This window comes from Hibiscus syriacus, unplaced genomic scaffold, assembly GCF_006381635.1.
Source record: "Hibiscus syriacus cultivar Baekdansim isolate YM2019G1 unplaced genomic scaffold, ASM638163v2 tig00110480_pilon, whole genome shotgun sequence".
NCBI classification, from domain to species: domain Eukaryota; kingdom Viridiplantae; phylum Streptophyta; class Magnoliopsida; order Malvales; family Malvaceae; genus Hibiscus; species Hibiscus syriacus.
In genome coordinates this window covers 24736-85683 of record NW_024062756.1, presented here as the reverse complement: position 1 = coordinate 85683, position 60948 = coordinate 24736, and the positions used below count along the sequence as shown (strand labels likewise).

Here is a 60948-nt window from a genome sequence, read left to right as displayed (position 1 = left end):
CGTTGCGATTTACAGATTCTCGTTGCGATTTACGGATTATCGTTGCGATTTACGGATACGCGTTGCGATATACGGATACGCATTGCGATTTACGGATACGCGTTGCGATATACGGATACACGTTGCGATTTACGGATACGCGTTGCGATTTATGTGTTCGCGTTGCGATTTTCATATTCGCGTTGCGATTTTGGAAAATCGCAATGCGAATTTGTACTATCGCATTGCGATTTTCAAGAATCGCGTTGCGATTTTGGAAACTGATTTGCGATTCTGGGGATCGCGTTGCGATTTTTATTTCGCGTTGCGATTTTGTTGGTCATTTTGGCAAATCCAAAAAAAATTGGTTAAAATCGTATATTATAACTTTTTTTTGGTCACTGAGGCGATTTTCTCTAAATACAAGGGTTAATTTACAAGGATTTCGGATTTAAAAATTGATTCATGGGTCTAAATTAAATGTTTTAAAACCTGGAGGACCAAAACGTGAATATCCCTCTTCTTGTTAAAAACACGCGGGTCTAAGGAGTTCGGTGGGTCGGGTCATAAGCTGGATCGGGTCCAGTATAAAAGTAAAAAAATTTGTAAATTCTTCATTTCTCTTCTTCTCAACAAAACGATAGCCCCCCCTTTGCCTTTGTTTTCTCTAATTCGTTCATCCATAAGGATGAACACCACCGTGCTTTCCAGAAAACGGCCACTGCGCCGCAAAGCCGGTCGCCGTTCATCGGCGGTGAAAAACGATTTTTTTTTGTTTTTCGAAAAGCTCTTCTCTTCCTTGTTTTAAAAATCTGAATATTTTTTCGAAAGCACGAGCCTTGGGGGCTAGATCTACAGAAGTAGATCTTGAAAACGTCCCGGTTCATCGACTAAAACTTCCTTTTGGGGTTTGAATCGAGCAAAAATAAACGCAGAAATCACACATGCGAGCCAACAATCGAAATAGGTAAGCCTTTTACCTTTGTTCTTCTCTCGAAATATTGCTAAAAAACAAATGCTTCGAACGTTCTGTTACTTCGGCTATGATTTGCTCAAAACTTTGCTTGTATTTCGTATTTCAATCCGTAGCGTACAATGGGTTCTGATTACATCTATTTATAAGAATAAAAATCATATTTTTAGGTGTTTACAACCGAATAAAACAATACTATTATTGTTGTGTTGGTTGGTGACTCTCCACGCACGCCGGACGTTCGGGGTTGGAGTCCCATACACTCACGATGCTTGCTACCGAGGAGGCGTGGGACATGAAACTCGGGCAGGTTGGGAATACTGCGCGGCGCTGCTAGGGTTCTGGAAACCAACTCGGTTCATGGGTCCATTGCTGCTTCGGGCTGTTTGTTCCTTCTTGGGCCACTGGTTTAGCAATGCAGCACTGTTGGGCCACTTTGGTCTTGTAATGGTATTTTATTGGACCTATACCATGTAATGAAACCCAAATAAATAAATAAACAAATATATATATATATTATATAGTTCGTAAAAAGGATATATATATTATGTTATATAATATAATACTAATGGTCGAAATTTGGTGTCTTCAATATATATATTAAATTATTTAAAAATATTTAAGAAAAGTTTCATAGTGAAAAAAGAAAAAGGAAACATCTTACATCATATCCATATAAGCAATTTCGAGGGGTAATTGTAATAGGAATTAGAATTGAAATTGAAATTGTGGTTATTTTTTGTGGTTCACGTCTTTTGATTTAGACGAAAAATAATGAAGGAGAAATAGAGAATAGATAAGTTGGGATGAATCATCCTTAGAGAGAGAACTCTCTCAAACTCAACCATGATTTGGTATAGATGCAAACCAGATCTAAAGGTGTTTGGTCGTTTGTACCTAGTCTAAGATGGACTAATGACAACTTCGGTCACAAGATGAACTCTTCAAAGACTCAATATATTCAAACCTTGAAGCTCTCATCCATGAAGGCGTAGACCACGTATATGCAAACCAGATCTAAAGGTGTTTGGTCGTTTGTACCAGTCTTTGGCATTGCTTGCAAATGACAATCTTTTTTGGCCAGTCAATACGGGGTGATCAAGTCATTAAGAAGTCAAAATTATACAAAATTGTAGAATTCTTGGCATTGACCAACATTGTAGAAACAGACTTTTTGACAGTCTTGGCATGATTGCAAAAGAAACACATTTCAACGATGATTGTTGACCCGCAAGCTTTCATCCATGAAGGCGTACACCACGTATTTAAATAGTACTTGATATTGCCGCAATCAAAATAAACACACGATAACGGAAAATGAAACGTCAACCGTAATTTAAATCTATTTGTAGGACGTAGAGAATTTTCATCCATGAAGCTGCTATAAAGGCGAGCATATTGAGAGCCCAAAATGTGTAAAGCAGTACAACAAAAGCCAAAATGGTGTTGGAATTGACATTGTCATCTATGGCAGTTCTGGCTGCAACATTTGTCATTTTATTTGGTTTCTTGAAGAAAACAAACGAATGGTACTATGTTAATAGTTGGTCGGAGAAGAAGCAAAACCCTCTCCCGCCTGGCGATATGGGATGGCCTTTCATCGGCAACATGTGGTCTTTCCTCCGAGCTTTCAACTCCCAAAACCCTGATTCTTTCATCCACAACTTGATTAACAAGTATGGACCAACCAGCATTTACAAAACACATTTGTTCGGGAGTCCGAGCATCATAGTTTGTAGTCCGGAGCTTTGCCGAAAGGTATTGACGGATGACAAACACTTCTCGTTCGGCTACCCTTCGTCAGCGATACGATTAGGAGGGAAGAAATCATTGTACGGAGTTCCGAATTCGGAGCACTGGCGTTTGCGTCGGCTTATATCGGATCCTATCAATGGCCATCGTGCGCTAGCTTTGTACATAGGCCATATTGAAGACATTGTGATCCCTTCATTGGAAGAACTTGATACCATGGACCGACCGATCAAGTTCTTCACTGAGATGAAGAGGATTGGTCTCAAGGTTATTGCACAAGTTCTCCTCGGTTCCACCAAGGATTCGATTCTTACGTCGATGGTGGAATATTACACAGAGTTGTTCCCTGGTGTGCTTTCCATGCCTATTGATGTTCCTGGTTTCGTATTCCATAGAGCAATCAAGGTAAAGTTCATTTATATTATCGATTTATTACATTTATGTTATATCCAATTAACCAAACTCGATTATCAATCATTTGTGTTATCAGGCCAGGAAAAAGTTGGTAAAGATGATTGAAGATGAGGTAGATGAAAGAAGAGCGACTACTTCTGTCCCTGCAGGCATGAACAAAGGAATGATGGATTTACTCATGGAAGTAAAAAACGAGACCGGCGAAAAATTGGAAGACGAGCATATCATCGACTTATTGCTGCTCATCTTGTTCGCTGGTCACGAAACCACCGCACACACCGTAATGTGGGCACTCATCTACCTCAATCAGCATCCACAAATGTTGCAGAAAGCCAAGGTGAGATCAAGACGAACTTGTCCAATACAAGTACGATCGATTTTTCAGAATTCGAACTGAACTTTGATTTCTATTCTTCAGGAAGAACAACAGGAGGTCATAGAAAGAAGGTCATCCTCACAGAAAGGCCTGACCCTCACTGAAATCAAGCAAATGGTTATCTACCCAAGGTTTGTTATTTTTCAACCATTTCCCATATGATAAAAGACGAATAAGATTAATATTTGATGAACCGAAAATGTATAATTTTTATATACTATCAGTGAATCGAATAACAATCCATGTTGGTTTGAACTTTTGATTACTTGAAGGTGATTGATGAGACTTTGCGAAGAAGCAATATTGCATTCACATTTTTTCGAAAAGCAGAAGCTGATGTGAACATTAAGGGTTACACCATACCTAAAGGATGGAGAGTTATGGCTTGGCATAGGGCTATTCACATGGATCCCAACATTTATCCAAACCCGAAAGAGTTCATTCCTTCAAGATGGGAGGTCAGTAAAATCAACCCAAAATGCCTTTTTTTCCCTTCAAATTTACTAAGATGAACATAAATAGATGAATGATGTAAATTGCAGAACCAGAGATTGAAGGGAAGAACTTTCATTCCCTTTGGAGCAGGAAGTAGAACCTGCCCTGGAGCTGATCTTGCCAAGATCCAAATCTCTATTTTTCTTCACTATTTTCTTCTCAACTACGAGTGAGCATCTAAATCTCTTCCTTCTTCTTCTCAACCAAATTGATAGAAAAATGCATGCATGGTTAACATCATGTTTTCTTCTTCTTGCAGGCTTGAACAGCTAAATCCAAATGGTCCAATTAGTTACTTACCCTTGCCACGCCCAGCAGACGACTGCCTTGCGAGAATCATTAAGCTCCCATGATTATCACATTTGGTATTAGATTGATGTTACTTGAAACGCATAGTGTTCCTGTACGAGCAACGAAAACGGAAATGTAATTCGATAGGCGTAGTCTTTTTCGGTTCGTTTAGATTTAGTAGGAACAGAATAAGATTTAGGGTAGACTATAAGAATGGTTATTTCGTTTAAGTTTCGATCATATTTTGTCATTAATTTTAGAAAATATTGAATTAATAATTTGATGACACTATATGTTAATAAATTGAGTTTTTTTTTAATTTGGCCGTTGAACTTTAATTAAAATATTAATTTGGCCCCTAAATTTTAAATGAAATATTATTCAGACCCATGCACTTTAGATAAAATATCAATTTGACTTCTTAATTCGATCAAAGGTCTTCTGCTGTCAGCCATCACTCACCACCATCATCAGTCTCCATCGACTGTTTTCGTCGATGACCGTTGGCCACCAAAACTTTCAACGCACTCCTTTTTTATTTCGTAAGTGTGAATTCAATGTATGTTTCACCGAAAATGTCTCGAACTCAACAAATATAACATAGAATCCTTTAACTTACCTTAATTTTTTGTTTTGACAGAAATTGAACCAACTAATTTTATTAAGAAAGAAAAAATATTCAAAATTATAATGAGAGTTTACGATTAGAATCGTAAACTAAACACATAATTACGATATTCTCGTATAACCATAAACACAAAAAACTAGTTAAACAAGAAACGATTTAACAGTTCAATTGTATAGTTGAAATGAAATTCAAAGTTTAGTACTATAACTGACAAAATTGGAAGTTAATCGCCTAAAGTTCGGTGGGTGGTTTATGTGATGTAGTTTACCCTATTTATAAGTTTAAGGTTACGCATTTTTAATATTTAAATGAAGTAAAAACATGGCAATCTACTACCTTCAATTACAACAGAAACAACCTACTATAATTTACACCAAAACAATCCATAATTTGACTGATTCTTGCAAGAAAAATCAGTAAAAAACATAATTAAGTTTGACTAATCTTGTAACACCCTTAACTCATATCCAACCCGAATACAAGTCTGAGGTGTCACGTTGACTTTTCAAACTTTGACTCTTATAGAAAATCCCGGGAATTTTTAAAACTTTCATTAAAACGAAATACATTAATTTACATAAGACCATAAAATACAAAATCGATCTGAGTATTCTTAATTAACACTTATTACATGCCAACATTCTATACATAACCAAGTACATACTTTGTCAATTACTTCTGATATGATCTTCTAGTAATGATACTATCTTTACCACTTCTATTCTTGCTCTTCTCGTTTCTTGGTACCTACATGTAAATCACTTACACGCTAAGTCATAGACTTAGTGAGGCATATAAAACATATAATATTTCATATAACATAAATCATACATAAACATATACCATCATTATCATTAAGAAACACACATAACATCATATGGTTCATGTAACACATTTCAAACCACTTACCTTTGATAACCATTTATAAACCCATCGTATACATATCACATTCAATATGTTTGTTTGATCTCTTTATTAGCCCATGTACACTATTGAGAACTTAAGGTATGTGAGTACATTGAGGTTGTGCACCAATGCTGTCACCACAGCTCATATCAATTCCCTCATGGGGCACCGAACCTTAGTTCAGTATTCGTCCCGAAGGACCAGTCCATAGATCCCGAAAAATCTAGGTAAACAGTCCATATGTCCCGAAGAACATAGGTAAACAGTCCATACGTCCCGAAGAACATAGGTAAACAGTCCATATGTCCCGAAGAACATAGGTAAACTCTCGACCCTTGGCATGCCAACTATACCACTAGCTCTCTTATCACATAACATGGGCATTAACATTCATAACAGTTCAATTTACTTATTCATATCCTTTCTCTTATAAACATATATCTTTTCTTTTCAGTCACGTACCAAATGTACGTGTAATCATTGATCTTATAATCACATGTTCATTCTCTTCGGTCACATACCATATGTATGTGTAAACATATATCTAATATCATATAACATGCATCACAAATGCAGGTATTCACATAAATCATTTCTTATAGCTTTATTCATATCACATATTCATATAAGCTCATATCTCATTTCACATATACTTTCCATATAACATATATATCTCATAATCACACAAATCATAACATTGATCACCAATCAAATAACATTTTAGGAGTTACTTCTTACCATAGTAACTCCATCACTGGCTCATCGCAAGCCAAATGTTTATTCAATAATATAAGTACAAATAAAATTTCACTCACCTTAGCTTTGCTTTGATTCAATTCTAATCCTTTAGTTGATTCGGAACGGGATCACGTTCTATATCTACATAATCATACATAGATCTATATCAGTATCATAACTAATATACTCTAATGGTTCACTCTTTAGACCAAGAGAAAAGTCAATTTCATCTTTTAATGAAGGTATGCATCGATGCACTACTGATGCATCGGTGCATAAAAGGTATTCGATGTAATATTATTGCTGGGATGCATCGATGCACTCCTTATGCATCGATGCACCAATTGCATTCAATGTTTCATTATTAATGGGATGTATCGATGCACTACTTATGCATCGATGCATGAATTGCATTCGATGTATTTATTTTAAAAGAGTGCATCGATACACTCCCTGTGCATCGATACACCTTCAAACGATTTCTGGGTTTTAACCTTGATGCATCGATGCACAATGAATATGCATCGATGCACTCTGCCCAGAATCCTCTTTTTGAACTCGAAAATCATTCATTTTGGATTAAATCCTTCATGTTTCATCCCCTTTTTCATTCTTAACTCTAGTACACATACTTAAACCAATCTATATTCATTTATTTCATCTTAAACCTCAAAATCCTATCTTCCATATGTAATTTAATAATTACATCAATTTTGCAACATGTTTCAAATCCAATTCTATTACTTCATATCTCTTACTTAGATTGATAACAAGTCAAATCCAACTTTCAATTCTTGTTATGAACTCTATTCCAATATTTCATTCAAGAACCTCTAATCTTTAATCTTCTCTATCTCCTTTATCTTTTGATCTTAAGATAACTTAAGTTTTCCTTAAGCTTAGTTATCATCTAATGATCAAAACTCAATCTTAAACTTAACAAATAATTAACTAAGTAGAATACTCACCTTTGAGCTTGGAGATACGGGAGGAGAGGAAGAAGAAGGAGAATAAGTTATGGAGAAATATCTCCCTACATGCTTATCTCTTAATAAAGAGATAAGATAATTATCTTTTAGATAAAAAAACCATTTTGCCTTTTAATTCCTTTAATAATTACTAGATTTATTTCCAGATAAAACATTGAACTAATACATTCTTCTATTTTAATCACCAAATTCTGAAACTTTACAATTAAGTCACTAACCCATAATTTAGGATGTTACAAATCTTGACTAGTTTTCTTAATGCAGATTTGACAGAATTAAGTTTGACAATTCAATCTTCAAACCTTCAATGAAAGCTTCTCCTTCTTTCTTTTTTTTTTTTGTACATAACTGTACTTTCTTTTTCTGCAACAAATACTTCAATGGCTGCCTTAAAATTCAATATTCTAGTTTAACATAACAACTTAAAATTCCAAACCATAATTCATTCAGATAAATAGAAAATAAAAGAGGAAAAATAAAGCGAGTGATCTAGAGGTTTAGACTTTTCTAAATAGTTTATAAATATTATTAATATGGTTTAATTTATATTATAATTTTAAACCCTATAAATGTATAACCTTAAATTTACAGATGTGCAAACTTTATAACATAATAATATTATTAATAAAAAAATTATGAGTCTGATTTTGATATAGATTTAGATTCTTTGTATACTAATTTTTAAAGGATTATTAATGATAAATTTATTATTATAATTTAATTTTAAAGGGAGTCTAAGGATTCTAGGTTAAATTTATTGAGTCATATATATTTTTCGATAAAACGAACATTCGATTCACGCTCATGAGGCTAAAAAGGAGTGCACCAGAAATTCTAGGATCCAACTATCATCTTCGACAATGACCTACAATGAGTGGTGGTTGGCAGAAAGAAACTTTGGTCGGATTCAGGGATCAAACACATATTTTACCTAAAGTTATTGATTCAAAATGATTTTTCGTCTAAGTTTAAGGGTCAAATTAGTATTCTAACTAAAATTTAAAGGCTAAATTAAAAATTAACCAACTTTACTAACGTGTTTTATGTTACACAATTTTAAGGGTTAAATTAGCTACCATTGAAGCAAAACAAAATCCATAATGTGTTTAATGTTTCTATGCCAAGAAGATATATACCATGACAATAACAATAAGCTAATATTTTATTCCTTCATATGAGATGCAAAACAAAATGAAAAATAAAATGATACAACTGCAAGAAAGAAATAGGATTTGGAATTGAAAGGTAACCCAGGAATGAAACTAACACAAACTATCTCTACAATGGCAAGTCAATTAACATTTTAACTCTCATTGCTTTCGGGTCGTTACCCGGATTCTTTCTTTGTTTACAATACTCGAATCTAAAACCTTCTTTCTCTGTTTACAATACTCGAATCTAAAATCCATGTCCAACACATAGAAGGACATGAGCATGAGATATAATCTTCCAAATATATGTAAAAACTCTAAATAAATCGAGCATACCCTAATCTATTTGCATTTTGTGTAATCTGTTCATTTCAAACTTCATTCTATGAAGATCATACAATAGTAGTAACAAATGTTCATTATGGTAAAGACAGCATAATACCACCCCAAGAACTCGATTTACTTCTTACCTGTCGATAGTATCGCGTATCTGCTCATAAATGAAATCCATTTTACTATTGTATCAGCTTAAAACGTTTCTGGGAAATTAGAACTTGTATGGTGTTGTTCTCCCCCGATTTTTGGACAAGCCGGGTATCGTGATTTTAACTAAAACGAACCTGCCATCAAAAAACTAAACAATTTGGAAGTTGAATTATGAGATGTGAGGGAATTATGGAGATGAGTGTTAGTATAATTGCCAGATATATGCTACCTTCCCACTCATCTCGTTCACGGCTAGCTGCGCGGACTCTTCCTTATCGAACCAAACAAAAGCGGATCCTAAAGACTGCTTGGATATTTTTTCCTCACAACATTGACTGCAAAATTATATAAAACGATTAGAAAAAAAAAGCTACAATCAGAACAAGTCCTGCTCTAAATCTTTAGCAATATAAGGAAATTCCGTGTTTCATGACATCTTGGATAAAAATAACAATGCTTAACAAATGGAACCTAACACCCTTGTATTAAATTTACAAAACTAATCTCCATTGCGAAGTCTTTCCGCAGATAGAAAAGTTAGTGTTCACAAGTGAAGCTGAATTAAATAGGGCAACTCTGTTGTAGGCGCTCGTAGTTGCGGATTTACCAACATATTTTACCATATACAATCAGACAGAAGTTAATCATTCTTCTCACCTAACATGGTTGAAATGTACTCCAATTTTGTTTCTTGTTTTATACCCACGGCAACCTCACAACTCTTCATATAGTAAATTCTTTTGCCACTAGTTTTTTTCCATAAATAAAATCCCATTCAAGCACAAATATATGAGAAATATTCTACAAAATATTCCTCTGTTTCTCTGAGTCAATGGCGAGTGTCAGATACGAGTTCGTGTTCAACATGAATACGAGAATCGTACCCCACTGCCCATGTCCAAGTACGAACGGGACATGGGTGTCAAAATAGATACTTCAGTAAAACTAACAATTGGACTAACATAGCAACAAACAATCGTTAAAAACAAATACTATGTCTCCAGGACATGAATAGGGTTGTAACTAAGTCGAGCTGAACTTGAGTAGTGAAAAGCTATAGCTCGAGCCTGATACGAAGTCGTTGCTCGAAGCTCAACCCAATGTTGATCAGATACTATCATCTAAGCTTGAGCTTGGGTCGAAAAAAATCGAACTATTCGACCTCAGCTTGATTAATCTCATTTACACGATTTATTCGAGCTCGTTCCATAACAAATTTCTGATAAAAGGGTAATTTAATATAAAAAAAAAATACATCAATAAATCAACAAGATTTACCATGTTTGACCTCCCCAAACTGTGAAAACGCTTTCTTGAGACGTCCTTCAGCTGTTGACAGAGGCAATCCTATGATGAACAATGTACAAAGACAATTCACAAACACGTGAGCTACAATGTAATTATTAATACCCAAAATCCAAAAACATGCAAATTTCAACCCATTTTTTACCTTTGATGAACACTCCAGTTGAGGTAGAATTAGAAGATTCTGATTGAGAAATTGAGTTAGAACAGCAAATGGGGCGATGGGTCTGAGAAGGAAAGCTTATTCTGGATGACTTAATAAAAACGTTCGAATTATTAGAGGATTTTATAAATTATACATGGCTATGATCAATTCTACACCATCCAAACGACAGACCTCCAAAACTTTTCTTATTCTATTTTCCTTTTGCACTATATATGTTTAGATGGTTTCACTCATCAAAATGAGTACTATGCCACAGATATTGGTGCGCTTGAAGAAAAAAAAATAGATCCTCGACACAAAACACTTGTAGAAAATGCCTACTATTGATACAAACTGCTTGAAAGATCTGCACAAGTCTCTAAAGTTCATTCTTCATTGCATCATATATAATTTACTTTTTTTCAAAGTCACCCAGTTATCGTGACGCTATACAGAAACTGTCCTACACTCCTGATTTCTTCATGAAATCTCTTGAAGGTCCAATCAATTTTTCTTGAACACTGCGAATATTATATTAGTTGAGAAAATAATATTAATCTCAACTATATATATATATATATATATTAATTTAGTTCAAAATATAACAAGTTTTTAAATTTGTTTGTGATTGAATGCTTGCTTTTTCTTTCAATGACTTGGGTTTAAGCCTTTTAGAGAGTATTTAACATTTTTCTCCCAAATTTATTCAATAAAATTATATCATCTTGAGTACTTTTAGACTATAAAACAGTAAGAGAAAAACGATATTGTCGTACCATTGCTGATTTAACGGTTTAATATTATAATTGAAGCAAAAAAATAAAATTCTATAATTAAAATAAGTGAAAGTTTGGGATATAAATAATATATTGTCCAAAATCTAATGATATGTGATGTAATTTATCCAAAAATGGAAGTTGATCCTGGTCAAATTAACCCTAATGTACCTTTTGTTCAAAATCGGAAGAGAAGGAATTCAGTGGCGGCGAATTGCGCTATAAATAAACATTATAACACCTCCTTTGCAACATCACGACCAAGTTCTTCCAAGGAAAACCCCTAGAATCGTCTTAAAATCCCTAATTATTTGCTATAAGTTTATTTGATTTATTCTTCTTCCTTCTTCTTTTTGTGTTTTTCGTCTTTAATTCAATCGATATGTGGCGGAGGATTTAAAAATCCTTATCTATGAAAACGAGGCAAGCTGAAATCGTGTTTGTAAATCTCGAAGATAACGTCATAGAAAAACGCTCGTTGACGTTGACGGTCCTCTCCCTCCGGGGAGCTCCTCCGTTGACGGGCAGTCTCATATTCCATCGCCTTGGGGAGCGGCGTCGCTGCTATTACCTCTTGGGACTGGCCATGAGACAAACATTCAATTCTTTCTCCCTTTTTTTTAAGATTTCGCAATTTTTCTTTCGCTTTTTATTAAAAAAAATTTTTAGAATGAGGTCGATGAGGAAAACAATTACAAAAGAACACCATCTTTCGGGACTGAACGGCTTCATAAAACCTTGCTGTTATTCTGCAATTCCGAGGCACTTTCAAGTGATTATGCTTTTAGCTTTCTGAAAAAATGGTTTACCTTTATCGTGCATTGATTTGCTATGATTTTGCTGATTCGAGTAATGGGTTTTGTGCCTTCAAAATCTTCTTCAATGGGTTCATTCGGTTCTTAAATTGTTTTTGTTCTCTTAAAATTACTGAAGGAATCTGAAAGGCTGAAAGGGGTTTTGTTTGAGGGTTAATCTGATTAAGTACATCCTTTATTTTTACTTTTTAAATATAATCTTTAAATTGTATAATTTTACATTTTCTAAATTTTAATATAATTTATAAATAATATTTATTTTGAAATATTCAATAATTTGACAATAAGATATTTTTCTAGATGTTAAACATTGAAATTGTTTGATTTATACTAAACATGCAAAAATTGAAACCTAATTTATCGAGAAAATGAAAACTTCATTATGGTATCAATTGATCAGTTACCATCTCGTAGAATCTATTGAATACATGTCATCCATCCATTAAAAATCCTTTAACATACAAATCATATATTCGTTCTTTGATTTTCGTTATCACCAAAAGACCTTAATCACTCACATTCCATCAGAATTGATATAAATTAAGTGGTTCATTAAATTATTACAATTCCCTTGTAATATTCTTGTTCAAGGTGGTCTGCAGAAAATACTTACATTACATACCTACACACATATATCTCAAATTTAGGACACAAACTGTTTTATTGCACTAGACTTATGCTGTACACAAGATGAAACTCGAAATCAAAGCTAGATTTAAGAACGGAATAAAAACCACCTAGAAACAAGTTACTCCCATTTATCATACCCTTACACTTGTGCCCATATCTTCAATCACTCACAGAGAAGTTATTAAAACACTGCTGGCTCTTCCACCTGAAATTATATTTACTCAAACAAAAACATCAATATAACGTTTGGGGGTTAAGATTTTAGATTTAGATTTTAAAATAATGTAAATTAAATAATATTTTAGATTTAGATTTAGATAATTCAAATATTATTGCCCAAAAGAATCAAGTTATGCTACAATACAATCACCAACAGAAGTCTATATTCAACTATACAAAAGAAATGATTGGTTAGACAATACCCCAAGAATTACAAAGAGTGAGGTTAATGCTATCTAGTCTATTGATATGTTTCCCTTTTAATTGTATTCCTACGCTTTCCTTAATGACTTTGAGAAGATCCTAGGATGTTCTGGAACTACCTCGAAACATTCTTCGATTTCTTTCCTCCCATAGAGTATATATATGAGCACACCAAGCAAGTTTTAATATTGTTGTGAGAAGCGATTTACCTTTCCAAGCGCTACATGCCCATGTTTCCATGTCTCCCCATGACGAAGTAGATATTCTCAACCCATTAAGGTTCATTATAGAATCCCATAAGGAAGCAGCCATTGAGCAGTGGAAGAACAAATAGTCCCTTGTTTCATTAGCATTAGTGCATAAAACACAATCCCCTTCAGTGGTGATGCCCATTCTTTGAAGTCGGTTTCTTGTAAGTAGACGATCCAAGTGAGCCATCCATGCTATTAAGCTATGCTTGGGGATGTGGAGTGGATACCAAATCAATCTCTGCCATTCAACTTTGTCACCCTTGATACGAACGTCCTCTCATGTCTCTAATATTTTTTTCACCGGTTGAAATAATGGGATATGCTTCGGCCCTTAATTTGAGTTGTAAATATTTCTCTCATCATTAATTTTTGAAATTGTAAATAATTTACTTATCCACATAAATACAAAAATATATTTATATAAATAGATGTGATTCTTAGTTAAATTTATGTAGTATCTATTGTGATAAGACCTTAGTTCTCTCAAGGATATCTATTTAAAAATTCTTAATTTTTTGACAATAAACTTTCATATCCTCGGTGTTCGAATCGGAAATCTCAAAGGATAATAACAAATCCCTTAACTGTTGAAATTGTTTGATATGTACTATAGTAGCATAGCTTGATGAAAAAGTATGGGGACTAATCTAAATTTTTTTAAAAAAACTAGAGGCTTAATTTAAAAATTGGAAGGTTGTAATTTAAATGTTTTGAAAAAAAAGGTTTAACTAAAGTTTAGGGACTAAATACTATTTAAAAAAAAAAAAAATTGGGCCAATGCCCCCCTCTAGTCTCTATAACCGTCTATCGCTATTGGAAGAATTGTCCCGTAATATGATTAAGCAGTTTCTAATTTGAATTAGCAGGTAAATGAGTATTATTCTGAAAAAACAAACTTATGTATCGTGAAATTGTCATTTAAGTACACATTTTAGTGATCTCTTTACTTTTTTATTCATAGGGTCTCTTTCTTCTACTGCTATCCCTAACAGGTAAAGAAGCTTTAAACCAGCTTTTCTTGTGATTGAATTCCAATTGGCATCACATCATATGTATCATGCTTTAGAGGTCTGGTATTTTGAACAGTATTTATAGATGTCTGGTATTTTGAACAGTATTTATAGATGTATGGTATTTTGAACAGTATTTATAGATGTCTGGTATTTTGAACAGTATTTATAGATGTCTGGTATTTTGAACAGTATTTATAGATGTCTGGTATTTTGAACAGTATTGATATTTCTGAATCTTTAGAGGTCATATTAATATATTCATATGTTCGATACGAATATATATCCGATACACATATGATCAGACTTTTCTAAGTTTTATTATATCCATATATAGTCAGGTTACCTTAAATTTAGCTCCCCACATCTCCTCCTCTTCAGCAGGAACAGCAGTGATCTTGTTCTTAGGATTCTCATAGCTCTTAAGTTCTCCAACTGCTGTTGAGAAGAAACAGCCTGTGGGAAAATGAATTCACTGCTTGTCAAATTCATTGTAAAAAAAAACCAATGTTTTAGCAAACTCACCTTGAGGGAAAGAAGCAAGAGATTTGCCACAGGCACCTTTAAGCAAATCAGCATTATCGGCAAAGGCCACGTATCCGTCGGCCGTGATTCCCCAGTAAAAAGGTACCTTACCAGCTTGATCCTGTCAAAATCATTCCATCAAATGTTTGAGTTTTCTTGAGTTACTAGTTCGGGTCATTTCGGGTCTCAAATCTTTTTAAATTTGGATCGTTTTTGGGTGGTGGGACTTACTGAAGCCACAAACAAGGTGGAGGTGGAAATGTCGAAAACAATGAAAGAGAAGCATCCGTCGAGATGGGCAACCATATGGTTGGGAGGGTAAGGTGCTCGGTCACGAAGAGCCTTGTAAGCTTCAATGACAGCATCACCTCATTTGCTGATTTTGCAAGCCCGTATTCCTGCTTCAAGCTCCCCAAGTTATCGAGTGCACCCTCAAACAAGCAGAAGATTTCATCTTTTACAGCGAATGATCTGCCACTAACCAACACGGCCAAAAAAAAAAAAGATTACCACCATGCAAGCTAGGCCATTTACTTCATAATATACACATGTGATAATCATCTAATCCACTTTTTCAAATAATAATAATTACCTATCCAAGTCCAACAACCAACGTTGAGAAAATTTTCTATTAATTGTTATAACAACCAAGACTATACCAGACCAGAAGGTCAATCAAAATCTATGGGTTATTTAATTCGAAAGAAGTAAATTTTTTATTATTAAACTTGATATTAAAATACTTTATTTGACTTATAATTCCATAAACTCAACCCGACTAAAAGAATTTCAAGGAAAGTTTAAGTTATAAAATAAGACTTAAATAACTCGATTTTTTTGTAATTATTGCACTGATTTTTAAGTTCGAGTCGAATCTCTAAACTCTACATGATATATATATAACACATGAAAAAATATGAAGAAATGTATATGTATATCATATATGGTTATAGAAAATTGTTTAATTTACAATCAATTAGTGCAAGGACATTATATATATTTACATTTACATTTGAACATAAATTCAAGTAACTTGACTCGACTTGACTTGAATTCCATAAACTCGATCCGACTAAAAAAATAAAATAAAATTTAAATTATAAAATAAGACTCGTTAATTAGATTAACTTAAAATTTTCTGACTAAATTTGACTAAAATAAATATTCATCCCTGATCCCAAACATCAACATGGGCCCCAATCCAAATGGGCAATCCTTATCCTTTATCTTTTCTTAAAGGATAAATTCAAAGCTCTCGCCCACACGCCACTTACATGCAAATAGGGAGATACCTTCTATTATTATTAGTGGGATATTTTCTCTCACCCCCATATACTAATCCTCTGGCCGTGGAGAAGGATACTAATCCAAACCTTATTCCCAGTGCAAATGAGGCTGTCTACTTTTCAATAGCACTAGGGGAGTGGACTACACTAACAAGTTACAATCAGATGCCTGGATGTTAGACACGTGTATGGTTAAACTGAATCTAGAGATTCCCATATTTGAAAGGAATGGGAACCTTTCCATCTGGATTCAATTAAAATCATGTTCAAATAGCCACACATGCACCAATCACCGGACCCCCCCACTTAAAAAGGATAAAAAGATAACAAGACTTTTACATGAGATGGGTTTATTATCTTGTTTGGTCCCCAAAGAACAAAAATCAAACGTGAATGTGCAATCACAGCCATGTTATCTCCACGCTTCCTAATTCCATTATAAGAATTTAAAACTTCTCAATTCTATTATAAGATATTTCTTAATTTGATCTATTCAATTTTAAAGATATAAGATTACTGAATCCTTATAGTAAAATATGTTGTTTTTAAAATCTTTTTCTAGATTACCTAATAACACTAATTCAATCAAATATTTTATAAATAAGATAAATATATATAAGAATAAAATTATATGATGTCATAAGAGGTAAAGTCAAGATGAAATTTTAAGGGAACAAATATAAATATAAATAAAATAATAATCAGAATTTAAATGATAAATTTTAAAATTAAAAATAAAAGGATTGGGATTTAGTTTAAAGAATCTAAAAAGTATTTAAATAAAAAAATCATAGATCAAAACACAATTCATCTGATTTTAAAATTAATACATTTAAAAACTAATTTATTCATAAATTTTAAAATATATTTTTACATTTTTATTAATGATATATTTAACATAACATGAAGAAGTTAATTTTTTTTTAAAAACCACTAAAAATTAAAAAATAATAAATTTATTAGTACATAAAGTAAATGTTTGAATTTATATAATATTATAGTTTTTTAAATTTTTAAATATAAATAAATAGTTAATCATTGAATATATAATAATATCAATTTAAAAATTATAAATAATTTAATTATTATATAAAAATAATAACAAAATTTTAAAAAATAACTCGTTACACTACATGCAGCTCATAAATCCATTAATCTGATTAAATTAATCACAGTGATTCACTCAGTTCCTTGGTAAAGATCGGACTGAGAAGCTTGAGATTAAGTGAAAACAAAAAGGCTACAAGCTTTTCAATAAGAACAATTTATTTTTCTTTTTAGTAATATATGCTTATAATTTTATCCAAATAGTTGAACAATTTTGATCAAATTAAGAAGACTATAAGCTAGACATGATGATGATGATCAAAGAAATTGAAGTTCAAAATTCGATTCGCTTTCCTCGTAAACTCGTTCGTAAGAAATTAAAACAATACAAATTCTTAACCATTTGATGATCAAATGATCCAGAGATCAAACAGCGAGAAGCCATATTTTCAGAAATCGAAACCTTAAATACTTCCATTTAACTTTAATATTGAAGAATATTTTACCTGGGCTGTAAAGCAGATTCGTTTTGGTGCGAGTAAGCGAACTGGACATGATCTCCGATCTGCATGGACACGGCGGAGGAGTTCGTCCCGAGGAACCGTTTCATAAGCGCGTCCGCTGATATCTTGGGCGACGGAGTCCGGCAACCGGCAGCCACCAGCTCTTCCGGTGGGGACACTATCGTGCTGCTAAACACTCCTAACATTTTTTTTCTCTCCAAACGAAAATTCTCCGAAGAAAAGGATCAGCAATATTTAATTGTATTTTTGGTCGGAACTAGAAGAATCTATAAAGAGCTTGAATATAGGAACGAAAAATAAAAAATGGAAAATTACATCAAACAGACCATCCAATTATTAATAAATATTACAAATCGATCACTACTTTTTAAAAGTTACAAACCAGACATAAATTTGATTAATTATTACAAATAAGTCATCCTATCATTAAATATGCAATGGAGGGTTTTTTTTCTATAAAAAAAATTGAGTGGCCTTCTAAGGGTCAAGTGCATCCGTCCATGCTAATTATTATATGATAAGTAAAATGGTTTGATTGCAACTATAGAGTTAACGTTCATCTCATTTTTAATGCTAAAATAATTTGTTTATAATAATTTAATTAAGTAATTAATTCAAAACTTTTTAAAAATTAATAACATATTTATAATGTTATTAATAAATAAGTTATATAAAATGCAATTTAGCCAAAGCAAAAATACTAAGGAGTTGGGACGCATTCCATATATATATATATATATATAATCAATAATAAAAGTGAATATTATTTTTTAAAAGTTATGATTTTATATAATTTTGTTTATAGGGTGTATAAGTTGACAATAATTAAAAAAAATTATGAAAAGATATTATCTTATAATTATTTAAACCTACTAAAAAGTTATTAATTTTTTAGAATCCATTTGATGATCTTAATAATAAAAAAATATATTATCTGAGTTCGTGTAGATACAATTGTAGGGTATGAACTTTATTAATAATTATTTCTTTTAATAAATATTATATTTGAATCCTCCTACGCTATTAAAAAATTACTACATTTCTTATCTTTTTATTTTTATTGTATTATTAGTTGGCCTAAATTGTTAATTACTTTCATTAAAGAGTTTATCTTTCTACGTTTTATAGTGTTATCGGTTGATTTACAAAATTCCAGATAAAACTAAAAGAAGGTAAATTTGAAAGAGAAAAAGAAGAAAATTAATTTGGCATCTGAATCGATATTTGAGTTCATTGAATAAGTATGAACAACTAAAAATAACTAAAACATTTACTTTTTAAAAAATAAAAATATGTGTCATAAATATATTAAATAATATCTCTTAATGAACATAACAATTGAATTTAAGTACGAACCAACTTATCTAAATAATTAAAGAAATCATTGTTATTCTTAGAGATCATATGTAGGGCTGAATCCATAAATTTATTAAGGCGGGGTTAAAATATTTTTTTATTTTTCATAAATACAATTTTTTTTAATTGTGGAGATCAGGTAAAATTTTCTTTCTTTATTTTTTAAATATATATATATATATATATATTAATATTAATATTAATTAATATTTAAAAAATTGATGGGGGCAAAGACTGAAGTTTCACCTATGATCATGGGTTCGTGTAGTTTGATGAGTGAAAATAGATAATTAAAATTAATAATAAAAAATAAAAAAATATTCATAAAAAAAATTAATCACAACTATCTATTTTCACTAATAAAATTATATAAATTCAAAGTTTATTAAATAAAATAAAAAAAATATTTCAATAAGAAATGATGTTATTTACCCATATATATATATAAAAGAAAGAAATGAAGGGCAAGAAAGTGAGAAAGAAACCTAAAGCCAAACTGAAAGTCAAACTAGGTTGTAAGTGGAGAGATTGTGAAAGTTGTGCTCACTTTTAATAATATAATAACAGAGTTTTTCACTTTCAGCTTCTCCACCAATCCACCAAATTATTTCCTCCCTTTTCCCCTTCGTCTAGGGTTCCAATTTCTGAAGAAAATCAACTGATCCAAAGCCAAACAACAAGCACCAGCACAAGGTATAATTTCCCCTCTTTTCATGTTTTTACTTTTGTAGCTCAGTTTATTCCTTCGATCATCGTTTAATTTGTCATTATTTTGATGATTTCTCTTAGCTATTTTCTTAAATATAGAATTCGAGGAAGCAATTTGACTTTGCTTCGTAATTGACGCGGTAAGATGACCTATGAAGCAAGATGTTGTATTAGGCGTGTTTATATTGTGGTATTTTATACGGTTCTCTATGCCTATATATGTATTTTTGTATGCTTACATATGGGAAATGAATTGTAATTTATGTGCTTGTTTTTGTTTTGGAGTTTTTATTCTTGAACGATTCAAATTGAATTTTATGTTATTTTAGAATTTTTGTATTGGTTTCATGCTTTGGATTATGAATTATGATGATTCCTTGGCTGTCATGTTTGTGGAATTTACAATCTAACAACAGTTATATAACTCTACCATCAATATTGCTTCATTTATTGTCAAATGTATTGAGCCATTTTGTCCGAGTTTAATCTGTTATCATAGCTATAACCAGCAAACGCTTAATTGAAGTTGGAAAAGTTTTCTGTAGTAATTATTGTTTGTTACAAAGGATAGCTTGATGCCACCTTGTAGAGGTGGCTATATGAACCAATTGAACTAAATCCTTTCTGAACAACTTGACGATTGGCGATGTAGGGAGTCCTTTTGCAAATCATTCATTAGCTAGGGTTTTTTACGGTCGAGTTTTTACTGGTTAAATACTGGAAATATCTTGATTGTCCACTTTTCTTACCATTTTTTTCCACTGTTGAGTATGATTTAGTTCAATAAAGAAAAATACATTTGGGTAATTTGATTTCCTAAAAGATGAAGGGCGATTCATATTCCCGTTTTCCTCGTTCTGGAAATCCATTTTTCTATACTTTTTTTTATTTCCTTTTAGGATATTAGTTTATGGTGATGCAGTTGTTGAAACAATCTTTTGCCATCATTGTTTCCAGGTTCTGGAAATCAATCTATTTATTTTCTGTTATAAATGCGTAATGGTTTATTAATTATTGCTTGGTACCTCCTAGTCAATCTAGACCAACCAATATGGATCAGCAAGGGCATGGGCAGACCTCTGCAACGGGCATAGTTGGTAGTTCAGCAGCGGTTCCGTATGGTATAACAAGTTATCAACCTAATCAAATGATGGGAACCTCGGCTCCCGGACCGGGTGGTTCAATCCAATACCCTACTCAGCCTGCAGGCAACTCTGCACCGTCAACTCAGCTGGCACAACACCAACTTGCTTATCAGCACATACACCAACAACAGCAGCTGCAATTGCAGCAACACCTCCAGCGCTTTTGGTCAAACCAGTATCAAGAAATCGAGCAGGCTACTGATTTTAGAAACCATAGCCTACCATTGGCCAGGATCAAGAAGATTATGAAGGCAGATGAGGATGTTAGGATGATATCCGCTGAAGCTCCGGTAGTATTTGCTAGGGCCTGTGAAATGTTCATTCTAGAGTTGACACTGAGGTCATGGAATCACACCGAGGAAAATAAGAGGAGGACCCTTCAGAAAAACGACATCGGAGCAGCAATTACAAGGACCGATATATTTGATTTTCTGGTCGATATCATCCCAAGAGAGGATATAAAAGAGGAGGTTCTTGCATCTGTTCCAAGAGTTGAAGGTCCAGTCGATGGTCTTCCTTACTATTACATGCCACCTCAACTTGCTCCCCAGGCTGGTGCTCCGGGTATGACTGTTGGTAAGCCACTGATGGACCATGCCTTCTATGGCCAAAACCCTCCCCCTTATGCTGGTCAGCCGGTATGGCCGCCACAACAGCAGCAACCACCTTCGGATTCGTAAATGTAAACGCAAGATCTACTTAAGAGCTTCAAGGACTGCAAGTGAATTGATCATCATACCCATAGTATTATTAGTATGTGATTGAATTCTACGACATATTAGTGCATTGCTATGCTATATTGCATTACAATTTAGTTACTCCCTATATATATTGTGTAATATTTCAAAGATGCTTGTTTTTAATGTAAAGAAGTTCTAACTTCTAAGTATAACACAATATTTATCTTTTGGTCTGCCAAAACATACTTATTTGATTTATTCACAATAAATGCCAAATCCGAATCCACCTAATGCTAACGACAATTCTAAAATGGGGTGCACAATTAATTCAGGACTATAGCTTTTTAGAACTGTGGCAGGGCAGCACCTTATGTACAGAAAACATGCGACAAATCCGCTCCCTGCGCATTCAATTAATCTCCAGGGTTGTTTGTAGATACGAAAGCAGGCTCATCATTAGTATCTCTAAAACAGAATATACAATGTTACAAATGGAACCAGATAGAAGATGAAGGCCATCAAACACTATGTATTTTTGGTGAATTCAATCCTTTTATAGTAATTTTATTATTTCTACTCCGGATTATCAAACATCCTCAAATTTGATCTATACTTTTTAAATATGTTCTGCATCAAATCTAAACTGTCATTTAACGCCCAAATGGCATCTATGCCAACGAAACGAAATGACATGATTGGAATAAATTTTTTAGAATTTGAGGATTTAATTAGAATATTTTGAAGTTAGAGGATCAATTTGAAATACAATCCATAGTTTAGGAAGACTGGTGCAATTAACTAAAAAATAGCCAATGTAATTACTAAAGGGACTAAAATCTAACAAATGCATACTACATACACTTTCTACAAATTTGACCCAATGTTAACCTATAAGAATAAAAATCAGGAACAGAGGCGGAGGAGAAGGGAGTGGGAGAAGAAGAAGAAAATGAAGGGAACTGCAAAGTCCAACGCGGTGAGATCAGCCGTAGTCGTAATCGGATCCTTAGCGTTCGGGTACTTGACCCTACAGCTCGGGTTCAAACCCTTTCTCGAAAAAGCTCAAGAAATTGAAGCTCTTCAACAACCTTCTCCAGAAAAGGAACCCCCAAATCAGCAGCATTCATAAAACCCAGGTTTTTTCTTCTTCTTCAGATTCTGAACAGATAAATTGGGCTTTTGTTGCAATTGATCACTGTTTGTTCATACTTGTTTAGAATGGTGATTGTTCAAGTTCTTTGTTCTGTACTTTACTGTGTTTCTATGAATTGATCGGGTTACAATTATGGTTTGAAAACCCTAGTTAAAAACCAGTCAATAATGGAGTTTTTCGAGCTTTGGAAGCAAGCTTTTGAATACAATGATTGGGTTAATTGCATTGGTCGTCTTGGAACTATGGTTTTGAATCTAAATCAGTTTTCAAACTTCAAAATGCTCTAATTGAGTCTTCAGATCATCATAATCATATCAATTAAGTCCTTCTCTTAGCATTTCATTAGCTTCAACATTAAATATATGTTCAAATCTAATACGTGGATTAAACTGTAAAGACGTGTATACTTTGTGCATTAACAGATGTGATATTTCGAGGGCTGCAAGTATGTCTACAATTCAATCCATATGTTGTTGGTCATTGCTCTATTCTTAAAAGAGTGTTTTATAGGATATTAGATATATAATGTCACCATTGTTTCTAAATTCTATCAATTTTTGTGAGATTAATATATTCTATCAGTTTTAAGGATGATAATTTGACTTGAATGTTACATTTTCCGACCTGACATGATAGGATTGTTTTCCTAAAAGAAATTGAGTTTGGATCTTTTTATATTTTATAAAGGCTGAGGTTGAGTTCGGCTTTAGGTGAAAAATCTTCTGGACTCAATCTAAGGTAATAGTATATTTTTCTTATATAAATTTAAAAATAATTGCTATAATACCCTTCTCTCTCTATATATATATATATATATTCAAATGTGTTTTTATTTTATGGAATAAAAATAAGAATTTTATATATATTTATATTTGTGTCGGATTGTGTCAAATGTATGTTATTACTCTCAAAATTTGAGTGGAGTGAAATATCTTTAAACTCAAACCGAGTTCAGGTAAAAGAACTAAAATTTTCAATTTGACTAAAAATCCGACCTGACTCTACCTATTACCATCCCTAATCGAGATCCCTTTGGAGAGCAAGGCGTGATATTCTCACCCTCCCTTTCGTCTTGGAATTATAGTTTTAAACTGATAGTTAAATAACATTTAAATTAACAATTAGGTTAACAAAAAATCGATTAATGTAATATTGATACTTTAATGACTAAGTTTAAATGTTTTAGAACTTAGAAATTAATTTATAATATCTACAATAATTTAAGAATATTGGATGCAATTAACCTTAAAATGAATTTTTTTATAAAGTACACAAATGGTCTTCTGGTTATTGGGTACTCTGTTTTGTTGAGTACTTTAATTGTTAAAAGTTACAAAATAATTTCTCAACTATTCATATGTTTCAAACTTGTCATTTTTTGTTAAAAAATTAACGTCCATTTGAGTTGGAATTTAATTTGTTGGTTGAAATATGATAAAATCAGTTTTTAATGATGTCTACTGACACCATCTTTGTTTTTAAGCTCAGCCTTGACTCAATGACATAATGTAAACGAGAATATTTTTCTAAAATACAACTCAAACGGTTCTGAGATCAGATGTTATCATATCTCAATTAACAAGTTTACGTCTAGTTTAGACGATCACAATTTTTTTAACGAAAAATGATGAATTTAGAATATATGAATAGTCAAGTGATTATTTTGTAATTTTAATAAATGAAGAACTTAATAAAAAACATTCCATAATCGGAAGATTATTTTGTAACATTTAATAGATAGAGATTCAATAAAATAGTTTTATATAGTCGGAACCATTTATATACTTTACCATTTTTTATTTTCTTTTTAACTCTTGAAATGCTTTGATAGCCTTTTTTAAGTAGAAAAGTGAAAAGAAGTGCTGCCATGACCGTCCGTTGCGTATGTAATCTACAGTTTGATGATAAATGTGGGCATGCCATCCTTCTCTTGCCCAGACCTTTGTTTCTTTCTTTTGTCTGGAACATGAATCCGGTTGCCAATGATTTTCGTCAGTTTGATTTTGTGAAGGCAAAGCATAAATTGTGGAGTCTGCTCCATCTTTTGGTGATACATTGCCCATACGCCATCTCTTTGTTTCGTAGATGGACAACGATTTTATCCATTATCAATGTATCTAATGATTTTTTAAAAAATAAAATTCAATAGTTTTATTAAAAAATGAAATATCTATAATTATAATTAAGGTTTATAAATATAATATTAAAGTAATGCATAATTAAGATTTTTCTTATATTCATTTACATAAAAAAAAAACTAATTATTTAAGATCACTCAATGACCACACCAAAAAAAAGTTAAAGAATTAATCCAAAAACTTAAATAAAAGCTAAATATGAATATATGTGATTATATCGATAAAAATCACAAAAGAGATCAAATTATTGAAAGATCACTAATAAAAATTAAAAATGATAGTGAGAAAGATATACCAAATGACTAAACGATAAAAAAATTAAAATAATGACCGAAAACCTACTAAATGATAGAGGAACACATATGGTAAAGATATAGAAAATATGTCACAAAGTCGAGTTACTAAAAATTAAAAAAAAATAAGATATGATATAAGAGAACAAAAACAACATTAAAAAAATTAAGATATGATATAAGAGAACAAAAACAAAATATTAATGACAACGACCAATACTAAAATCAGTGTTGCTGCCTATTAATCAAGAATAAAAAAAGAAATGGACGACTTTAAAGTTTTTTTCTAAGAACTTTGCTAATTAACTAATTTATGATATTTTTTAAATTGACTTTAATATATTTACATAATTAATTTGAATGTGATTTGCAATAATAAATTTTGATTGTAGTTTGTTTGGTAAAGTATTACTTGCACTTATAAATGTACTTAGGGATAGTTATGAGTTAAATAGGGTTAGATTTTCGGACGAATTGAATTTGATATAAGTGTTATAATCTTTATTTATAATCTGATTTAATTTTTAAGGGTAAATACTGGTACACACAATTCTTATTTTATATAGTAAAATGATGATCTAATTTAAAAATATATAAAGAGAATAATATTTTTGTAATTATTTTAAAATTATAAAAAAATATACTATTATTTCATATCAAAGATTTTTCTTTGTAAATTTTAACTCATCCGACTTTATTTTTAAAAAAATTATATCCTAATTCTTTTTAAAAAAAATCTTATAAAATCGAATAGATTCAATAATCAATACTCGTCATATTCAAATCAAATATTTTTCCTCGATTGTACTTATAAATTTAAAAAATTAAAATACAAATAAAAAAGTGCATGACACCAAAAGGCATCAAATTATATTAGAAGGATTAAATCCAAAAGGTTCAAATTATATAAATTAAAAAGGATCAAATTATAGTTGTAATTAATTCTATCCTATCCGTTACCTCCCCCTCTCCCCCACTAATTTACTTCAAAAAAGAAACTGCAACTCAAAACCTTGGCCACCCCATGTTTTTCATCCCATAAATCCTCTCTTCTTGTTTCTAAACTCCCTAAATTTCCTGTGATTTCTCTTCTTGTTTTTGAGTCTTGAACTCGAAATTAATCCATTTTACCAGTAGTTTATATAATATTTTTAATTCTTTAACTCCACCATGAACGCTCCCTTGCTTCCTTGACACCTTTTCCTCTGTTTTGTGTTACCCGTTTTTCTCTCTCTCTTCCTCTTTCTTGTTGCCCATCATTTATAACTTTAAACAAAACTGCCCCACCAAGCAAAGGAAAAGCACAGAAACATGGTTCACCACCGTTATTTTGCTTGAAAAGCACACCTTTAGCCCCCTTTTTTCTCTTAAGTTTTTGAAAATAAACACAACCCGGATTTCAGTTCCCTCTTAATGATCCAAATGTGTAAAGTTCCGGTTCAACAAGACCATGAAACCATGCCAAGTTTCGATCTTTGCACAAGGTTCAAACATTTCAAACTCTTCGAATCATCTGTGGGTGTTCTAGGCTTCTTCCTCGTTGCCGTTTGTGTGATTTGTTGCTTCTTCTACTTGGATTATAGAGCTGTGGCTAAAGGGTATATGGTTCCTAATCAGGGTGAAAGATTCATGTGGCTTAAACTAGATGAGTCTTCTTCTTCATCGATAAGTGAGATTAAAATAGATGATTTCTTGAGCACTGAAGGTGAAGGGTGTGACGTGTTCGATGGTGATTGGGTCTGGGATGAAAGGTACCCTCTTTATGAATCCGAAGATTGCAGCTTTCTTGATGAAGGGTTTAGGTGTACTGAAAATGGACGGCCAGATTTGTTCTACACCAAGTGGAGATGGCAGCCTAAGCATTGTAACCTCCCCAGGTTCCTATTTTCCTCTTTGAATTTGATATTTGTTTGTATTACTGTTGTTGGTTTAGTTACTAGTCATAGACCTTACATGCGTAGTATTAAATAATAGATGTGATTACGGTATTAGGATGATTTTGAAAATCGTTATAATGTGGCAAATTACGAGACCTTCCATCGATTTAGTACCATCCCTATATGTCCAATGAAAATGACTGCCTTTTTTGTTAAGGTTTTTGTCTTGTTACTTTCTTGCCAATTTCATCAATTGTTCATTTCGGTTCTTTTTCAAGCTCCTAGTTAACCGAGTGACTGAATTGTCTGTCACATTCAACTTATCTTCCATCAATACTCGATTTATGTGTTGTTTGCATTGATCAAACAGATTTGATGGGAAGGTGATGTTGGAGAAGTTGCGGAACAAGCGCTTGGTGTTCATCGGTGATTCGATCGGAAGAAACCAATGGGAATCACTCCTCTGCATGCTTGCTTCCGCTGTCGATAATAAAGATTCGATATACGAAGTGAATGGCAATCCGATCACGAAGCATAAAGGGTTCTTGGTGTTCAAGTTCAAGGATTATAATTGCACCGTGGAGTACTACCGATCCCCTTTCCTCGTCTTACAGAGCAGGCCGCCTCCCGGGTCTCCACAATACATCAAGACAACCCTCAAGTTGGATCAAATGGATTGGAATTCTATTAGGTGGAAAGATGCGGATTTCTTGGTCTTCAACACCGCTCATTGGTGGAACCATGAGAAGACCATTAGAATGTAAGCTATATTGTTATATAATGGAGATAAGTTGCTGTAGTACTTGCAAGTATGAACTCTGCTTCTATCATAGTAGGGCTATTACGGCCGTAGTCGCAGCTAACATAGAAGGAGGGAACAGTTCGAAACAAGAGTCGGTGCTTGTAATAATCATATACATTCATGTTTGCTTGATGTAATAGATGAAAGGAACTGCCATAATCTGATCTTAAACATTTTTATTTGTGTGCGTCAGGGGATGTTTCTTTCAAGAAAGGAAGAAAATCGAAACCGAGATGACCGTAGAACATGCATATCGGAGGTCTTTAGAGACTGTGATGCGGTGGATACGTAATGAGGTGAACACAAGTAAGACCAAGGTCTACTTCCGCACATTCGCTCCCGTGCATTTCAGGTTCGTTTTAGTTTTACTAATTTGTACGCTTGCTTGTTTCGACCTCTGCATATCCGTATTTTGACATCCTTGTTTTGAACAATCGAACATTTGAGGTTGAAAATCGACCGTAAAGTTTGCGGCATGATTTTGCTTTCCCATTTGGTCTCTGTTCATCATGAACACTCATATGCAAAACTGAAATGGTGACTTTTGCAGAGGAGATTGGAAAACCGGGGGAAGCTGCCACCTAGAGACGCTGCCAGAGCTGGGAACGCCGTCAGTTCCAACAGAAACTTGGGAATTTCTCGAAACCGTGAAGGACGTGTTATCAGTTCACTCGAATTCATCTAATGGAATAAAACTCGACATATTAAACGTCACTCAAATGACAGCACCGAGGAAAGATGGTCATGCATCGCTATATTACTTAGGTCCCAAGGAAAGTCCCGCTCCGATTCATCGGCAGGACTGCAGTCATTGGTGCCTTCCCGGAGTACCCGACTCGTGGAACGAGCTATTCTATGCAGTGTTCCTCAAGCATTCTATTAATAGCACATTCGACTCATCGACATACGAAGCAAAGTTGTGATCCATTGTTGAAGATTCTAATTTATACACCACCTATACGGAACATAGAGCAAGTTAACAGTGTTTTTTGGCATAAGATCTCAAGTTGGTCTATCATTTTGCAGTGTTAGATTATGAAGGAAAACCCCCTTTTTCAGATGGTTGATATTGATTGAAGAACCCTAATTTTGGGAACCAAGTTGTAGGACAAATTATACCTTTGGTTGGGTATCCTTGGGGGATAAATATGTAATTATCATTCTTTTAAGATAGTTTCTTGTGTATAATTACACTGAATTGAAGTCCATGTATCAAATTGCACATTAGATCAAAGTTTGTGTGTAGATTTGATATTTATTCCTAATATAATTATACAATCTTTAAAAGTTATTTCTAACGCACTATTATGACTTAGTATGAGGTTTATTAGAGAATTAAAGTTGCTTAAATGGTAATTAAGTTTGGTCGTAAGGTAAGATCAGAGGATTGGTTTGGGTACTAAAGTATATGATTAGGTTAAGATTATTTTCGGTAGGTTTTGAGATGTGATATATACGAGTAAGTATTTAATTGAGTTGAGTTGAGTTAAAAAATTTTGAATTAGTTTTTATATTATGATTTAAATTTTATAATTTTATTTCAAAATTTTCAAGTCAAATTTATAAAATTTGAGTTGAATTGTTGGGGCTTCTCTTCAAAATTGTTTGTAATTATTTATAATAGTATGATACATGTTGATTGTAATTTAAATGATCTTCTCTAATCGTATAAATTATATTATTTAATAAATCAAATATTATTTAAAAATATAAAATATATTTATAATATTATCTTTAGGGATGGAAAAAATCTGAATCAGACGGGGAAAATCGAAAACTAAATTAAATAGGGACGGGAAAAGCCGTTTATGCTAAACGGGGACGGGTTTGGTAATCTCCGCCCCGATTACCCGATTACCCGGCCCAATAAATATTAAAAATAATTATTATATATATATATATATATATATAATATTAATAAATTTAATTTAAATTAATATATATATATATATATACCTGGCCCGATACCCGTTTAAATAACCGTTTATGCTAAACGGGAATACCCGTTTTCCCGCAATTTTCTCCGATTACCCGATGGGGATCCCCGTTTAAATCTCCGCTATTTTTTAAGCGGGGACGAGTACGGGTTTTTTAAATAGGGACGAATACGGGGACCAATGCCCGGCCCGAATCCGGCCTGTTGCCATCCCTAATTATTTTTAAAAAAAAAGTTTTTAAAAATAAAATATTTACAAGTATATCGATAAAGTGATTTGTTTATTATCATCGTAAATAGAGTGATGTTTTTGTATTTTTTAAAATTTAATAGTTCATTTATAATTTTAATAATAATTAACGACATATGACGAAAATTATTCAAAAAAAAATAGTACTACTTAACCAAACCACGTGACACATAACTGTTAATTAAATTTTAAAATATAAATAAAATTAAAATATTATTTGATATAATTAATTAATATTTAGTATAATGAGATGATATTTTAAGTCTTTAAATAAAATTAAAGATTTGAATTTTAAACTAAAACAAATGAAAAAATTGAATTAAAAATTTATTCATCTAATGAATATATAATTAGTATCTATCAAATTGGATCTTAATAATTTAATAAAAGGTAAATTATATGTTTAGTATTTCAATTATTATTTTTGTTTCATTTTAATCATTCAACTATTTTTTGTTTTAAAAGCATATCAATGTTAGGTTTTGATTTTATTGTAGTTACCTATTGTTAAAAAAATAATGATGATGCTGATGTGTCACCATAAGATAATGCTACATCATCATTGAAAAATTTAAAAATGCCACGTTAATAATTATGTTATTTTTTTTTACGACAGATGATGAAAATGAAACTAAAATATAATGTTATACATGATTTTGAAATAGAAAATAGTTAAATGATAAACATGAAACAAAAATGATAGTTGAAATACTAAAAGTGTAGTTTACCCTTTAATAAAACATAAAATTAAAGTACTGCATGTGCTCTTTCAAGGTAAGATAAATAAATAAATATTAAATTTTGTTTAGTACCAAAAGAAAAAATTGAATGGGCGCGGTTTGAAAAACCCTGTTGTGATCTGTGTCGGTCCCTCTTGGTCTCCCCCTCTCCTTTCAGACAAAACTCCCCATCTCAATATCTCATCAGAATCGAGCAATGGCATCTTCAAAGATTTCATTTTTATTCCCATTGTTCCTTTCCATTCTCTTCATCAGTTCCCCTTTCTTCTGTGAAGCTGGTAAACATTTCTTTTTAATTTCCTGATCTGGGTTTTTGCTTTGTTGCTCAAGCACTGTTTTTTTTCTCTTTTTATCATTGACCTTGTTGATTTCTCTGAAATTTGTGTTATCTTTCCTTGTTAAGTGATTTTTCAGTTGTTAATCCATATTCATGAACCCAATTTAGAACTCATTTGGATGCATCTTGTAGAATTATATGTATGTATGTATGTATGTGTTTTTGTGTGTGTGTGTGTTATTTGTCTAATTATAAATCTAAATGTGTTTCAAGTGATGTTCTGTTATAGCATTTTGGTTTTTCTTTTCTGAATATCATGGATGGTTGCAGTTCATCCTGCTTGTCATCATTCCTTGTTTCTTGTTCTTTGATTGGATTAAAACGTAAAACTAGATGACAACTTGATCTAACTGATATCGAATAGATCCGGTGTTAATGCTAGTTGGAAATGTATATTAGTCTGGCAACTCATGGAAGTTCACAATTAGGGTTATCTTAGTCACTTGAAGAAAATCGAGGTAATAGGTTCCACTCTCGACTTTCGAAACTTTGTTCGAAGGCCATGCCAATGATCCAGAAAACAGCCCATACTAAGAAAATTTTAGGTAGAACACTGTTTTGGTTTCTTCTGTTGATGAGAAAATCGAGCATAACTAATTAGAACAACCGTGGGTAGTTATAGACAACATCGTAATAGCTTTTCCATTTTGTTTCTAACCAAAGTAGCAATGTGTAGTCATGGATGGATAGATTGTACCGCATGATAATTTGCGCGCGTGTGTGTTCAAATATATTGCTTGAGATCACCAATTGGAATTAGGCTCGCATGAGCTAACATGAGGGTTCATTTAGGCCCTAATTGATCAAACTTGTTATCATTTTGACATATTTGGTACGTGAGAGTCTTTAGAAGGTCGACTGTGCTATTGTTTTTCTCTCGATTCTTGTAAAAGTACACTGTGCTGCTCTGTGTTACTCGAACTCAGATGTGAGTGTCCGATAAGAGAATGTATCGGATACTTTAAGAAAAATGAAGAGTTCCAAGCTGCATTAGTGCTGCCACATCCCCAGAATCTGGTTTTGAGATTTTCAGTCCTACACTTTCCTCTTGGAACTAGAAGCTTTTGTGCTGCTATCTGACTGCAGAAAACAGTACTGGTTCCTGTATTCTGAAATGTCATTCATGACATTAGTGTATGTCAAGTTGAATGACTTGTATTGAATAAGAAATGTTGTTCTCCGATACGGTAAGATTACTGATGAGGTTTGTCTAGTTAAGCAAGAATCTGGAACAATCTGGCCTTGTTATGGATTAACTGGTTCGACTTTGAGTTGCAATGTCTGTCTTTTGTTTAGTTTTTCAGAAATTTGATCTTACTTTGTTAGCAACTCCAATACGTATCTAATCACCGGATTTCTTGTTGACAATCAACAGATAAGGAGGATGATCTTCTTAAAAGCATCAATGCTTATCGTGCTTCATTAAACTTGATGACCCTAACGAAAAACGAGAACGCTGATTGCCTTGCTGATGAACTAGCCGATGAATTCAAGAACCAACCTTGCACAAACTCCACTGGTGCCAACACAGTTCCAGGCACCGAACCACAGTTTCCCAACTATGCAAACCTTTTAGCCAAATGCCATTTGAACGTCTCAGTCACAAGGGATGGAGCAGTAATGCCTGCTTGCGTCCCGAATCTAGTTCCAAGCGTTGTGCTCACTAACTTTACGCAGTCTCAATACTCCGACAATCTCAACGAAACCAAGTATACAGGAATCGGGATCGGTTCAGACGGAGACTGGATCGTCGTTGTTCTGACAACCAGCACAGCTGAAGGAAACTATGCTACCGCTACTTCTACCACCAGTGCGGCTAGTCTGGTTTCCAAGATGAGTGTAAGTTATCACATGCTATTCCTCGTCGTGACTGCTTCATACTTTTTATGAGCAGCATCGACTTTTTGTTATTGATTTACAGAGGGTTACAAATAAGTACAGTTTCTTTGGTGTTTATTATGTGATGGCATTCATATTTCCATTTTAGGAAGGACTACACAATGATCATATCACTTTTTTTCTGATGTTGTATTGTTCTAATAAGCTTGAAAACGGTTTACCCCTTTCTATCTCTATTGTAGCAGAGACAAGAGTATTATAAATGATGGTTAAAATCAGCAATGTTGTCCCTCTATCATTATAGGGGATAGGGGATCGATCCTTTTCTGCAAGAGATCGATCCCAGATTCATCATTGGCTTATGATCGATCCCTAAATGTTAATTTAGCTACCGCTAACTTGATCGATGTAGAGGATTAATGATGGACCGATTTTAAGAGCGGTTGCATCCTTGACAATTTTAAATTCTCGAATAGTTTAGATTTTTTTTGTATTTTTTTTATTGATACTCTAACTTCGCATCTTTATAATTTTATAATCTTGTATCTCCTAAATTTATAAAATAACTTTTTAAAAATTCATAATGGACATAAAATTTTATGTTGGTCCTAGAGACTTACAAATCCTGTCAAACTTGTTTTAAATATATCCAAATTATTTTATTTAAATTCAAGAAATTTAATATAATAAATTCATTTTAAAACATATTTTTTGTGTTTAGATATTTTTTTTTAAATTATTTTAAATTTAAATTATTATTTTCTTAAATTTTTTGTCACATACTCACATGCATTTTACATATTCTATTAATGAATAAATATATATATTTATGAGAAATTATTAACTACCATATGTGATAGCTATCAACAAAATATTTATTTCAAAGTACAAAAAGTAGGTTAATGTATTTCACCACTTTTTGAAATTTAGTTCTTATTGGAAGCATTGAATCCTTATACCATTTCGATTAAAGTCCAACCATTAATAATGTTAATTTTTTCCCGTCAAATAGTATAAAATAATGTTTTTATTTTTAGTATAACCATCGATATCCCATCTATTGATCGACTAATCTAGATCAGATACTGTAAAGGCTATGGTAACCCTCCCAACTCAATTTACTTCATTCGCAAAACATCATGATTCGAACCCTTGATCTTACTTAAGGGAACTGGTTGTTGGTAAAATAATATTTTTATTAATAAAATACAATTTAGTTTTTAGTTAATATAAACATTTTAAAACAATTTCACTGCTATAAAATAACATTTAATTCATTATATAATAAAATATCATATTAGGGGTTAATTGGATCAAACATCCATAAATTATGACTCATATTTTAATTTAATTCTTAAACTTTAATATTTTAATTGATTCATTAAAGTATTAATATCATATTAATTAGATTTTTCTTCCGATTTAATTTTTATCGTAGCCTTTAATGTTAACTCAAATATAATGAGTAACATATTTGAAATATGTAGATCAAATTATAAACACTGTGTATAATAATTATATAAAGAGTCTGGATATAGTTTTTTGAAATAAAAAAAAAAGTCTCATAAATTTCAAAGAGATTGTTTTTTTTATATCTTATCCAAATTATTAGTACAATAAGTACACACATAATTTATCATTGAATTTATATATTTTAAATATACTGTGTCATATCTGACCTGCATTTAACTTCTAAATTGATGGCTCTACATAATGAAGTATATGATTGATACAATATCAATACATAAGGGATTTAGTTAGAACGTTATGAAATTTAGGGACCAATTTAAAATCTAAAAGATAGAATGGAGCCTTGTGGCGAATTTAACCCATATAATAAAATACACCTAACCACCAAATTCGATCCACATCAAAAGGTACGAAAATGTGGCAACAAAGAGATAACGTACACGTGTCCATTCACGAAGCTTGTAGTTAACATTCTTAAAATTTTATATTTACGTAAAACAATTTAATTATTTGAACAAGAGAAGAAGGAAAAAAACAATTAAATCAAACTTAATTTAATACAGACATTTAGAGAAGAAAAGAGAGAAAAATTGGAGGCAGTGAGGTGCGAGGCGACCAATTCAAAGCGAGGTTCTCGCTGAAATGCTGTAATGCTGGATTGTCTTTTTCTTCCCATCTTTAAACCTCAGCTGCTCTTCATCTTTAGGAAGCTCACCACTAGCCGAAGAAGCACAGGCGAGATCAAGATTGAAATGGCAGGAAACACATCCATATCTATATCCATCAGATATATACAAACATTTATCACAAATAAAATCCCTAAAAAGCCATTGGAGTTGAAGTCCATACTGCAGGTGGAGGGGGTGCGTAATCTCTTGAGACAGACGACGGCGCTTTTTAACAGCACATGATTTGTGCAGGCAAACGTCGCAGTGTTCACAAGCAAAGGCACCATCGGAGACCGGGATCTTCCCTCCACAATCTTCACAACATTTCCCTTCAACCTAGTCGATATCTATAGGATGAGTGATCACATTCGCTGGAAGGTTTGAAATCCATCTCAAAGAAGATAGAAAATGTAGAGATTGATGTAAAAACAAAGAGTTTGATAGAAAGATGGAACAATGGGGAATGGCAATTCTGTTATGTGAGGGAAAACACATACATGTTGCTACCTAAAGTATAGTTTAGAACAATTCATTTCTTCAGTGATGGGAACACGCAAAGTGTATATGCACAAGTTGTGTAAAGGCAACAACTTCCCATTCCAAATTTGAAGAATAATTCCTTATTGTAAAAATTGTGTTATCGTATTAATAAAAGTTCACAAGTGTTGGAAAGAAATAACATCCGTTATGATATTCTGGATCCGATTGCAGTAAAATTTAATGAAGAAGCTAGGGTTTTGAAGCATTTGGATGTGAACTCAATTAGCGAAGTTAAGGAGTTTAAAGGGAAATCGACGAAACCTTATGTTAGTGTTTTGAATGTTTAATTAGATCTTTAAATTAAACTCGTCTTAACTTTAAATTTGTTAGAACCTTACTTCTCTGTTTCATAAGATTCATCGAAGAAAGACATTCATGACCAGTGATTGGTATACACTGGTCGCAACACAAAGCAATTCGGCACTTCTTGGATGACACAACACAAGACAACCTTAAATTTTCTCATGTTTTAATCTACTTAACTCTCTGGTCTGACGCCGATTTCAAAAAAAATCCTCTCTCGAGATGGAACAAGCGATGCAAGCCAATGCGCCCGCGGCGGACTCACCCAAGGTGAATGGCATTGATGACGAGAACCATTTTGTATATGGTGGAGTTGGTGGATTTGCTGGGATGGGAGGCTTTGCGGGTGTCGACGGGGGTCTCGGTGGGATCGGAAAATTTGGTGGCATCGGTGGTGTAGCTGGAATTGGTGGTTACAAAGGCATCGGTGATCTAGGCGGTTTCGGAGGCGGACTTGGAGGTCTATGTGGTTTAGGCGGTGGAACTGGAAGCGGAGTTGGAAGTCTACTCTAGGTAGTGGAACTGGCGGTGGAGACAACGGTCAAGGTGGTTTAGGCTGTGGAGGTAGCAGCGGAGTTGGAGGTCCAGATGGTTTAGGTGGTTTTCCTGGAATAAGTGGAGGTGGACATGGAGTTGGTGGTTCTACAAGTAGTGAGATTATACCATATCTTCCTTAATAATTTAGTGTCTCTAACTTCAATTTGTAATGTCTGAATTTCTGATTACTCTCAGTCCTTAAAATAGCATGCATTTACCTTAGGTGTTCAACTTCTTGTCCGTGCTGTTGGCTCTCAATAAATATATACAAAACAATTGTTAATGTAATCTAATAAACTCTTATACTATTAATAAAATCATTAATTGAATTAATATTATAAGTCAACTCGATATTAATTCAATGAGCAAATGACCAAAATGTTACAACCTTAATGACTATAATACAATTAACCCATAAAAAACATTAGATCCTCCTAAGTTACCAAAGCAAAAGCTGATGTCATGCCATGGGGAACGACGTCGTTTAAAGGTCCATAATTTTTACAACCCTCCCATTTTATCTAACTCAAAAACACACGTGGCATCCAGCGAGAGCTTTCTAACCGGGCAACAGCTCTTTCTCTGTGTTCAATCTCTTGACATCAAACTCTTCTTGTTCGCTTCAGATTCTTTTACAAGCAAAATAAAAGAAGGATTCATTGTAATATGGAATTAGAGCAAACAAGTGAAATGAACTTATAGAAAGTTACTCTTTTTATATAATTCTCTTTGAACTATTGAAAAAAATATGCAAAAATTAGTTGTTCGTCATACACCGCCAGTGATTTCAAGAGGGAAACTTCCCTTGTTGGTTCTTGTGGATTCATTTCCATCTGTTCATAGCACTTCCAGAGTACCCTTTTCTCCTTCGTGTAAGTCTTCCACTCTATCTTCCTCCTCTTGTTTTCTTTGTGTTTTTACAAGGTAAATTTTACGTCTTTTTTTTTGTGACGGGATTCATGGAAGGATTCAATTTTTTACTTCAGAAAGAACATTTTGGATGGATTTTATTTTATGTATTGAGTTGAATTTAGGTGTTTTTCAAGTTTCTGTTGACTTAATTTGGCTGGAAAAATTGGAGCTAAGTTAGAGTGAGTGAACCAGTTTCGGAGTTATGCATAAATAGACTTTGGGGTTTTTGTGGTCTTTGGCTTTGTTTAGAGGATAAGGCGTGTGCTTGATCAGAATGCATTGCCTTCCATGTACTTATCAAACATCTAATGACTGTTGTGTGACAAAGCTTAGTTTGTTCATGCAGTCGCCCTTAAGAGGTGGTACCCAAACAAGTCCGCAAATCCGGGGTTCGGTCTCAACATCGACAACCCCTTCTCCTATCTCATGCTGATTAGGCTATAGTTTTGTTGAATTGAACTCAGAATGCTCTTAGCAGTTTCCTTTTCGTAAATTTTCTTTATATGATGCATTAAATCGGTGTATTCATTGTGAACGGTTGGAATTTATGTCCATACACGATGATAATTCTGTTCAGGTTTTGTTAGACACATAATCATTAGTTAATTTCTGTAACTTTTTTCTAGTACAATGCAGAAAAATTTCGAGATTGAGTTCAACGTGCAGCACATTCGGAACACGAGCATCTAATGTAGGTATTGAATCTGGGGGTTATGAGGACAGGGAAGAAAAAGAAAACCATAAAAGTATTGCATAGGGCCTACAGAATGACAATTCATCAGAAGCGTAAGTGATGTTCGATTAACGAGACTTTTGAGGATTGTTTTCTTTAAGCTCTTATAGCACCAATTCAGTCATTTAGACAATTTTTAACTATAAAAGTAATTATTCTAGTGTGGAGTTCTTTTTCCTTCATCTACATTCATTGAGTTAAAAAGATGATCTTAGACTTCACAGTGCTCGTAAATGTACGGTGAACTCCTAGTTCGAGGTCTTCTTATATATAATCTAATTCTATGCTTTTTGACTGCATGCCGTACTTTTAGCCTTTCTCGATATAAACATCTTTGATTATTTTGCAGGGTGAAGCCTCCGAGTCAAATTCCTTACCCTTTTTCAGTGGCCATTGTGCTATTGGGGTGTACTCTAGTGTTATCACTAATTGCCTTTGCAAAAGGTGGACCTGCATCACTCTTAGCAGCAATAGCAAAGTCGGGCTTCACTGCTGCCTTCACATTAATCTTTATTTCTGAAATTGGAGACAAAGTAATGTATTTATTGTAAATAACTTCAAGTATTCTAGATCCTTTATTCACCTTAATTTAAACCATCATCAAACTTGTGTTCATCTACCTTTTTTGATAGTTCTTCCCTTTTTCTTAATCGATGAATCTGTAAGTTTATCTAGTGATATTGTCCGGTTCAAGCCATTAATTAGATAATCAAGATAGTTTATTTCACCGATAACGAAGATTATTAAAATTTAAAAGTCCTTGCACATATCATGCGCTCGTAAGTCGTACCTGCTTTACATTAATTAGATTCCTTATAAGCTGATCCCACCCGTGCTATGGTCCAATGTTTTGGAACATTCTGAGGATGATCCTTACTAATGATTGATTGATGCAGAAAGCTCATGTTGCAAATGTTCATTTCTTAAGCTTTTGATTGTGCCTTTAGAAACTTGACCAGAGATTTAAGTTATATTTTTCATCTCTTAAGCAGACATTTTTCATTGCTGCACTCTTGGCTATGCAATACAAGAAAGGACTGGTATGTTCTCTTCTAACTGCCAATCTATGCCTGCCTTCGCTAAAGTTCTTGCTCTTCTAAGTATTGTTGTTTTAAAATGAATATAAAGATGGTATTATGATTTTACTGCATATGTTCTCTGATTCTTGGATTGATGAATGCTTTTTTTTTCTTGGACTAAAACATTTGTTAAATCATTGTAAAGGTTCTGTTGGGGTCAATGGGTGCTCTTTCTCTTATGACAGTCTTGTCAGTAATAATCGGACGGATCTTTCAGTCGGTCCCTGCTCAATTCCAAACCAGAAAGTTCCTACTCCTTGCATCTAGCTTGTGTCGTCAATGAATTTCTAATGAGGTTTGCCGTTTATGATCATTTAAGAAGTGTGACTATGAGCATATTGGCTACTAAACAGTAGTATTAGCACTGATATAATTAGATAGTTTAGATATTCGAATATAAAGAGATAGTTGTACCAATTTGCTATGCTAAATCATCCAACGCATTACACCTATGTTATTCGGACTCAAGTGTGTTTCGGATCCTAGTATGTGTGTCTAATACCAAGTTTCCCCATGTTTCTGGGTGGTCCGTAGAGGATTATGTTCACATACATTTGTCCAAAAATGTGCCGGACATAGGTACTTCGAGCGAAATGAAGAATTAGAGAAACATGCACCGATAATGCTTCCTTCAGCCTGAGATATTCATGATGTTTTTCGTAATGAATTACGGCCTATCCGTTGTTATGGTATTTCTATCGTAAAGTTTCTGATGAACACATTATGCTTTTATTCTTCTGTAGCCTTGCCAATAGGAGAATATGCAGCAATTGCTCTTCTAGTGTTCTTTGGCTTAAAGTCCATAAAAGATGCATGGGACCTTCCACCAGCAGTTGCAAAGAAAGGTGCCGAGAGAGGCCCTGAACTTGATGAGTTTGTTGAAGCTGAGGAACTCGTGAAAGAACAGGTAATCAGTTGGTTCAACATGTCTTATTTTGTCAAAAGAAAAAGGAAAAAAAGTTGATAGACTTATTTTTAATGCATGCAGGCATAAAAAAAACTCTCGAATCCACTTGAAATTCTCTGGAAGTCATTCAGCCTTGTATTCTTCGCCGTAAGCATCTCATTATCCTTTTTAAAAAGCAAAATTATTATCTACAAAAGACGATATTGACTGCACTTTTTAGTCATTTTCGATTATACTCAATGTATAACATTACAATAACTCCCAGGAATGGGGAGACCGATCAATGCTTGCAACTATCGCACTCGGTGCTGCACAGGTGCAACTTTGCTAACTTCATTCCTAATCTTATAAATGAATATATTTCTAATTCGCAATGATTAAACGGTTACTGTCTAACAGTCACCGTGGGGTGTGGTAAGTGGAGGTATTGCGGGACACCTACTTGCGACATCAATTGCAATTGTTGGAGGAGCATTTCTTGCCAACTATATTTCTGAGAAACTGGTAAGACTGATTTTTTATCATTTGCTAGTACTACTAGTAGTATGACATATCCAGATACCTGCTTGATTTTTTTATCATTTGCTAGTACTACTAGTAGTATGACATATCCAGATACCTGCTTTTCGAGTTACCATATAACTGTCGTGTTCTCGATCAGGTTGGTTATTTGGGCGGAGTGCTCTTTCTCATTTTTGCCGTGGCTACATTTTTTGGAGTTTTCTGATTGATTATACAGAGGAGCATATAGAGAGAATCGGGCAAATTTCCGGCGCAATCATTGCTGGGAAAAATGTTGCAGTGGGGCTATTGAGAGGCTGCCATGTTAGTTCTTAGAAGCATCCTTGGAACAATTTAAAAAGGGGTTATTATTATATTAGAACTATGTTATTTTTGTTTAGCTTTTAGGTAATATTGGAGCCATAATTGACATGTTTTTGCTACACTTCTCTCCTTTTATGTTATCTGCATTAGACTTGGAATGAAAAACTTTGAATATTTCATAGACACTACATTCTGAGCTGACAAACAAATTGTCAAGAGTTGATTAACAAAACAGTCTTGATTTACTTTACAACAATCATGGTACAACTAGATGCTCGATAAAAGTTCAGTATGCTCGATAAAAGTTCAGTACTCCAAAAAGATTGAGAAGGCCACGTTAAGAGAAATCAGCATCAGTAGCCTCTTGCTTCCTCAATTTCATGCATCTCCATGTTGATTGATCCATTAGTTCATTCATCTACACATTGCTGGGATAGATACTTGTCATCTGAAAGTAATTCGACCATACGTTTTTCGAGCCTTTTTGCTCCTGGGCCAGGCCTCAGGATATCGGCATCCCCCCAAACTGAACATGTTCCATTGCCCTCACCTAAGCACCATCCGCCTGGTACAACTTCACCGGGGCCACGTTTCAAAATTTCTTGATCGATCCGTTCAAGTACTGGACTGTTAAATTGAAACTGTCCTGCAAATGCAGCTCCACTCTGAATCATATTATCAAATTCTTCAGGCTTCATAGGGGGAGGCTTCTTTGAAAAGGTTTTGTTGAAGGCTACATATTGTAGGTCATGGTTTATCACGGTGTTTTTGAACTGATCAGAGTTGCAGAGGATGGTAGGGAAATAATTGGCGTGGGAATAAGGCATATTGGTAAAATACATCAGCAAAGTCCTCGGAAGATTGTCGATACCAAGGATGCAGAACTCAATGAAACTTCGAGTTAACATCATAAACGATGAACCTGCAAAAGAATGCACCCCTAGTTTTATTTCACAATTTCCTTTGATTGTGCTTGGCAAAGCAGGAAGAAAACTTTCTCAGCAAAAAAAAATGACCCGAAATATCTTTGCATGATTGCAACAGTTATACATAGTTAATAAAGAAAATGATCCCCAGAAAGCTAACTGGCCATTAAAAAGCAATTGACTGGATATTTATACTTGGTACAAGACGGAAACTAATTAACTATTGGCATAATGAGGAGCTTTAAGCTGTAGCATATGTTCTACACAGGCATTCCATCAATAGAGACATTCTCCTACAACATTCTCATAATATCTTTCACAATTTTTAACAACTCAGTTATGACTTACAAGGCAATGTGATAGCAAAGCTTCCTTTTAAGGCAGAAAAGATCGATCCTACTTGTAACTAGCTGAATGAAAACAAGTAGATTATACTAGATGAATAGATGTACTTTTCACCAAATTGTACTACTCAACTTGCAAGAAGAATGAAAACAAGTTGATTATACTAGATGAATAGATGTTCTTTACATCTCCTCCAAGCCTATAATTAGATCAATAATTATAAGTAAAAAGTCAGTTTCACGATGATTGGTCTAACAGAGTTGCATGCTCTAGATGCGACATTCTTGTCGCACCTCTAATAGGTAAAAAAAAGATTCTGAACCTATGCAGTACAGTCATAGTCTCATGCACTCGATGATTCTAATTCTATCAAGAAATAGCACAATGGTGAATGCATTTGCCCAAACTATGCAAGCTTATGATCTCACACAATATATAAACCTATATTACTCGAATCCAACCCTTAATCAAGTCTGCATTTGCAGGTCCACCACTCTAAAACTATGTTATCTTTGTTTATTGTTTATTGATATCAGGAGCCACAGTAGTAAAGAATGGCACTCAATATGCATATATTTCACATCTGCTCCCATGATTAGCAACATCGATTTACCTTAAACACAATTAAAAGAATGAAGAACAAGAAATAACCAAAAGCTAAAACAAAAATAAGCTAGATACAAACACATACACACCTGTAAACAACCTGAAAGCATTTGGCAATTCCCGCTTCTGAGTAGCATAAAATATCTCTTCCTTTTCCAAAAGATAAAGCCCCGTATCAACGATTATCGGCTTCAATTGCTTTGACCTTAATAAGTGAAACCCGAATGCAGAAAACTAATATTAGCCAATATTCACCTTAAACCACATCAATTCAATAACCAAAAAGAAAAAAATTGTTTAAATAAACACAAATGTTGGAACTGGTTGTTGCTTTTGATATAGAGTTGATGCTATAGGCAAAACCATAATTAGGTTTTAAAAATTGAACAAATGAGTGAACTAAAACATCAATTCTAACAAAGAACCACATCGCTTTTGGATCCAAATGTGCAATTCGCAAAAGTAGTGAAATAGAAATGAAGTTAACATACTCTTTCCAGCCAATATAACTTGTGTGATTCACAAAGTTGAAATCTTTCGGAAAGTAAGACAAAATATGAAGAAGATCTGCAAAATTCAATAAATAGCCAGAAAAGAAAATCAAACAAAATGCAAAACCCAGCTACTCAAATCCAAAAAAGAAAAAGAAAAAAAATCTTTAATTACCATCTTGAGTAGCAAGCGGGTAATCACCGGCATTGAGAGAGATAAACCAATCCCAATTGGAAGCTAACCGTAGCAAAATGGAGGCACCGTGAAGTGTAGAAGAGATTGAGGATGGTCCTCTCGGGTAAGCATAATCCGATTTCCCTATAACGTCGACGTTTTTGGCAGCTCTAAATATGGGTACTGTTAGGACCGTGACGGCCAATCGGTCACGTTCGGTCTGCGTAGCAGACAGATCAAGATGAAGAAGGTAATGGTTTCTCGGGTGATATGAAGCGAAGAGGAGCTGGAGGATCCGAGCCGAGTCGCCGGCGGAACCCGATATGAAGTAAGCAATGGAAGGAGGGGTGGGTGCGGAAGAGATCCCGGTTTGGGATATGGGTCGGTTCGGGAAGAGAGCCGGATCGGGTCGGGTTGCGATTAGGGCTCGGTAGGAGGTAGTGGAAGGGAGGGAGAGGATAAAGAGGAAGAGGAAGGAAAAGATGGCTGTAGATAATATTATGTAAAGAGTGGTTTTTGTGTTGTCTTTTGAGGCGGTGGTTGTCACGGAAGCGTTAGAGGTATATGGAAGTGACGTCGGCGTCGGCGGCGGTTGGTGTTTGTTGTTGTGCATTGTGGTGGTGGTGGTGGAGGAGGAGGCTTTTCAAATTAGCAGATATTTTTTTGGGGGGTTAAATGGGTTAAGCCTATTTTTTACTGCCGTTTGGCTACCTGCCCAATCACCATTGTGTAAATTTATAATATACAAAACTTTGTAATAGAAAAATAAATATGTCAAATTATGAATTTGTTTCGAGATTTAATTTATGTATTTTAATTTAATATAGTTTTTATTATCATGTTATTTTCACAATCGGTAAACTAAAAACTTTCCACCTTCAAACACTAATTGATTTTTAATATTTTAAAATCACAAAATTAAGTTTTTTCTCTCTTAATTTTTGTAGTTTTCACTTATTGATTAGTGGTTACTCTTTTTTTTTTCCTAATTAACTACGACACCACCTTTAATATTAGTTGTCCATCACGTAATTCTTTATTGTCCTTTTACTATCTTTTATTTTTTATTTTCAATAAGTTTATATATATAGTATGTTTTTATATGTCTATGTGATACGTTTTCTTCTGTTTTCTTGTATGTTTTTCAACCATTTGGTCATTGTTTTCACTTATATTTTTTTTAAGAGTTGATTAGACATCGTCACGATTGATCAAGATGACGCTTATTTGTTATATTGTGATCTTCCCTATTTTGGATCCTTATATTGGATTGGATACACATTATTCGTTTGTGGATAGCTTTTCATGTCGCTCAAGTCTGATTTATGGTTTACCGGTGGTCTTTCAGTAGTTTGATCTCCTTTTTTTGTTCGTTTGCCGATGCAATCATATATGTTTGTATTTATCTTTGTTCGAGTTTTCATTGTTATATTTTAATCTTTCCTTGTATGGTCCTTGTATGATCCTTATATAATCTTAAGTTACTAGTTTTGTTTCAATGGTTATAGAAAATTATCCTAATTATGTGCTTAATTTACTATTATAATTACAAATCTTTATTATAATTTAAGATATTTAATATTTTAAATAAAATTAATGATTCTTTAAAAAAAATCCACCTTCAAATTAATTGAACACCAAGGAGAACTCCAAAAGGTATGCTTAAGATACCTTACGTGTGCCTCAATATTATCCTTAATTCTCTCCTGTAGCGTTTTTTTCCCTTTTGTTACTTAGTAGCTTACTAAGCTAAACGAAATTTGAGTAAAATTCATAAATGATCATCGATTATAGAATTATATATTTTTAGTCTCTTTACTATTAAAAATTATAAAATAATTTTTTGACTAAATGATGTTATTTTGTTGAGTCTTTCGACTATTACAAATTATAAAATAGTCACATGACTATTCATATGTTCCAAACTCATCCTTTTTCGATGAAGAATTGATAATCATCTGAGCTGGACATTAAAATGCTAATTGAGATATGATAGTCATTTGAGATTCTATAATTAGATTTTAACATATCTCAGTAAGCAGTTTAACGTTCAGTTTATACTCTCGTCAATTTTTAATAAAAAAGACGAGTTTATCACATATGAATAGTTGGGTGATCATTTTGAAACTTTTAATAGTCTAAAAACTCAGTAAAGCAACGTCCTATACTCGAAGGATCATTATGTAACTTTTAATAGTTATGAGACTCAACAAAGGAACACCCTATAATTAGATGATCATTTATTTACTTTACCAAGGAAAATTTTAATTGGTTATTGATATGATTGTTTGAGATTAATCGATAACCATTGTTATAATTTAAATATATATAAAAAAATTATTCTTGAACTCTTAGGTTGATTTATTATAGAGTTATTAATTAAAGATTATATTATCGTTCTATTTCAAATAAAAGTAAATTAAAATATTTTACTAAAAATAAAGATAAAATATAAATTATTATAATTATATTTGATCTTTTAGAAATTTATATCATGCAACCATTATTGTTTATTAATGCAATGATCTAACAATGATCCAACATTGTCACTGTCGATCTTCATTATTAAATATTAATGAACCACCATTTACTCAGTGTCACATTTTTCACCCACCAAACATAAAACATGTAATAGATCATAACCAAATCAAAATTCAACAGTCAAGTAATAAATAAAAAAGAAAAGAGGTCAATCTCAAAGGTGAATTAAAGTATTTTGGCTGATGAAAGTGAGTAACCCAATTTTAGCCGAAGGCTTTTGGTTCGTTACAGCAGTGGCGGGAACATACCAGTGAAATTTCCCATCGAAAATTCAATTGCGAAACCCTAAATTCCTGAAATGTCCTTCTTCATCGATGAATTTCAAGCGGGTAACGTCTCCCTTCTCAATTTCTTTGAAATTTGGTCCTATCTCTTGTATTCTAATCTCGAGAGGAAAAAAGGAACCCTAATTGGAGATTATTTGCTATGATCATGTCTTGCTAATTAAATTTTCATTTTTGGAATTGATGTTTATTGAAATTTTACAGATTTAGAAGCTTTGCCCAATATTCTTCAGAAGAAGTATGCGTTGATGCGTGATCTTGACAAAAGTTTGCAAGGTATTCCTTATTTCCTTTTAACTTCAAATTTTCAACTGTTTGGGATTTAATTGAAGTTTTAATAAGTTTAATGTGTTAACTAGCTTATATGAAAAAAGAACTTCAAAGGTACTAAATTCAAAACCAATTAATGTAATGGAAGTGAAATCCCATTTCATTTGGTTGGAAAACACTACCTTTTTTGTTGGTTAATATGAGCAGAAATTGTGAGGCAAAATGAGCAACGTTGTGAACAAGAAATAGAAGATAGTAAACGAGGAGTAAGGGCCGGAAACATTACACCAGATACTTCACTTATTAGATTCTCCGATGAGGCACTCGATGAACAAAAGCATAGTATTAGGATTGCAGATGAAAAGGTTGCCTTGGCCATTCAGGCATATGATTTGGTGCGTTTGTTTTCGTTTTTTGTTCCTTGGGAGATGTTTGATCAGTGCACTTTTTATCTGATTCATATGCTATGGTTATGATTGAGATTTTTAATTGCTTTATGGTTATTGGAGTTGCAGGTGTCCTAGCCTCTAGGATGCTGCTTTAATGTAGAAAAGTGTAAATAGATTATGCTGTTAGATTCTTTTGTGGGGTTTATATAATCTTCTAAATGCATGTGTTTTTAGGGTAATAGTCTCCACTATCCTGTTTTTTAGTGTTTCCTCGTCCTACTCTGTTTCATCGACTAGTGATCTAAAACTTACAAATACAGAGTCATATCAATAACATGGTGGATGGTTCTCTTATTCATGGAGAAGTATTTGTTTCATTTCTTTGCGGAAAGCTTTTGTGAAAGCAAAGTCGATTGGTGTTATTTCCAATACGATTGCTGTATTGATACTTTAAGTTGGTCATATTTGTTTGGAATCTTCCCGTTTGTGACATTAAAGCATATTAAGATTTCAAGGCTGGACGGAACTTGGTTTCAACCCTTTTGTACCCCTGCTTGATGTACCCCTGCTTGATGTAATCATGTTTCAGGTTGATTCATATATACAACAACTTGATCAGTACTTGAAAAAGTCTGGCGAAGAGCTACGGCGTGGTATGTTGTTGATTTTCCTCTTCCGGCACTATTTAATGTATCCTTTGTTCCATTAACCCCCTCTTCTGTGATACATTTTTAATTTGTATTGTATTATGTTTTTTTAGTGGAAAGAGAGAATACTGTTGCTAATGCAACTTCCCAGATTCCTGATGGAACCACTAAATCTGGAAGATCTGAAAGCGGAAGAGAGCGTAAAAAGTATGCACCTATCATATATAAGCTCGTTACAATTCCTTTTATATTGTTCAATGGTCATCCATTTTGGTTTCCTTCTTCAGATAAAGCTCCACTAATATTGAACGTTAATTCTATTAAGCGGAACATCAACTTCCTTCTATTACATCTACATGCAAAACGTTATATTATATTCATGATATCATGGTAATCAATCACGTATTTCAGTAAAACACGACTGGCAACAGCAGCTGCTTCTTCTGCAGCAACAGAAGTGGCAGCAACGGCAGCAAATCCAACCGGTATGGAATTAGACTTGCCAGTGGATCCTAACGAGCCGACTTATTGTTTGTGCAACCAAGTTAGCTATGGCGAGATGGTGGCATGTGATAACCCTGCTGTATGTAACTAAGTTCCATATATTTTTTTTCTCCGAAACTATTTTCGGTTGCACTCCCAACTTTCGATCTGATGTAACTCCCGCTCCTTTTAACAGTGCAAGATAGAGTGGTTCCACTTTGGCTGTGTTGGTCTGAAAGAACAGCCGAAAGGGAAATGGTATTGTCCGGATTGCGCAGCACTGAGAAATCGTCGTAAAGGAAAATGATAACGATATATATATATATATATATATATATCTTGTTGGGAAGCTTGTGCTGGTGCATTTGGATTGCCATGCTGCAAAATCTAACTTTGCATAATCATGTTGTTAACGTTTCCAAGCATCTTTGTTTGCATTTGGAACTTGTGTTCAACTATTTATAGCTGCTTGGGTGCTTTTGTACCATTTTGTTTAAAAGCCTGTTGGCTGAGACCCAGGTATAAATGAGTTCTTTGTATCTTTTTAATGGAAAAATAAAAAGATATGTTACAAAACTAGAAAATCATAGTCCTATGGAAGCCAAATATTAGTTTAAAATGGGGATTTATCTTGGCTTATATGTTGATGATCTCTTGATTTTAAAATAAATCTAGGTTTTTTTTTTCTGTTTGGGGGGGGGGGGGATTGTTTAAACTACACCCATAACTAGGGCAGCCTGACCAAGGAAACCGATAAAACCAAAAAATTGATTAGAATTGAATTATGCAGTTTAATTTAGTTTGAGATTTTAATTCGGTTTAGACATTTTATTATACAATTTGGTTCGATTTTAGTTATTTTCTTTGAAACTTGTTTGTTTCAAATCAACACGAATTTGAAAAGAAAAAGATAATGTTTCAAAAATAAATTCATTTTTAATTTGTTATAAGATAAAAATAAACAAGTTCACGAAATTAATAATATTATTTTTTTGAATTTAAACATATATATTTACATTCGGTTTAAGCTTGAAGTTTGTATTTTTTATGTTGAATTAACAAATTCAATTTAAATATGAATAATTAAAAACACTATAATGTCAAAATTAGTCTTCAACATGTTAGGATGAAAATGTTTATAATATTTGACGGAATATTCACTTTAGTTCTTGTTCTTTTTTCTTAGAGATTTTTGACTCTCAACGTTTCCTTTTATGATAAGAATGTCTATATTTTTTTAGTGTTAACAATTTCTTAACTAATAATTTTCATTTATAAAAGGGTTTTTCCCGTAAAATAAAATGTTAAGTGCCAAAATGCTCAAGAAAATAAGGGATAAAATGATTATTCAGTCAAAAATTAAAATCATTTTTTAACATTATACTATTAAAATAGTAAAACCGAACCAAATTAAATCTTAAATTTTAAGTTCTATGTAATTTAGTTTTCGTTAAAAACTGAGCCGAACCGAGAACACTCTTAGTTTGCATGGTCGGAAACGAACTTCTTATATATTTGTGACACGTGTTTTCGTCTTTGTACGGCGTCGGTGTTCAGTGTCTCTAGGGAATTGGGTAAGTTCACCCATCACTGTTGCGGATCCACTCGCCTGCCTTTGCTCATTTCACCATTCCTTATTTTGTTGACTTTTATTATATCAATAAGAGAAAATAACCTCAGTGACCGAAAATGCCTTATAATATACGATTTTGACCAACTTTTTTTCGATTTGCCAAAATGACCAACAAAATCGCAATGCGATCTCCAGTATCGCAAATCAGTTTCCAGATTCGCAACGCGATTTTGACTATCGCATTGTGATTTTCCAAATTCGCGTTGCGATTTTAGAAAATCACAATGCGAATATGTAAATCGCAACGCGATTCTGACTATCGCAATACGATTCTGACTATCGCAACGCGATTCTAACTATCGTAACACTGAATTTCAAATTCGCAACATGTTTTAGTTTCGCAACACAAATGTTTTGGGTATATAACTACGCAGCAGCAGTAACTCATAACCTAAATCCCTAAATCGCAACTCATTCCATCTCCATCTATCACTCTCTCCAGCGACATCCGTTCCTATATCCAACGACATCCTTCCCCATCCGGCAACAGGTTTTAGTTTCGCAGCTCGTTTGTTTGGTAAATTAATTTACTACAATGAAATCATCTAATGTTGATCATGTTTGGATAGATTTGTATTTTGGAGGGTCATGGGAGAATATTCATGGTGTTTTACAATATATGTCTTTACCCATGAATCTTCAACTAAAACTGTCATTAAAAAAGTTAACTTATGAAACTCTAATGTTACGTGTTGCAAATAAATTGAATTTAGAGCCCCTAAGTGGATTTAAGCTATCTTATCAGAGAAAAAGTAAAGTTTATTTGTTAACCGACAATGAAGATGTTGAACGATTCATTGCTTACATTAGTGTTTCGCAAGATGATGTTACATTGTATGTTGTTGAACCTAGAAGTAGTGAAGTTGGGTCAGTAGCGGGTAGTAATCAACTAAGTTTTTCAACCCCCAGTTTATGGTGCTCAAAATTTAATGGTTTCACCACAATTTCATCACCAATCAAATTTTGTTTCACCACATTTCCAATACCAAACACAATCTCAAAATCCACAACATTTCCCTAATCCAAATCCCAATAAACTTTCAGCACCAAATTCCGGTTTTCGTATTGACCAGTTAGACGATGATGAGCCAACAGAAAAAATTGTGAGTACTAGTCAGTATTCGAAATTTGATCTTGGTCAATACCCAGACTTTGATCTTGGTCAATACTCAGATTTTGATGATGTTTCAAAAGAAGAAATAGACCCTGCGTGTAATGATTTTGATATTGGTCAATACCCGAATTTTGATGATGAAACAGTCGCTGCCGAGGAAGATGTTGTTGATGATAATGAGGAGGAAGTTACGACTGTGAATGAACATGTTGAACATCCATTCTGTAATTCATATAACCCTGAAGAAGAAAAAGAAGAAGAAGAAATCCTCGAAGAAAAGTCCCCGAAGAAAATGCCACGGGAGTATAACTGGAATATGCCAGAATTACTTCAGATACCGGAAGAATAGTTGGTAAAGATAGCAGTTGATTGTTACACAAAAATTATTCGAATCAAGAAAGATGATTGTTTTGATACAAAGGAAGACTTGAAGATAGCTTTGTATACGAAATGTGTGGAAGATGGCTATCAACTAAAAGTTAATAAATCAAGCAAAGATCGTTTCAAAACAAGGTGTATGATTGACAAAAACTGTACGTGGCGTATGATTGCAAAGAGGATAAAAGATTGCGAAATGTTTCAAGTTAGGACTTTTATTGATAAACATACATGTTCAAGAACCCAAGTTTTTCCTCACCATAGACAGGCAAATAAAAAGGTGTTGGGTGATTTTCTGGCTGAGTTAATGTTTTTGAATGGCAGGGTATATCGGGGACATGAAATTATGACTGACATGAATGCTCGGTTCAAGATTAGTATCTCATATTCTCAAGCTTGGAGAGCCAAATGTTATGCCTTGGAATTGTTGAGTGGGTCGCCAGAAGCATCGTTTGCCCAACTGCCGGCTTATTGTCACAATTTAAAGCTGAAAAATCATGGGTCGGTAACTCATATCAAAATAGATAGAGATGACCACTTTGAGTTGTTGTTTATCGCCATTGGTGCTGCGGTTAGTAAATCAATATAATTTTGTTGACTCATTTTTGTTAGTTACATGCATTTCACATTTAAATGATTATATTTCTTGTGTATATTATTTTGTAGATTCGTTCGTTTATTACTTGCATGCGCCCAATTATTATAGTTGACGGAGCACATTTGAAAGGTCGATACCTTGGAGTAAACTTATTAGCAGTAGTCATGGATGCTAACAATGGGATATTGCCAATAGCTTACGGGGTTGTCAAATCTGAAACCTCTGATTCATGGACATGGTTTATGGGACATCTTAGGGATTGCATAGGTCCTATTAGCAATCTGACAATCATATCTGATAGGGCAAACTCAATTGACAACACTGTTAGAAGGTGTTTTCCAGAAGCTTTTCATGGACTTTGTGGTGTTCATTTGTATAGAAATCTAAAATCAAGGTCTGCTGGTATAAAAAATCACAAATGGACATACTGGAATGCTGTAAAAACTTATCGGGAAGTGGATTTTAATAAGCATATAAATTGTTTAAGACGTGTTTTGCCTCAATGTGCTCAAACACTAGAAGATGTCGGGTTTGAAAGATGGTCAATAGTACATCAACTTGTAGCAAGATATAGTTTCATAACGTCTAATAGTGAAGAATCAATCAACGCTCTAAGTCGTCATTCCAGAAATTACCCATTATTATGTTAATGGAGTTTTTTCGAGCCTCTATTCAACAGTGGTACTACAAGAAAAGAAACCATGCATGTATTATTTTTTTAAATTCGTAACTTATCATATATTTTACTAAGTATTATTTATTTAAATTTACAGGAACATTGGAACATCGTGTTACACCATGGACTGAAAAAAAGATAACGAAACGTGTTGTGAAGTCAACATCATGGAGAGTTGAACCATGTTCAAACAATTTGTTTGAAGTACTGAATAATAACTTAAATGAGCTTGTTGATCTAAATGCAAAGACGTGTAGTAGTATGAAATGACAAACATCTAGTTATCCGTGTGGTCATGTTATAAAAGTTGCTCTTCATCTAAACCAAGATGATTCAAGCGCATACGATATGGATTGCTACACTACAGAAGTATATCAACATACTTATGCTGAGATTATCTACCCTATTCCACATCCTTCTGAGTGTGACATACCAGATGACTTACAAATAGTTTTGCCACCAGCCATGGACATAAGGCTACCTGGCCGACCAAAAAGTCACGATCGTATACCGTCTAAGGGTGAAGAGAAGAAGAGATCGACATGTAGTCGGTGCAAGGAAAGTGGTCATACAAGGTTGACATGTGGATCACCAGTGTCATCACAATCATCTTTTCCTCTACCAAAATATGGATCCTCATCAAAATCCAAAGCTCATATGGTGTCAAGCAAAAGACAATCAAAATCGCAATCAAAATCAAAATCCCAATCATAACCGGCTTCACCTTTTGGGACTATTAACTTAGGTGATTTTTAAATGAAAACGTTGTATTATGTGTATTTTATGTGTAAACTTTTAACATTTTCAGTTAGGTATGTATTAGTAACTTGAGTTTGAACATTGCTATGATATGTTCAGTTGTTATCACTTATTACACATTCATTTGAATATCGCATAGCGAATTTGACTATCGCAACGCGAATTTGACTATCGCAATGCAAAAATCGCAACGCGAATTTGATTATCGCAACGGGAATTTGACTATCGCAAAGAGAAAATCGCAAAGCGTATTAGACTATCGCAATGCAAATTGACTTTCGCGTTGCGATTTTGGCTTTCGTATTGCGATTTTGACTTTCGCATTGCGATTTTGAGTTTAGCGTTGTGAAAGTGTACCTTCAACAGGTCTTTTGCTTTTAATATGATGCAGATTGAAACCAACAAATCAACTTTTACATTTCAATTAATTAAACAAGCACAAATAAGAATTATTTACACATCAATTAAACAAATCAACTTTTACAAATCAACTTTTACAAATAATTAAACAAGAAAATAATAATAATAATTCTTATTTTCCTCATCAATTAAACAAATCAACTTTTAAGAATCAATTAAACAATAAAAAAAAGTGTACCCCAGACAGTTGTTTATGCACCCATACATCAATTTCACGCAGCTCACTTCAGGATTAACCTGCAGAAACCAAACATTTGCTCAAACAACACTTTCTACACATCTAAAACCAACAAACAGTAAATTATTGAATTCTAGGTACTTAACAACACTTGCATTTGACTTACCAATTGTTTATGGACACTTTCATAACGCGGATGCAGGTAGGCAGCGTCTCATATATATCGCTCTAGCCATAAAATGCCGAAACCACAAGCCTACTGCACCTCTATCTCTATCGGTGGGAGGTAGAAACTGTATACTTCCTGTCGTCAAACGCTCCAAGCACATGCATACGAGAGGACCACAATCCCCTCTGGCTCTCTGCGTTTGTTGTGGCGCGGTCTCGTCTCTGATAACTGTAACATTGAACTTCTTTGGCTTCTTGTTTCCAGAATAAGTCCAATAATTAATCACATCCAAGAATTTAGCCAAATGAGAGCTCCATCCCTTAATAATATCTCTCAAATCAGACAATGTGTTGAAAACATTTTGATATTTCGATATAACAAATTAAGTTAAATGAATTTTAAGATTGTGCAATAAAGGTTTTCTAAGTATATTCGATATAATTATTCAAATATCAAAACATTACTCTAAATCTTTCAAAAATCATTTTTAATCCTTACTCAAGTGTAAAATTAAGTTTTAATCTTAAAACAATTTCAAAATAATTTTACAAAGTATTTCGAACCATTTCAAAGCCAAAAATTCCAGATTGCTCAGAGGGAACAGATTCCCCCCCAAGGGGGTACCGATTCCCCCCTTAATGGTTTGGCTCCGAGAATTCCAGTATGCTCAGAGGGAACCGATTCCCCCCAGGAGGTACCGATTCCCCTCTGCGTAACGGTCGAAATATTTGAATTTTACACTTAGGGAACCGATTCCCCATAGGGGGTATCGATTCCCCCCACTCTCCAAGCTGTTTTATTAATTGTTTTCACACTAAAACAGCTATATTATCTTCTCTAATCATCCCCAACGTTCAAAAGTGATTCAAGGTGTATTTAAGCAAGCTTAGAAGCCACTGATAAAAAACAAGAAATATCAAGCAACTAGAATCAAGTGAGAATCAAAGAGAAAGCATCAAACCTCAAGTTTGAGCATTTCAAGCCTATTTTTCATTCAATATTCATCTTGCTTTCAAGAACACTTATTGTGCTCAATTGTATTCATTTTTTAGTGTTCTTTTCTTTGTTCTAGAATTGTGCAAACAATATACCTTGTGAGGATTTCCTTGTAAGTTTGCAAATTTGTGTTGTTCTCTTTGGGAGAGAGTGTTCTCAAGAATTTGGGGTATAATTCTTGAGGTTTTATAAGGTTACTCTTTGTCCTCAAAAGAAAGACAAATTAGTGAATTTGTGGAAAATCCTTAGTGTGGATAGCTAAGGTAGTGGACGTAGACTTTGGTTGAGAAAGTCGAACCACTCTAAATCGCTGTGCAATTTCTTTCAATTTTCTGCAAAAGCTTCCACCAAAATTTTTATTGCCAATTCACCCCCCTCTTGGCCAATTCCGTCAATCGATCCTTTTTTGATATAACAAAACATTTTAGTAATTTTAATATTTTGAAATCAAAAACCGACGTTTTTGAAAATTACTCCCCCTTACTTTAACACTTATTCCTCTTTTAAAACATTTAACACTTCTCCCCCTTTTTGTTAAATAAAAAAGACATTTGTAAAGAATTTAAACAAGTTTTTGAAATCATTTAGCCAATTGAATATAGTTTAAGCTGCTAAGATCACAATCAAGAGAAATGTTAGCCATTAGTTTCATAATCAATATTCATAATTAATGCGACATGGAAAAATTGGTCATATTACTAAAATGATGTAAATGATGCAATAAATTTAACTAAGCCAAATATATAAGCTCAAACGTCCAAACAAATCCAAAGTCTAACAATCCTCAAAATCAAACATTCCAAAAATATTCAAAATGTTCATGCAATAATATTTTAGTTTAAAGTTTTAAAACTAAGCATAGAATCAAACATCCGGCTCGGAAGGAGGAAAACAAGCTCGTATAGCGGCCATTTCGTGAGTGAGTTCATTAATACGTGCGTTAGTTGCTTCGTTGTTTGCACGCATATCCCAAAGAATTTCTAATTGTTGAGCTCCCATTGTGGATAAATGGGACTCTATAGAAGTAAAGCGTGAATCCATGGTAGCATATCGGAAATCGAATGTCTCCATAAAGGATTGAAAATATGGAGGCATTTGATGCGTTTGTTGTGCTTGCTCCTCAGGCTGCTCAGGCTCATCTTCGGCTTCATCAATGTATCGCATTAATTATTGAAGCTCGGGATCATCGTCAGCTTCTGGTTGAGCTCGTGAAGAACTAGCTCCCGGAGTATGTTCAGACGATCGAATCCATTCACCGGTTTCCTTATCCTTTATTCATCCCGCTCTCGTTAAGGAAAGAATATTAATTTGTTTCTTTAGAGGAAAGGAGGCATCTAGACCAACTCTAAGCCCGGCTTTAGAAAATAGGTTACTCAAAATGCAACCATAAACTAGAGATGAACAGAGTTTCATGTTAGGTTCAAGGTTTACGGTTTCAATAATTTCAGCAAAAATGATATGAGGTAGGTTTATTTTAATACCGTTTTCAAAACAATGTAACCACCAAAGATCCAAGGCTCTAGGAGTAGAATAACGACCTCCAGATGGTCGAAACCACCAAGAAATCATTAGATGAAGAAAACGTTCATGAAGGTCTAAGACACTTGCACTATCCTTTCTTTTATAACGAGATCCTAAGATTTGTTTCTCATTTGAAATACCATCATTATCTAATCTGAATGCATTGGCTATGTAAGTCGAGTCAATATATAAGAATTGTCCTAGGAGGTAGGAACGAATTCCTATAGTTTCTGTTTCAGTTCGGTTTTTAACACAAACGACATTAGAATAGAAAATACGAACAAGTTGATGGTAGACAATGGGTTCAAGATCAAAAAGTTTATCAAATTTCCACTCCTGTAAAAGAGGAAGATAATTAAAATTAATATCTCACATAGCTTGACGAGAAGGGATACATTTTTCTCTAATTTTGTAAGAGTCGAAATATTGATAATATCAAAAACGATGATTTCTAGGACCAGGATAATTGAAGCACGAGTTTTGGATAGTCAAATTAGGATCAATGGGATTAGGATTAGGAATTGGATTTTCAGGAATAGGATGAGGATTTGGAGGTGGATTTGGTTGACGGTGTGAGCGACTAGATGATGGTCTAGCACGTTTAGGATTGAACATGGTTTAGGAAATCGAAATAGGATGGATAACCTACAATTTAGAAAACACATGTATGCAATTCAATTAATCCCAAAACTCAATTGAGTCCTCAATATTTCAAGGTTCTCTAATTCAATTCTAATGGGCAAAGTTTTTGAAAACTATTTGAAAAATAAGATTTTGAAAAACAATATATGTATAGTTTTCATAACAACAACATAATTCAATCAAAACACAATAATTTGAAAAACAATTTTTTTTATTTCGAAAATTTTAAATATTTTGGAAAATTCTCGTGTTTTTGATGAAATTAGTTGTAATATCTAGTTTCTAATCACTAAACAATCAACGCCCGATCTAAAGTTCAACCTAGAACTAATTAAAACTAGTTTTATGTTCATAAATTGATGAAATAGAGAGTTTAGAAAATTTTACCTTGAAGGATGAGATTGAGTGGATTTTGATGTTGTTTGCACGATTTTAATGATGATAGCAAGTTTAGAAGATGATATTTGACGTGAAATCTGATTAAAATTAATGATTTGAGGCAAAAATGGAGATTTGAGAGGTTAGAGAGGAGAAACGGCGGAAGGAAGAAGAAAAGAAGGTTTTGAGGATTTAAGGGTTCTGCCCGTGTTAAAATCCAGAACCCTAGGGGGTATCGATTCCCCTATGGGGGAATCGGTTCCCCTTCAAAGGGGGAATCGGTTCCCTCATGGGGGTATCGATTCCCTCTGCACCAAAATGCTAAAATCCGATTTTAAACACATAAAATGCTAAATTAATTTTCTCTAGTGGTTTTGGCAACTCATATATTGAAAATTAATCATGTTCAAATAATCAAGTTATTCTTTAAACGATATTTGAACATAAAATTAATTTTTCATCAAGAATCATAAACTCCCCCTAACTAATAGCAATGAATGCAATTAAAAATTAGCATTTTTCATTTAGTCTTAAAAGTGCTAAAATTATTTTAAACACTAAGTGAAGATAGGTTGGTTAAACCTAATTCTCTTCTAAGTGTCCAAAATCTTTCCTTGTCTAAAGGTTTTGTAAAGATATCCGCTAATTGGTGCAAAGTATCAACAAACTCTAGAACTACATATTCCTTAGTGACATGGTCTCTAATGAAGTGATGTCTTATTTCAATGTGCTTAGTTCTAGAGTGTTGGATGGGATTTTTAGTGAGACAAATAACACTAGTATTGTCACACTTGATAGGAATGGTACCAACTTCAATTCCATAATCAAAAAGTTGTTGTTTCATCCATAAAACTTGTGCACAACAACTACCAGCTGAAATGTATTCGACTTTAGTGGTAGATAATGCAACACAAATTTGTTTCTTTGAAAACCAAGAAATCAGCATATTTCCAAGGAATTGGCAAGTACCGGAGGTGCTTTTCCTATCTAATTTGCATCCTCCATAATCCGCATCAGAAAAAGCATGCAAGCTAAAGTTAGAGTCTCTAGAATACCAAAGTCCTAAACTAAGAGTGTCCTTAAGGTATCTAAAGATTCTCTTAACAGCTAGTAAATGTGATTCCTTAGGGCATGATTGAAATCTAGCACATAAACAAACACTAAACATAATATACGGTCTACTAGCAGTTAGATAAAGTAGTGATCCAATCATTGACCTATATAATTTAACATCTACACATTTACCTCCTTCATCTAAGTCAAGCTTTGTTGAAGAGCTCATTGGAGTGTCATGAGGTTTGCCATTTTCCAGTCCAAACTTCTTGAGCATATCTTTGACGTACTTAGCTTGATTGATGAAGATGTCATCTTTTCTTTGCTTGATTTGGAGTCCCAAGAAAAATGAGAGCTTCCCCATCATGCTCATTTCGAATTCACTTTGCATTAGCTTAGAAAATTCTTGGCAAAGAACATCATTAGTAGAACCAAATATTATATCATCAACGTAAATTTGAACTACTAATAAATCTTTACCTTTATGCTTTAAAAACAATGTAGTGTCAACCTTCCCTTTTGAAAAACCTTTTCAATTAAAAAATTTGACAATCTTTCATACCAAGCTCTTGGAGCTTGCTTTAAACCATAAAGTGCTTTTGTCAATTTAAGAACATGATCTGAAAATTTTGAATCTTCAAAACCTGGAGGTTGTTCCACATACACTTCTTCTTTTATAAAACCATTTAAGAATACACTTTTAACATCCATTTGATATAATTTAAATTCATGAAAACATGCAAATGCTAGTAACATTCTAATTGCTTCCATCCTAGCTACGGGAGCATATGTTTCATCATAGTCTATGCCCTCTTCTTGAGTATACCCTTGAGCAACAAGTCTAGCCTTGTTTCTCACTATATTACCACTCTCATCAAGCTTATTCCTAAATACCCATCTAGTACCTACAGTAGATTTATTACTAGGCCTTTCAACTAATGTCCATACTTTACTTCTCTCAAATTGATTTAATTCTTCTTGCATAGCCATAATCCAATGTTCATCTTTTAATGCTTCTTTAATATTCTTAGGCTCTATGCATGAAATAAATGCAACATAATTACAAATATTTCTAAGAGAAGATCGAGTTGTTACCCCTTTGGATGGATCACCTATAATTTCACCATCCTTGACATAGTTGTACTCTCTTGGATAAGATACTTCCCTTTCTTCAATGGTTGGATTCTCAAGAGGATCGTAAGTTTCCTCATTTTTCGTTTCTTCTTTTGATGATGGTTCTCCAACGTCATGTCTAACGTCATTTGTATTTATAACACCTACATCATTATTCACACAAGAATCCTTCCTCGGAAGGGGATTATCATCGAAAACAACATGTATAGAATCTTCTACAACTAAAGTTCTTTTATTAAATACTCGATAAGCTTTAGAATTTAAGGAATAACCCAGAAAAATTCCTACATCACTTTTAGCATCAAATTTGCCAAGGTTCTCTTTACCGTTGTTTAAAACAAAACATTTACATCCAAAAGGATGAAAATAGCTAATGTTAGGCTTTTTATTTTTGAAAATTTCATATGGAGTTTTCTTTAAAATTGGCCTAATCATTACTCGATTTATAATATAACAAGCGGTATTTGTGGCTTCCGCCCAAAAATATTTTGGCAAATTATTTTCACAAAGCATGGTTCTAGCCATTTCTTCTAAAGTTCTATTTTTCCTCTCAACAAATCCATTTTGTTGAGGGGTTCTAGGTGCTGAAAAATTGTGACTAATACCATTAGAATTACAAAACTCAGTAAATCCAAGATTTTCAAATTCAGTGCCATGATCACTCCTAACACTAGTTATAGAGTAACCTTTATCGTTTTGGATTACTTTTGAAAACGTGATGAATTTTTATAATGCTTCATCTTTAGTACTTATGAATAGAACCCAAGTATATCTAGAGTAGTCATCTACCAAGACAAATGCATATTGTTTTCCACCCAAGCTAGTAGTCCTAGTTGGCCCAAAAATATCTATATGGATCAATTGTAATACTCTACTAGTTGAAACGTCATTAATGGATTTAAAAGAAACTCGCTTTTGTTTTCCTTTAGCACAAGCATCACAGATTTTATCATTATCAAATTTAAGCTTAGGCAACCCTCGAACTAAATCACCTTGAAT

The 60948-nt window shown here is 33.4% G+C and overlaps 7 protein-coding genes, 1 long non-coding RNA gene, 1 other non-coding gene and 2 pseudogenes across 13 annotated transcripts; 8 read left to right on the top strand and 3 right to left on the bottom strand.

Moving 5' to 3' along the window:
* Positions 1-2385: 2385 nt before the first annotated feature.
* Positions 2386-4360, top strand: LOC120128417 (beta-amyrin 11-oxidase-like). Its single transcript, XM_039146092.1, has 6 exons — positions 2386-3109; positions 3195-3455; positions 3537-3629; positions 3767-3952; positions 4037-4158; positions 4249-4360. The coding sequence occupies exons 1-6, from the start codon at positions 2393-2395 to the stop codon at positions 4340-4342; spliced, it is 1473 nt and encodes a 490-aa protein (XP_039002023.1). The 5' UTR covers positions 2386-2392; the 3' UTR covers positions 4343-4360.
* Positions 4361-9301: 4941 nt separating this feature from the next.
* LOC120128406 lies at positions 9302-10738 on the bottom strand. The gene is made up of 4 exons (XR_005516628.1): positions 10629-10738; positions 10457-10525; positions 9408-9513; positions 9302-9326 (listed from the first exon to the last, which is right to left on the bottom strand). It is a non-coding gene; the product is annotated as an uncharacterized LOC120128406 (long non-coding RNA).
* Positions 10739-12077: 1339 nt separating this feature from the next.
* Positions 12078-12170, top strand: LOC120128467. Its single transcript, XR_005516634.1, has one exon. It is a non-coding gene; the product is annotated as a small nucleolar RNA SNORD96 family (small nucleolar RNA).
* Positions 12171-12849: 679 nt separating this feature from the next.
* LOC120128435 lies at positions 12850-18202 on the bottom strand (annotated as a pseudogene).
* Positions 18203-19743: 1541 nt separating this feature from the next.
* Positions 19744-21974, top strand: LOC120128436 (nuclear transcription factor Y subunit C-3-like). The gene is made up of 2 exons (XM_039146108.1): positions 19744-19964; positions 21012-21974. The coding sequence occupies exon 2, from the start codon at positions 21031-21033 to the stop codon at positions 21802-21804; it is 774 nt and encodes a 257-aa protein (XP_039002039.1). The 5' UTR covers positions 19744-19964; positions 21012-21030; the 3' UTR covers positions 21805-21974.
* Positions 21975-26508: 4534 nt separating this feature from the next.
* LOC120128433 (protein trichome birefringence-like 10) lies at positions 26509-29245 on the top strand. Of its 2 annotated transcripts, none has more exons than XM_039146106.1 (5): positions 26509-26663; positions 26700-27265; positions 27636-28025; positions 28261-28419; positions 28615-29245. In XM_039146106.1, exons 2-5 carry the CDS (start codon positions 26802-26804, stop codon positions 28988-28990), a joined length of 1389 nt encoding a protein of 462 aa, XP_039002037.1. In that variant the 5' UTR covers positions 26509-26663; positions 26700-26801; the 3' UTR covers positions 28991-29245. The 2 variants fall into 2 exon arrangements, with proteins under 2 accessions (XP_039002037.1, XP_039002038.1); XM_039146107.1 differs by having other exon boundaries at positions 26511-26663; positions 28618-29245.
* A 1890-nt stretch (positions 29246-31135) lies between these two features.
* LOC120128437 (uncharacterized GPI-anchored protein At3g06035-like) lies at positions 31136-33363 on the top strand. Its single transcript, XM_039146109.1, has 2 exons — positions 31136-31271; positions 32706-33363. The coding sequence occupies exons 1-2, from the start codon at positions 31190-31192 to the stop codon at positions 33218-33220; spliced, it is 597 nt and encodes a 198-aa protein (XP_039002040.1). The 5' UTR covers positions 31136-31189; the 3' UTR covers positions 33221-33363.
* Positions 33364-36372: 3009 nt separating this feature from the next.
* LOC120128394 (glycine-rich protein 5-like) lies at positions 36373-36827 on the top strand. Its single transcript, XM_039146074.1, has 2 exons — positions 36373-36610; positions 36664-36827. Exons 1-2 carry the CDS (start codon positions 36373-36375, stop codon positions 36825-36827), a joined length of 402 nt encoding a protein of 133 aa, XP_039002005.1.
* Positions 36828-37224: 397 nt separating this feature from the next.
* Positions 37225-41267, top strand: LOC120128460 (annotated as a pseudogene).
* Positions 41268-41355: 88 nt separating this feature from the next.
* On the bottom strand, positions 41356-44368 carry LOC120128459 (beta-glucuronosyltransferase GlcAT14A-like). 2 transcript variants are annotated; one of them, XR_005516633.1, is made up of 5 exons: positions 43687-44368; positions 43512-43587; positions 43110-43225; positions 41504-42065; positions 41356-41435 (listed from the first exon to the last, which is right to left on the bottom strand). XR_005516633.1 is itself a non-coding variant. In XM_039146150.1 (4 exons), exons 1-4 carry the CDS (start codon positions 44297-44299, stop codon positions 41554-41556), a joined length of 1317 nt encoding a protein of 438 aa, XP_039002081.1. In that variant the 5' UTR covers positions 44300-44367; the 3' UTR covers positions 41499-41553. The 2 variants fall into 2 exon arrangements, 1 of the variants encoding a protein (XP_039002081.1); XM_039146150.1 differs by lacking the exon at positions 41356-41435 and having other exon boundaries at positions 41499-42065; positions 43687-44367.
* Positions 44369-46348: 1980 nt separating this feature from the next.
* On the top strand, positions 46349-48864 carry LOC120128425 (PHD finger protein ING1-like). 3 transcript variants are annotated; one of them, XM_039146101.1, is made up of 7 exons: positions 46349-46556; positions 46716-46787; positions 46989-47176; positions 47760-47823; positions 47931-48024; positions 48232-48400; positions 48497-48864. In XM_039146101.1, the coding sequence occupies exons 1-7, from the start codon at positions 46526-46528 to the stop codon at positions 48605-48607; spliced, it is 729 nt and encodes a 242-aa protein (XP_039002032.1). In that variant the 5' UTR covers positions 46349-46525; the 3' UTR covers positions 48608-48864. The 3 variants fall into 3 exon arrangements, with proteins under 3 accessions (XP_039002032.1, XP_039002031.1, XP_039002030.1); XM_039146100.1 differs by having other exon boundaries at positions 46353-46556; positions 47934-48024; positions 48229-48400; XM_039146099.1 differs by having other exon boundaries at positions 46353-46556; positions 48229-48400.
* The last annotated feature ends 12084 nt before the right edge of the window (positions 48865-60948 follow it).

Coding starts and splice junctions, on each gene's coding strand:
- LOC120128459 (XM_039146150.1), bottom strand. CDS start 44,299: ATGCACAACAACAAACACCAACCGCCGCCGACGCCGACGTCACTTCCA. Junction 43,588..43,686: donor CCCGCTTGCTACTCAAGATG/GTAATTAAAGAT, acceptor TGAATTTTGCAG/ATCTTCTTCATATTTTGTCT. Junction 43,226..43,511: donor AGTTATATTGGCTGGAAAGA/GTATGTTAACTT, acceptor TCACTTATTAAG/GTCAAAGCAATTGAAGCCGA.
- LOC120128417 (XM_039146092.1), top strand. CDS start 2,393: ATGGTGTTGGAATTGACATTGTCATCTATGGCAGTTCTGGCTGCAACA. Junction 3,456..3,536: donor AAATGTTGCAGAAAGCCAAG/GTGAGATCAAGA, acceptor TCTATTCTTCAG/GAAGAACAACAGGAGGTCAT. Junction 4,159..4,248: donor TATTTTCTTCTCAACTACGA/GTGAGCATCTAA, acceptor TTCTTCTTGCAG/GCTTGAACAGCTAAATCCAA.
- LOC120128394 (XM_039146074.1), top strand. CDS start 36,373: ATGGAACAAGCGATGCAAGCCAATGCGCCCGCGGCGGACTCACCCAAG. Junction 36,611..36,663: donor TTTCGGAGGCGGACTTGGAG/GTCTATGTGGTT, acceptor AGTCTACTCTAG/GTAGTGGAACTGGCGGTGGA.
- LOC120128437 (XM_039146109.1), top strand. CDS start 31,190: ATGGCATCTTCAAAGATTTCATTTTTATTCCCATTGTTCCTTTCCATT. Junction 31,272..32,705: donor CCCTTTCTTCTGTGAAGCTG/GTAAACATTTCT, acceptor GACAATCAACAG/ATAAGGAGGATGATCTTCTT.
- LOC120128436 (XM_039146108.1), top strand. CDS start 21,031: ATGGATCAGCAAGGGCATGGGCAGACCTCTGCAACGGGCATAGTTGGT.
- LOC120128433 (XM_039146106.1), top strand. CDS start 26,802: ATGATCCAAATGTGTAAAGTTCCGGTTCAACAAGACCATGAAACCATG. Junction 28,026..28,260: donor CATGAGAAGACCATTAGAAT/GTAAGCTATATT, acceptor TGTGTGCGTCAG/GGGATGTTTCTTTCAAGAAA. Junction 28,420..28,614: donor TTCGCTCCCGTGCATTTCAG/GTTCGTTTTAGT, acceptor TGGTGACTTTTG/CAGAGGAGATTGGAAAACCG.
- LOC120128425 (XM_039146099.1), top strand. CDS start 46,526: ATGTCCTTCTTCATCGATGAATTTCAAGCGG. Junction 47,177..47,759: donor CCATTCAGGCATATGATTTG/GTGCGTTTGTTT, acceptor ATCATGTTTCAG/GTTGATTCATATATACAACA. Junction 47,824..47,930: donor TGGCGAAGAGCTACGGCGTG/GTATGTTGTTGA, acceptor ATGTTTTTTTAG/TGGAAAGAGAGAATACTGTT.